This window comes from Camellia sinensis, chromosome 3 (assembly GCF_055761805.1).
Source record: "Camellia sinensis isolate YWXY chromosome 3, ASM5576180v1, whole genome shotgun sequence".
Lineage (NCBI taxonomy): Eukaryota > Viridiplantae > Streptophyta > Magnoliopsida > Ericales > Theaceae > Camellia > Camellia sinensis.
This window is the reverse complement of record NC_138963.1, coordinates 64,523,399-64,595,487: the sequence shown is the minus strand read 5'-3', so window position 1 is coordinate 64,595,487 and position 72,089 is coordinate 64,523,399. Positions and strand designations below refer to the sequence as shown.

General features: G+C 37.8%; 1 long non-coding RNA gene and 2 pseudogenes across 3 annotated transcripts; all 3 read left to right on the top strand.

Moving 5' to 3' along the window:
• Nucleotides 1–27,664: 27,664 nt before the first annotated feature.
• LOC145822570 (RNA-binding KH domain-containing protein PEPPER-like) lies at nt 27,665–33,522 on the top strand (annotated as a pseudogene). Its single transcript, XR_014364014.1, has 5 exons — nt 27,665–27,715; nt 28,314–28,563; nt 29,984–30,132; nt 30,214–30,468; nt 31,811–33,522. The product of XR_014364014.1 is annotated as an RNA-binding KH domain-containing protein PEPPER-like (transcript).
• Nucleotides 33,523–35,254: 1,732 nt separating this feature from the next.
• On the top strand, nt 35,255–39,288 carry LOC145822571 (uncharacterized). Its single transcript, XR_014364015.1, has 3 exons — nt 35,255–35,971; nt 37,064–37,159; nt 39,062–39,288. It is a non-coding gene; the product is annotated as an uncharacterized LOC145822571 (long non-coding RNA).
• A 5,021-nt stretch (nt 39,289–44,309) lies between these two features.
• Nucleotides 44,310–48,513, top strand: LOC114308463 (receptor-like protein kinase FERONIA pseudogene; annotated as a pseudogene). The gene has a single exon (XR_014364013.1). The product of XR_014364013.1 is annotated as a receptor-like protein kinase FERONIA pseudogene (transcript).
• The last annotated feature ends 23,576 nt before the right edge of the window (nt 48,514–72,089 follow it).

The following is a 72,089-nucleotide window of genomic DNA, read 5'->3' as shown; positions in this document are numbered from 1 at the left end:
AAAATGTGAGTGTGGTGGGTGTGTGTGTATGTGTCAAAGAGAGAGAGAGAGAGAGAGAGAGAGAGAGAGAGAGAGAGAGAGAGAGAGAGAGTGTGTGTGTGTGTGTGTGTGTGTGAGTGCCAGTGTGAGAATGAAAATGAAGAGTTAGTGCAACAGTGAAAACGTGTTTTCAAAACACGTTTTTATGATTTCATTAAAAGTGCGGTTCCGAATCATGTTTTCTGGAAAAAAAAAAATTATAAAATTTATTTTTTAGGGTTTAGAATTTATTTTTTTATAAAATTGAAGTTAAAATAAATTTTAAGAATTAAACTATAAATCCTAAACACTAAAATGAAAATAAATAAATTTTAAGAATTAAACCCTAAACCATAAAATAAAAAATAAATAAATTTTATCCCCAAATACTAAGGTAGCGTTTGGTAACATTTACGTTTTTGGTTTATGTTTACAAAAAAATTATAAACTGGTTTTGTTTTTTATTTTTAGAAAAACATAAATTACAAATGCGTTTGGTTTGAACAAAATGTCTAAAAAATTTTAAAAACATAAAATAAAAAATATGTTGTTCAGGCCTAAAATATTTATATTTATTTTTATTATTTATAACAATGTGATCTGTAACACCCTCAAAATAATACATAAAACCCATTACTTCAAACATGCATTAATATAAAAGAAATCAACCTTTTCTATTCATTAAAGTAATTCTTACACTGTATTACATGTTAACAACAAAAGCAAATGTCCTATGGGCTTACAGCTTTCCAAGTCAACACTTGGTTACACAAAAGAAGAGTACTAACTCTATACAAAATAAGCCCTTGGCTTGATATACATGTAATACAAACAAAATAAACAAAAGGAGTCTTCAACTCTCATCATCGTCCAAGCTATGTCCTTGGAGGTGGCACACTACCTGTACCTGAAAATAATGTCCCATAAAGGGTGAGCCAACGCCCAGTAGAGATATGCTAAACACAATATGAGCAATGACTAAGACATTAGCAATTGATAAATGTTCAATTTCCATAAACCAATTCATAACCCATTTCCATTTTCATGACCACCATGTTCATGTTTCATTTCAATTTCCATTTCTTATCAATTTCACAATTTACATCAATGGCTCAGAACCTGGCCAACCACTTATATGAGACAGTAACTCATATTAAACCTTTCCCATTTTTACAATAGATAAGCATACTAGTTGTATCAACATCTCAACAGATAAGCATACAAGCTATATCCACATTTCAAGAGATATGCATAATAGCTATATCAACACTTCCAAAGATAAGCATATGAGCTATATCAACACTTCTAAAGATAAGCATAAGAGCTATATCAACACATTATCTGACAAGCATATGAGCTGTATTAGTGGAGTCCATCCCCTATCTCCTCCGAAACAACATCCGGTTTAGAGGTCCATCCCCTATCTTCCCCTAAACCGTGGAGTACATCCCCTATCTCCTCCCATACACACAACGTATATACACAAAGGTCATATACACAATCAATCAATACATAACGTTAATGTATTCTATCAACCATCATACTCTATGACATATCCAATTGATTAGTTTTAGTTTGCCTAATCATCATGCATTGTCTACAACAATCAAAACTACCTTCCACCGGTAGCCCAAGCAATTATTTCTAAACAGATAATAAAAGCTCCAAGAGATAAAATATCAATGTTTTCAAAAGTGAGCGATTAATAAATCTAACTCCACTATTCAACCATATAATGAGTCAATTTCATTATTTCCAACTCAATTCCATATAACCACCATTTTCTCAAATTAATCATACCAATTAATTTATTCAACCAATTAGGATTTTCTACCCCATTTCCCAATATTGACCCAATGGTCTATATTTCAACAATCAACAACAATATCATTATTTTGAAAATCAAAATACACATTCTTGAAATCAAAATAACAAAATCCTTTTTCAACATTTTGAAACCCTAAGTCCCAAAATTACACAACTTCAACACTTTATCAAAACAACCAAAAATCTATGTCAAAGACCATAAGAGTGAGTAGGAATCCCTACCTCAAATTCGGAGCTCAAGGAAAGAAGATGAAGAAACTCAACGTGCTCCAAAACTCAATATTCTCGGATCAATGTGTAGCCCTCGACGATCAACCCAACTCTTACAACGGCCGGAGGGAAGGGAAACACTATAACTAGATCAAACCCTAGAGAGAAGGGAGTTTCTAAAGAGAGGAACTCTCAAAATGGCTTTTTAGAAAGTAAGAGAGAGAAAGAGAATGTAAAAAGTGATTTTAAAATGCCCAGCTGCCAACTGATATACGACATTCCCGCTCGAGCGGAGAACACAACGCTCGAGCGTCAAGAACAAAAAACTAAGTCCGCTCGAGCGCAATAAGTCCCGCTCGAGCGGCAAGACACAAGAATAAAGTACATCCGCTCGAGCGCGAAAACCAGTCCGCTCGAGCGTAGATTTCTCCCTCCAGAACTTACACCCAAAGGTACTACCCGCTCGAGCGCCAAAGTACCCGCTCGAGCGCCACCGCTCGAGCGTAAAGAAACCCGCTCGAGCGTAAAAATCACAACTGCAGAAGTTTTGCAAGGACACGAAAAACTGGGAGCATGCAATCTCCGCTCGAGCGCAAGAAGACTCGCTCGAGCGGACCTCCTAAAAACTGGGCAACAAAGAATTGAAACCAAAGCCTAACCAACCTGTACCAACTTTGCCCAATACATCCTAAAACTCAATCAAGTGGAATTAAAGGATGACAACAAGGTATACCACCACCAACATCACGGAACCGAGTCCGGAATACAACAGAACAGTAAAGGGACAACCGGGATCGCTATAAACTCCCCCCCTTAAAGAATTTCGTCCCCGAAATTAAACACAAGTTTTTCAAAAACAGGTTTTCTCCATTTTCAACAATGTTAGTAAATAATATTAAACAACCCGACCCATTACCAGTCAATCCCATCTCTTTTCAAGAGGCATAACACATTATTCATAACAACCTGCATTATCAACATGCATTCTTTTGAAATTTAGCAATTTCAACTCATTTTCCACAATTTCATAATACATGCAACATTATCATCATGCTTGCATTTCCACAATACATTGAACATATGCAATGTTATAACAAATTTTCATTAACCCAAAACATTCACAATGTTTTACAACTTAAGACACATATGATGTTCTTAAAGTTCAACGATATTACAAAATTACCAATACATGGTTACATATCAACAAACAAGTCCGGATATTTCTCGCGGACTTCCAACTCACGTTCCCAAGTGGCTTCCTCCACTCCGTGATGTTTCCACAAAACCTTCACCAAAGGAATGGTCTTGCCACGCAAGACTTGATCCCGCCTATCCAAGACCCGAACCGGTCTCTCCTCATACGAGGCATCCTCATCTACCTCCAAGTCGGTCCAATCTAACACGTGGGACTGATCCGGCTCATACTTCCGAAGCATAATCACATGAAACACGTCATGCACTCTAGACAACTGCGGCGGTAAGGCTAAACGATAAGCAACCTCGCCAACCCTCTCAAGGATCTTAAAGGGACCAATAAACCGAGGGGATAACTTCCCACTCTTCCCAAACCTCATCAAACCTCACCTAGGTGATATTTTCAAGAAGACATGATCACCTACCTCAAACGCCAAAGGCCTCCTCTTACGGTCGGCATAACTCTTTTGGCGACTCTGGGCTGTAAGAAGCCTCCTACGGATAAGCTCAACTTTCTTCGTCGTCTCCCTAACTAACTCCGGACCCAACAAAGGTGCATCACCCACCTCGGCCCAACACACTGTAGACCTACACGATCGGCCATACAAGGCCTCAAACGGTGCCATACCGATGCTAGATTGAAAACTGTTATTGTAGGCAAACTCCACCAAGGGCAAGTGCCTCTCCCACATCCCACTAAAGTCAAGGATACAACCTCGAAGCATATCCTCAAGGATCTGAATAGTATGCTCGGATTGCCCGTCAGTCTGAGGGTGATAAGCCGTACTAAAGGTCAACCTAGTGCCCAAGGCACTCTGCAAACTCTGCCACAACCAAGCAGTAAAACAACGATCTCTATCTGAGACGATCGTCACTGAGACCCCGTGCAATCTCATTATGTCCCGAATATACAAGCCGGCGAGATGATCTACCGAATCTCGCACGCGCATAGGAATGAAGTGCGCCGACTTAGTCAACCGGTCTACAACCACCCAAATGGCATCACTACCCCGCTGAGTCCTCGGAAGACCTACAACGAAGTCCGTAGTGACATGCTCCCACTTCCACTAGGCAATAGGCAAGGGTTGCAACAAACCCGCTGGCCTCTGATGCTCGGCCTTCACTTGCTGGCAAGTAAGGCACTTCGATACGAAAATAGCCACATCTCTCTTCATACCCCGCCACCAAAACTGGCGACCCAAATCCCAATATATCTTAGTGCCTCCCGGATGCACCGCAAGACGTGAATGATGGAACTCTCGGAATACTTTCTCTCGGCAAGACTCCGGCACAAACAAACGGTCTCGGTATCTCACACTCAGGTCGGGATACACCGTCAAACCCTTCTCAACCTTCCCATTTGAGATCTTCTCTCGGAGGGATTCTACCTCAAGGTCACCTCTCTGTGCCTCTAACACTTGGGTCACAAGTGTAGGCTGCGCAACAACAAAAAACAAGGCCGCAGCCTCAGCTTATTCACCCAGAAGCAAGTCAAACTCGCCAAGTGCATCCAACATCTCCCATTCCCGGATGGCTATACAAGCTACATCACTAATGGATTTCCTACTAAGAGCATCGGACACAACATTGGCCTTTCTCGAGTGATAGTGCAACTCAAAATCATAGTCCTCAATGAACTTCATCCATCTCCTCTGCCTCAAATTCAAGTCTCTCTGTGTAAACAGGTACTTCAAACTCTTATGGTCTGAGAACACCTCGAACCTCTCACCATAAAGGTAGTGCCTCCAAATCTTCAAGGCAAAGATCACTGCTGCTAACTCTAGGTCGTGTGTAGGGTAGTTCTTCTCGTGTATTTTCAACTGACGTGAGCCATAAGCTACCACTTTCCCCTCTTGCATCAACACACAACCTAAACCCTCTCGTGAGGCATCACAGTAAACCGCATAACCCAACTCTCTCTCCGGAATAATCAAAATCGGAGCGGTGGTCAATCTAACCTTCAACTCTTGGAACGACTTTTCGCAAGTCTCACTCCACACAAACTTGACCCATTTTCGCGTCAATCTCGTCAACGGCGAAGCTAGCCTGGAGAAATCTTTCACAAACCGACGGTAATACCCAGCTAATCCTAAAAAACTGCGGATCTCAAATACACTCTTAGGCTGTGCCCAATCTTTCACTGCCTCTACATTGGATGTATCAACAGACACCCCTTCCCCGGATACCACATGGCCTAAGAATTTGACCTCTCCTAGCCAGAACTCACACTTCCCAAACTTGGCATACAGCCTATGGGCTCTAAGCAACTCGAGCACTACTCTCAAGTGTTCCTCGTGCTCCTCCTCAGAAGGCGAATAGATAAGAATGTCGTCCATGAAAACGACTACAAATCGATCCAAGAATTCCCGGAAGATCTGGTTCATCAAGTCCATAAAGACTGCCGGTGCGTTGGTAAGCCCGAATGGCATCACCAGAAACTCATAATGGCCATACCGTGTACGGAATGCCGTCTTAGGAATATCCTCCTCCCTGACCCTCAACTGGTGGTAACCCAATCTCAAGTCTATCTTAGAGAAACAACGGAAACCCTTCAACTGGTCAAACAGATCATCTATACGGAGCATAGGGTACTTATTCTTGACCGTAGCTCGATTCAACTTCTAGTAGTATATACACAATCTCAAGGCACCATCTTTCTTTTTAGCAAAGAGGGCCTGTGCTCTCCACGGCGAAACACTAGGGCGAACAAAACCCTTATCTAGCAATTCCTGGAGTTGAATCTTCAACTCACTCAACTCGACTGGGGCAAAACGATAAGGTGCCATAGAAATCGGTGTTGTGCCAAGCACTAAATCAATAGAGAACTCTATCTCTCGGTGAGGTGGAAAACTAACGAGATCCTCGAGAAAAACATCCGAATACTTACAAACCACCCTCGGCAACACAATCTGGGTCTCATCACACTCACCACTCATAAAGCTAGCAAGTAGACCACTAAGCTTATTCCGTCCTCGCGGATCATACATCGGTGGCAACACACTACCAACCCGATCCCCCAAGAAATGAAAACACTCCCCGCTCAAGGTACAAACTGTGACCCTCTGGCGATAGCAATCAATAACAGCCCGGTATGACGATAGCCAGTCCATACCCAAAATAACATCAAAACCCTTCATGGGCATGACAACAAAGGGAAAAAGGAAGCCTATGGTCGGCGACCTCTATATCACAACCCCTAACACCTTGTTTCAAGATCAACTCACCACCAACAGGCGACACTACACATATAGGAGATGCTAACTGTGCCAACTCCAATTCCAAAACAGATGCAAATGCAGCAGACACAAAAGAATGAGATGCACCCGTATCAATCAATACATTAGCAACTGAGTTGCAAAACAAGAAGGTACCTCTCACAACTGATGGAGCCGGTACTAGATCCTACGTGGTAACAGCATACACGCACCCTGTAGGCCCATGATCCACCTACTCACCTCTAGGAGCAAAGACTGTTGCACTAACTGGGATGACGAAGCTCTCGGATTGGCCCTCGAGGCTTGCACAGACTGAGCTGGCTGATAACTCTGCGTCTGCCTAGAACCAGACGCTCTTGAAGTGGCACTCAACTGTGGGAAAAACCTCTTCAGGTGCCCAGGCTGACCACACTGATAGCAAGACAAGGGCTGGCCCCTGCCCTGACTTTAACCCTGAGGTCTAGCTGAAGAAGAAGCAGCTCGCTGACCCCCTTCCTTCTGTGGGCAAACCGAAGACATGTGACCCAGCTGGCCACACTCAAAACAAGTCAAACCTCCCTGACTACCTCTCCCAGAGCCCGCACTCGGCACTGGAAATGTCGATCTAGCCAAACCACCCTGAGACTGCTGAGGGTTAGAACCCCTCTGTCTCCTTCCGTCACCCTGACCATCTTGGTTCCTCTTGGAGCCTTTCTGCCCCTCGTCTTCCTCCTGCATCATAATCTCCATATGAGCAGCAGCATCAACCAAACGCTTGTACTCTCAGATAAAGGACCCTCCAACCCTCAACTTGAGTCCATGCCTCAACTTCCGCTCAAACTCAAAGCAACGGCGTTCCTCGGATGCCACAAGTTCAGGTGTAAACCTGGACAGACTAGTAAAAGTAGCCTCAAACTCGGCCACTGACAAGCCCTGCTGTCTAAGCTGGCAAAACTGCTCCCTCAGCTTCTCCCTAGTAGCTGAAGATAAAAACTTCTGCTGGAAAGCATTCACAAATGCCTCCCATGCACCACCAACACTGCCCTTCTCGTACTTCCACCATTGACCCGCATCTCCCTTCAGCTGGAAGGATGCCAAGGTCACCTTTAAAGCCCCGTCCTCGATGCCAAGCATCTCGAACGTCTTCTCAATCTGTTCCAACCACTCGTCAGCTTTAAGTGGCTCCTTCGGATCCTCAACGAACTCGTCCGGATTGGACCGGAAGAATTTTCTCTTTAAGAAGGAAGGCCCTGCCTCAACAACCTGGGTCTGAACTGGAGCCTAAACTGGATTCTCAGCTCGAAAGATACCCACAGACTCCCTCAAAGCATCGACTATCCCTCGGGCTAAAGCGCCCATAGCCTCTTGACCTGCTGGCTCGGCCACATTGGCCTGGCCAACCCCCTCCTACTGTGCCGGAACATCATCCGGTAAAGGCATCTCTTGCCTACCACGTCAGCCACGCCTACCATGTCCTCGTCCTGACATCCTAATAAATGTAACAAAGAACGTTAGCACATTCATAAATGTGCCAAAACTAAACACTCGAGTCCTAATACATGGACAACTGTAATTCACTCCACGTAAGCACATAAACACATAAGTACTTACGAATTTCATTTCCGGATAATGATAGTCCCGAGGCGTTACTAGAGTTCCGGTTAGAAACAGCATTGATCAAGTGCTTTTCCAACAAGACTCCCAGAAACCCAATGATCCAATCAACATCCTAGAAACTACATTCCATACCCACATAGTTACATAAGCATGTTATCAATTAAGCACATAGCATATGACACTACATCTAAGTCTCTATCAAACGAGACAAACAAATTGTGATCCTAATCACTTCCCATGTACCCAAAGTATTCGAACCCGGTACGCTCTGATACCAAGTTGTAACGCCCTCAAAATAATACATAAAACCCATTACTTCAAACATGCATTAATATAAAAGAAATCAACCTTTTCTATTCATCAGAGTAATTCTTACACTGTATTACATGTTAACAACAAATGAAAATGCCCTATGGGCTTACAGCTTTCCAAGTCAACACTTGGTTACACAAAAGAAGACTACTAACTCTATACAAAATAAGCCCTTGGCTTGATATACATGTAATACAAAAAAAATAAACAAAAGGAGTCTTCAACTCTCATCATCGTCCAAGCTATGTCCTTGGAGGTGACATACTACCTGTACCTGAAAATAATGTCCCACAAAGGGTGAGCCAACGCCCAGTAGAGATATGCTAAACACAGTATGAGCAATGACTAAGACATTAGCAATTGATAAATGTTCAATTTCCATAAACCAATTCATAACCCATTTCCATTTTCATGACCACCATGTTCATGTTTCATTCAATTTCCATTTCTTATCAATTTCACAATTTACATCAATGGCTCAGAATCTGGCTAACCACTTATATGAGACAGTGACTCATATTAAACCTTTCCCATTTTTACAATAGATAAACATACTAGTTGTATCAGCATCTCAACAGATAAGCACACAAGCTGTATCCACATTTCAATAGATATGCATAATAGCTATATCAACACTTCCAAAGATAAGCATATGAGCTATATTAACACTTCCAAAGATAAGCATATGAGCTATATCAACACTTCCAAAGATAAGCATAAGAGTTATATCAACACATTATCTGACAAGCATATGAGCTGTATCAGTGGAGTCCATTCCCTATCTCCTCCCAAACAACATCCGGTTTAGAGGTCCATCCCCTATCTTCCCCTAAACCGTGGAGTACATCCCCTATCTCCTCCCATACACACAACGTATATACACAAAGGTCATATACACAATCAATCAATACATAACGTTAATGTATTCTATCAACCGTCATACTCTATGGCATATCCAATTGATTAGTTTTAGTTTGCCTAATCATCATGCATTGTCTACAACAATCAAAACTGCCCTCCACCGGTAGCCCAAGCAATTATTTCTAAACAGATAATAAAAGCTCCAACAGATAAAATATCAATGTTTTCAAAAGTGAGCGATTAATAAATCTAACTTCACTATTCAACCATATAATGAGTCAATTTCATTATTTCCAACTCAATTCCATATAACCACCATTTTCTCAAATTAATCATACCAATTAATTTATACAACCAATTAGGATTTTCTACCCCATTTCCCAATATTGATCCAATGGTCTATATTTCAACAATCAACAACAATATCATTATTTTGAAACTCAAAATACTCATCCTTGAAATCAAAATAACAAAACCCTTTTTCAACATTTTGAAACCCTAAGTCCCAAAATTACCCAACTTCAACACTTTATCAAAACAACCAAAAATCTATGTCAAAGACCATAAGAGTGAGTAGGAATCCCTACCTCAAATACGGAGCTCAAGGAAAGAAGATGAAGAAACTCAATGTGCTCCAAAACTCAATATTCTCGGATCAATGTGTAGCCCTCGACGATCAACCCAACTTTTACAAAGGCCAAAGGGAAGGAAAACACTATAACTAGATCAAACCCTAGAGAGAAGGGAGTTTCTAGAGAGAGGAACTCTCAAAATGGCTTTTTAGAAAGTAAGAGAGAGAGAGAGAGAGAGAATGTAAAAAGTAATTTTAAAATGCCCAGCTACCAACTGATATACGACATTCCCGCTCGAGCGGAGAACACAACGCTCGAGCGTCAAGAACAAAAAACTAAGTCCGCTCGAGCGCAATAAGTCCCGCTCAAGCGCCAAGACACAAGAATAAAGTACATCTGCTCGAGCGCGAAAACCAATCCGCTTGAGCGTAGATTTCCCCCTCCCAGAACTTACACCCAAAGGTACTACCCGCTCGAGCGCCAAATTACCCGCTTGAGCGCCACCGCTCGAGTGTAAAGAAACCCGCTCGAGCGTAAAAATCACACCTGCAGAAGTTTTGCAGGGACACGAAAAACTGGGAGCGTGCAATCTCTGCTCGAGTGCAAGAAGACTCGCACGAGCGGACCTCCTAAAAACTGGGCAACAAAGAATTGAAACCAAAGCCTAACCAACCTGTAACAACTCTGCCCAGTACATCCTAAAACTCAATCAAGTGGAATTAAAGGATGACAACAAGGTATACCACCACCAACATCACAGAACTGAGTCCGGAATACAACAGAACAGTAAAGGGACAACTGGGATCGCTATAACGTCCCCCCCTTAAAGAATTTCGTCCCCGAAATTAAACACAAGTTTTTCAAAAACAGGTTTTCTCTATTTTCAACAATGTTACAATATAATATTAAACAACCCGACCCATTACCAGTCAATCCCATCTCTTTTCAAGAGGCATAACACATTATTCATAACAACCTACATTATCAACATGCATTCTTTTGAAATTTAGCAATTTCAACTCATTTTCCACAATTCCATAATATATGCAACATTATCATCATGCTTGCATTTCCACAATACATTGAACATATGCAATGTTATAACAAATTTTCATTAACCCAAAACATTCACAATGTTTTACAACTTAAGACACATATGATGTTCTTAAAGTTCAACGATATTACAAAATTACCAATACATGGTTACATATCAACAAACAAGTCCGGATATTTCTCGCGGACTTCCAACTCACGTTCCCAAGTGGCTTCCTCCACTCCGTGATGTTTCCACGAAACCTTCACCAAAGGAATGGTCTTGCCACGCAAGATTTGATCCCGCCTATCCAAGACCCGAACCGGTCTCTCCTCATACGAGGCATCCTCATCTACCTCCAAGTCGGTCCAATCTAACACGTGGGACGGATCCAGCTCATACTTCCGAAGCATACTCACATGAAACACGTCATGCACTCCAGACAACTGCGGCGGTAAGGCTAAACGATAAGCAACCTCGCCAACCCTCTCAAGGATCTCAAAGGGACCAATAAACCGAGGGGATAACTTCCCACTCTTCCCAAACCTCATCAAACCTCGCCTAGGTGATATTTTCAAGAAGACATGATCACCTACCTCAAACGCCAAAGGCCTCCTCTTACGGTCAGCATAACTCTTTTGGCAACTCTGGGCTGTAACAAGCCTCCTACGGATAAGCTCCACTTTCTCCGTCGTCTCCCTAACCAACTCCGGACCCAACAAAGGTGCATCACCCACCTCGGCCCAACACACTGGAGACCTACACGATCAGTCATACAAGGCCTCAAACGGTGCCATACCGATGCTAGACTGAAAACTGTTGTTGTAGGCAAACTCCACCAAGGGCAAGTGCCTCTCCCACATCCCACTAAAGTCAAGGACACAACCTCGAAGCATATCCTCAAGGATCTGAATAGTACGCTCGGACTGCCCGTCAGTCTGAGGGTGATAAGCCGTACTAAAGGTCAACCTAGTGCCCAAGGCACTCTGCAAACTCTGCCACAACCAAGCAGTAAAACGATGATCTCTATCTGAGACGATCGTCACTGAGACCCCGTGCAATCTCACTATGTCCCGAATATACAAGTCGGCGAGATGATCTACCGAATCTCGCACGTGCATAGGAATGAAGTGCGCCGACTTAGTCAACCGGTCTACAACCACCCAAATGGCATCACTACCCCGCTGAGTCCTCGGAAGACCTACAACGAAGTCCGTAGTGACATGCTCCCACTTCCACTAGGCAATAGGCAAGGGTTACAACAAACCCGCTGGCCTTTGATGCTCGGCCTTCACTTGCTAGCAAGTAAGGCACTTCGATACGAAAATAGCCACATCTCTCTTCATACCCCGCCACCAAAACTGGCGACCCAAATCCCGATACATCTTAGTGCCTCCCGGATGCACCGCAAGACGTGAATGATGGAACTCTCGGAATACTTTCTCTCGGCAAGACTCCGGCACAAACAAACGGTCTCGGTATCTCACACTCAGGTCGGGATACACCGTCAAACCCTTCTCAACCTTCCCATTTGAGATCTTCTCTCAGAGGGATTCTACCTCAATGTCACCTCTCACTGTCTCTAACACTAGGGTCACAAGTGTAGGCTGCGCAACAACAGAAAACAAGGCCGCAGCCTCAGCTGATTCACCCAGAAGCAAGTCAAACTTGCCAAGTGCACCCAACATCTCCCATTCCCGGATGGCTATACAAGCTACATCACTAATGGATTTCCTACTAAGGGCATCGGACAAAACATTGGCCTTTCTCGGGTGATAGTGCAACTCAAAATCATAGTCCTCAATGAACTTCATCCATCTCCTCTGCCTCAAATTCAAGTCTCTCTGTGTAAACAGGTACTTCAAACTCTTGTGGTCCGAGAACACCTCGAACCTCTCACCACAAAGGTAGTGCCTCCAAATCATCAAGGCAAAGATCACTGCTGCTAACTCTAGGTCGTGTGTAAGGTAGTTCTTCTCGTGTATTTTCAACTGACGTGAGCCATAAGCTACCACTTTCCCCTCTTGCATCAACACACAACCCAAACCCTCTCGTGAGGCATCACAGTAAACCGCATAACCCAACTCTCTCTCCAGAATAATCAAAACCGGAGCGGTGGTCAATCTAACCTTCAACTCTTGGAACGACTTTTCGCAAGTCTCACTCCACACAAACTTGACCCATTTTCGCGTCAATCTCGTCAATGGCGAAGCTAGCCCGGAGAAATCTTTCACAAACCGACGGTAATACCCAGCTAATCCCAGAAAACTGCGGATCTCAAACACACTCTTAGGCTGTGCCCAATCTTGCACTGCCTCTACATTGGATGTATCAACAGACACCCCTTCCCCGGATACCACATGGCCTAAGAATTTGACCTCTCCTAGCCAGAACTCACACTTCCCATACAGCCTATGGGCTCTAAGCAACTCGAGCACTACTCTCAAGTGTTCCTCGTGCTCCTCCTCAGAAGGCGAATAGATAAGAATGTCGTCCATGAAAACGACTACAAATCGATCCAAGAATTCCCGGAAGATCCGGTTCATCAAGTCCATAAAGACTGCCGGTGCATTGGTAAGCCCGAATGGCATCGCCAGAAACTCATAATGGCCATACCGCGTACGCAATGCCGTCTTAGGAATATCCTCCTCCCTGACCATCAACTGGTGGTAACCCAATCTCAAGTCTATCTTAGAGAAACAACGGGAACCCTTCTATTGGTCAAACAGATCATCTATACGGAGCATAGGGTACTTATTCTTGACCGTAGCTCGATTCAACTTCAAGTAGTCTATACACAATCTCAAGGCACCATCTTTCTTTTTAGCAAAGAGGGTCTGTGCTCCCCACGGCGAAACACTAGGGCGAACAAAACCCTTATCTAGCAATTCCTGGAGCTGAATCTTCAACTCACTCAACTCGACTGCGGCAAAATGATAAGGTGCCATAGAAATCGGCGCTGTGCCGGGCACTAAATCAATAGAGAACTCTATCTCTCGGTGATGTGGTAAACTAACGAGATCCTCGGGAAAAACATCCGAATACTAACAAACCACCCTCGGCAATACAATCTGGGTCTCACCACACTCACCACTCATAAAGCTAGCAAGTAGACCACTAAGCTTATTCTGCCCTCGCGGATCATACATCGGTGGCAACACACTACCAACCCGATCCCCAAGAAATGAAAACACTCCCCGCTCATGGTACAAACTGTGACCCTCTGGTGGTAGCAATCAATAACAGCCCGGTATGACGATAGCCAGTCCATACCCAAAATAACATCAAAACCCTTCATGGGCATGACAACAAAGGGAAAAAGGAAGCCTATGGTCGGCGACCTCTATATCACAACCCCTAACACCTTGTTTCAAGATCAACTCACCACCAACAGGCGACACTACACATATAGGAGATGCTAACTGTGCCAACTCTAATTCCAAAACAGATACAAATGCAGCAGACACAAAAGAATGAGATGCACCCGTATCAATCAATACATTAGCAACCGAGTTGCAAAACAAGAAGGTACCTCTCACAACTGATGGAGCCGGTACTAGATCCTACGCGGTAATAGCATACACGCGCCCTGTAGGCCCCTGATCCACCTGCTCACCTCTAGGAGAAAAGACTGCTGCACTGACTGGGATGACGAAGCTCTCGGATTGGCCCTCGAGGCCTGCACAGACTGAGCTGGCTGATAACTCTGCGTCTGCCTAGAACCAGACGCTCCTGAAGTGGCACTCAACTGTGGGCAAAACCTATTCAGGTGCCTAGGCTGACCACACTGATAGCAAGACAAGGGCAGGCCCCTGCCCTCACTCTAGCCCTGAGGTCTAGCTGAAGAAGAAGCAGCTCGCTGAGCCCCTTCCTTCTGCGGGCAAACCGAAGACTTGTGACCCAGCTGGCCACACGCAAAACAAGTCAAGCCTCCCTGACTACCTCTCCCAGAGCCCGCACTCGGCACTGGAAATGTCGATCTAGCCAAACCACCCTGAGACTGCTGAGGGTTAGAACCCCTCTGTCTCCTGTCGTCACCCTGACCATCTTGGTTCCTCTTCGAGCCTTTCTGCCCCTTGTCTTCCTCCTGCATCATAATCTCCATATGAGCAGCAGCATCAACCAAACGCTTGTACGCTCAGATAAAGGACCCTCCAACCCTCAACTTGAGTCCATGCCTCAACTTCCGCTCAAACTCAAAGCAACGGCGTTCCTCGGACGCCACAAGTTCAGGTGTAAACCTGGACAGACTAGTAAAAGTAGCCTTAAACTCGGCCACTGACAAGCCCTGCTGTCTGAGCTGGCAAAACTGCTCCCTCAGCTTCTCCCTAGCAGCTGAAGATAAAAACTTCTGCTGGAAAGCATTCACAAATGCCTCCCATGCACCACTAACACTGCCCTTCTCGTACTTCCACCATTGACCCCCATCTCCCTTTAGCTGGAAGGATGCCAAGGTCACCTTTAAAGCCCCATCCTCGATGCCAAGCATCTCAAACGTCTTCTCCATCTGTTCCAACCACTCGTCAGCCTTAAGTGGCTCCTTCGGATCCTCAACGAACTTGTCCGGATTGGACCGGAAGAATTCTCTCTTTAAGAAGGAAGGCCCTGCCTCAACAACCTGGGTCTGAATTGGAGCCTGAACTGGATTCTCAGCTCGAAAGATACCCACAGACTCCCTCAAAGCATCGGCTATCCCTCGGGCTAAAGCGCCCATAGCCTCTTGACCTGCTGGCTCGGCCACATTGGCCTGGCCAACCCCCTCCTACTGTGCCGGAACATCATCCGGTAAAGGCATCTCCTGCCTACCATGTCAGCCACGCCTACCACGTCCTCATCCTGACATCCTAATAAAGGTAACAAAGAACGTTAGCACATTCATAAATGTGCCAAAACTAAACACTTGAGTCCTAATACACGGACAACTGTAATTCACTCCACGTAAGCACATAAACACATAAGTACTTACGAATTTCATTTCTGGATACTGATAGTCCCGAGGCGTTACTAGAGTTCCGATTAGAAACAGCATTGATCAAGTGCTTTTCCAACAAGACTCCCAGAAATCCAAGGATCCAATCAACATCCTAGAAACTACATTCCATACTCACATAGTCACATAAGCATGTTATCAATTAAGCACATAGCATATGACACTACATCTAAGTCTCTATCAAGCGAGACAAACCCATTGTGATCCTAATCACTTTCCACGTACCCAAAGTATTCGAACCCGGTACGCTCTGGTACCAAGTTGTAACGCCCTCAAAATAATACATAAAACCCATTACTTCAAACATCCATTAATATAAAAGAAATCAACCTTTTCTATTCATCAGAGTAATTCTTACACTGTATTACATGTTAACAACAAAAGCAAATGCCCTATGGGCTTACAGCTTTCCAAGTCAACACTTGGTTACACAAAAGAAGACTACTAACTCTATACAAAATAAGCCCTTGGCTTGATATACATGTAATACAAACAAAATAAACAAAAGGAGTCTTCAACTCTCATCATCGTCCAAGCTATGTCCTTGGAGGTGGCATACTACCTGTACCTGAAAATAATGTCCCATAAAGGGTGAGCCAACGCCCAGTAGAGATATGCTAAATACAGTATGAGCAATGACTAAGACATTAGCAATTGATAAATGTTCAATTTCCATGAACCAATTCATAACCCATTTCCATTTTCATGACCACCATGTTCATGTTTCATTTCAATTTCCATTTCTTATCAATTTCACAATTTACATCAATGGCTCAGAACCTGGCCAACCACTTATATGAGACTGTGACTCATATTAAACCTTTCCCATTTTTACAATAGATAAACATATTAGTTGTATCAACATCTCAACAGATAAGCACACAAGCTGTATCCACATTTCAACAGATATGCATAATAGCTATATCAACACTTCCAAAGATAAGCATATGAGCTATATTAACACTTCCAAAGATAAGCATATGAACTATATCAACACTTCCAAAGATAAGCATAAGAGTTATATCAACACATTATCTGACAAGCGTATGAGCTGTATCAGTGGAGTCCATTCCCTATCTCCTCCCAAACAACATCCGGTTTAGAGGTCCATCCCCTATCTTCCCCTAAACCGTGGAGTACATCCCCTATCTCCTCCCACACACACAACGTATATACACAAAGGTCATATACACAATCAATTAATACATAACGTTAATGTATTCTATCAACCGTCATACTCTATGACATATCCAATTGATTAGTTTTAGTTTGCCTAATCATCATGCATTGTCTACAACAATCAAAACTGCCCTCCACCAGTAGCCCAAGCAATTATTTCTAAACAGATAATAAAAGCTCTAACAGATAAAATATCAATATTTTCAAAAGTGAGCGATTAATAAATCTAACTTCACTATTCAACCATATAATGAGTCAATTTCATTATTTCCAACTCAATTCCATATAACCACCATTTTCTTAAATTAATCATACCAATTAATTTATACAACCAATTAGGATTTTCTACCCCATTTCCCAATATTGATCCAATGGTCTATATTTCAACAATCAACAACAATATCATTATTTTAAAACTCAAAATACACATTCTTGAAATCAAAATAACAAAACCCTTTTTCAACATTTTGAAACCCTAAGTCCCAAAATTTCCCAAATTCAACACTTTATCAAAAGAACCAAAAATCTATGTCAAAGACCATAAGAGTGAGTAGGAATCCCTACCTCAAATTCGGAGCTCAAGGAAAGAAGATGAAGAAACTCAATGTGCTCCAAAACTCAATATTCTTGGATCAATGTGTAGCCCTCGACGATCAACCCCAACTTTTACAAAGGCCGAAGTGAAGGGAAACACTATAACTAGATCAAACCCTAGAGAGAAGGGAGTTTCTAGAGAGAGGAACTCTCAAAATGGCTTTTTAGAAAGTAAGAGAGAGAGAAAGAGAGAATGTAAAAAGTGATTTTAAAGTGCCCAGCTACCAACTGATATACGACATTCCCGCTCGAGTGGAGAACACAACGCTCGAGCGTCAAGAACAAAAAACTAAGTCCGCTCGAGCGCAATAAGTCCCGCTCGAGCGCCAAGACACAAGAATAAAGTACATCTGCTCGAGCGCGAAAACCAATCCGCTCGAGCGTAGATTTCCCCCTCCCAGAACTTACACCCAAAGGTACTACCCGCTCGAGCGCCACCGCTCGAGCGTAAAGAAACCCGCTCGAGCGTAAAAATCACACCTGCAGGAGTTTTGCAGGGACACGAAAAACTGGGTGCGTGCAATCTCCGCTCGAGCGCAAGGAGACCCGCTCGAGCAGACCTCCTAAAAACTAGGCAACAAAGAATTGAAACCAAAGCCTAACCAACCTGTAATAACTCTGCCCAATACATCCTAAAACTCAATCAAGTGGAATTAAAGGATGACAACAAGGTATACCACCACCAACATCACAGAACCGAGTCCGGAATACAACAGAATAGTAAAGGGACAACCGGGATCGCTATATGATCACTCATATTACAATTGAAAAAAAAAATAATTGAAAAAAATTTAATTGAAATAAAAGATTAATTGAAAAAAAAATTATTTGAAAATATTGGTCTTAATTTCATATAGTTGATTATTATTTGCTATTATAAATTTTATTATATATATATATATAATATTGGTCTTAATTTTATAAAATAAAATTTATATATATTAAAAATTATATTGGTTTGGTGTATGTGTGTGTGGTTTGGTGTGTGTGTGTGGGATGATTGTTTGTGTGTCAGAGAGAGAGAGAGAGAGAGAGAGAGAGAGAGAGAGAGAGAGAGAGAGAGAGAAGAGAAGAGTGAGTGCGTAAAGTGAGTGCATGGAGTGACTGGTATTGAAAGCGTTCTTCAAAATAACATTAACAGAGAGAAAGCAAAGGTATTTGTTATTTGTAGAATTGCAAGAACTCTTCAAAAACAATTGAAATATCTCCCTTCATTGATAAGTCATGGATAAGCATTACAAATCCATTACAAGATAAATGGTTTGGTCATTCATCCAAACAATTTCATTCATTATCATCATCATCTAACATCTCAATATCAGATTCATACATAACATCCATGCTCCAGGCGAAGTACTGGTGTGCGTCATCCATTAACCCATCTTCGGCACGCTCATTTGCGGTCTTCATTAGTGAGGACCTTTGCAAACTTTGGGTCATGCGATTAACTTCGTTGCGGATACGATGCAATGCCCTTTGTAATAACTGTGGAGTGTCAGTTGGCATACGCATGGCTAACCGGCGAGGAAATTTAATATTAATTTCACGACATAACTCAATGAGAACGTTTGCTCGAGTTATGCAAAATTCCCACTCAGCTCTCATGGTATTGACGGTGGCATGTGAGTAACGCAAATTTGGATTTAATGGGTATTGAAATTCATCTCCATCTACAACCGAATAGCGACCCATTGTTGAATATAGATCAACCACCGTATATCTCATGATGATATCACTCGAAATAGCTATAAAACTTTTGTTATGGTATGATGCGATATTTATACCATATATACACATGGTAGCTGTATATATGAAATTATAGTAAACAACTATGCATCAGAGTTGTCACGTCAACTTTTATGACCTGAACAACTATGCATTAACTTGATAGAAGTTGTCACTTCGACTTTTATTTACTACTCAGTGCATATCTAAAGGTTTTACGCAAAGTTCAAATCCGCTTGGAAATTTAATTTAATTTTTCCGCTTACAAATATAATTCAATTTATTTTGCCTTGACAACATATTTAATTTCATTTTTTACCTTACATATTTCATTTAATTTAATTGGAGAAATTTGACCAATTTAATACTGTGTTAATTATGTGTTGATTTAAGTCAATATTGTTCTTGTCTGCATACCAGGCTAGGTTTTATCTGTAACACTTTCAAGTTAAGAAATGAGGAAAAACCCATGCATTCTAACTTTACTACAAATTAATCTTCAATACGTTCTAACTGTATAATATTTTATCTTCAACGTTTATGAATCTATTTGGGGCTGCATAGGGTGGCTTTTTAAACATAAAGGGTCTAATTGTTTTGTTATTTTGTTCTGACACCCCCTCAAAAATTTTATGAATTGCATAATTCACATGGGCACAGTAGGTATGGTATGATAATAAATTGTAGCTCGGCGCAGTGATACGTCCAACATTTCTCAGTGATGCTCGCCAGTGACTTGAACAGACGTAATAATTTGTATTCTTTATTTTTTCCTCAAATGCTATGTGACTTTGTGCAACGATGCAGTGATGCATGTGATGCATGTGACTTTGTGCAGTGATACAGTGATGCATGTGACTTTGTACAGTGATGCAGTGATGCATGTGACTTTCTGACTTTGGCATGCTTGTATACTTTGTGAATTTTTTCCTCACATTACGTGATGCATGTGACTTTGTGCAACGCAACTTAGATGCTTTGTTTTTTCCTCACATTTCTGAATTCATGTAAGTCACATTAATACGGCCACATGGCAATAATGTTGATAAACAATTATATAAAGGACTGAAGGAGTTAAGTGTAATTTACCGAATATAAAAAGAAGCAGAAAATGCAAAGAGGAGAAAAGGGGATGACTGTGAAGTTCATTACGTAAAAATAAGATAAAATATAGGCTGTAGTGCCAATCTTGTTACTTTTTATCAGGTGACCATTTTATTATTTTGCTGAAAAAATCAACGATAGTTTTGCAGGTCGAAGTGAGTTGGACAGTTGTGTATTTACTTGCACTTTGTTTCATAGTTGTTTATGAACAATATTAATTTAAAACAAAGAAAATTAAAGCCGTTGTTTCATTTTATGATTTCATTTATAAATTTTTGAAAACCCTAATTTGTACTGAAATCGTCAATTCGAAGTGACTACTTACTGTATTAAAAAAAGTACGCACGAAAAAATAGTTTCATGTGGCGATGTGATAACTCACTGCATTACTGATTAATTTAACAACTCACTACTCAAATATGAAGGGATTGCATTGTGAAAAGAACGGCCTACAATTATAGTTTTATCTGACAACCACATCCGTGACTACATCAATTCAGGTACACAAAGTCACGGGTACTCAGGATTGTGTGAAATGAATAAGATCAAATAATATCACGGGTATCACTTCTTCCATAGTGTCCTAACTCAATTATCGTCACCAGATCATCTTTAATTAACCCCCAGTATGATGTCTATAAATAGCGCTACCCCCAGTATGATATTTGTTCAAGTCATAACGATAGTAATATATCTACAATTACTATTATTATTAATTTTTTTATTTTATGAACAATGTCTTCAAGAGGTGCAGGAAGTTCACGCCGGCAAAGAAATCCGAAAGTGTGGCTGCTACCTCCATTTACTTATGACTACAAGAGCGAAAAGTACTCGAGTCCAAAGGATTATTATGCTGGTATCCGAGCAGAATGGGCGTTTAGGGTAACGGAGCAAGAAGGATTGTTTAATGATCTACGTAACTTTGGGGCACCGGTACCTCATCGTCGTTCAGTGACCATGGCTAGATGAAATATGAGTGACCACTACAAGAAATCTAGGCTATTGTAATAAAATTTGGCGACGAAATTTTTTTTTGTCTTAAAATTTAACCCAAAGATGACGAAATATTAATTTTGTTGTTTGTTTTAATTTTTCTCAAAAGTATAGGAGACGAAAACAAAATTTCGTCTACAAAAATGAGGCGCCAATTTCGTTTGCATTGGCGCGGATTATTTTACCTCATTGGAGATGAACATTTTTGTCATAAAATATTATTTTTTTTGTGATGAACGTAATTCGTCACCAATAAATTTCATACCTATTAAACGATATCGTTGCATATTTCTATTTATTAGGCGACAAATATATTTTTGTCTGGGAATGATAAGTTATGGAAGACGAAAATATTTCGTCACCAATAAACATTCCATCATCTAGACAATGTCATTTCATCTTTCTATTAAATAGGCGACAAATATATTTTTGTCTCAGAAGAATAAGTTATGGGAGATGAAAATATTTTGTCACTAATAAATTCTAATTGATTGCGTGACGAATATATTTTTCGTCTCAGAAGGTTAAGTTATGGAAGACAAAAATATTTGATCACCAATAATAAATTCTTTGTTTTGGTATTTTAGGATACAAAAATATTTTATCACTAATCATTTCTCTTTATTAAAATGCCGTGGTTTTGTGTTTCGAAGCATTGAAACTGTGATCCCAAGAGATACACTCTAACGCTTATCACTCATTTTCATGTATACGGACCTTGAAGTCGTGACCCAAGAAGATACTTTCTACAAACCCTCATTTCTCTCTCGCACTTGAGTCTACTCCTCTCTCACAAGTATTGAAGTCGTGACTCAAGAAGACACTCTGTAAACCATTTTTCTATTTCGCGCTAAAGCCCCTCTCTTCTGTCTCACACTTAAGCCCTTCGTGCATGCCAGCATTGAGGCTATTATCCAAGAAGGCACCCTATGCAAACCTACTATTCTTTCTCACAGTGAAGGCCCCTCTTGCACGCAAGCAGTTTTTTTCATTGTCTGAACCAACTCTACCATTTCCGTCTAGAACACCCATTTCAGAAAAATTGAAGGTTAAAACCTCTCTCCACAAAAAAAAAAAAAAAAGATAATTAATGTAGCTATTTTTTTTTGTGAGAAAAAATACAGTGAAACAAATAATAAAAAATTTGTAATTTTCAAAATTAATAGAAAACATTATCTTGTTTAGTATGGAGTTTTCAATAATTAATTTTTAAAATATGGCGATAAAATTTATTTTCGTTTTAGAACGTAACTCAAACATGACTAAATATTACTTTTGTCGTTTCTTTTAATTCTTCTCAAAATTATAGGAGATGAAAAAATAAATTCGTTAGAAAAAAAAGAGGCGCCAATTTTTTTTCTTGTTGGCGCCAATTATTTTAGCTCATTGGAGACGAACATTTTTGTCACAAAATTTTAAGTTTTTTGCGACAAAAGTAATTCGTCACCAATAAATTCTAAACTTATTAGACGATGTCATTTCATTTTCTTATTTATTTGGTGACAAATATATTTTTTGTCTGGGAAGGATAAGTTATGGGAGATGAAAATATTTCGTCACCAATAAACTCTTCATGCTTGTTTTATCTTTTTGTTAATTAGCGACAAATATATTTTTGTCTTGGAATGATATGTATTGGGAGACGAAAATATTTCGTCACTAATAAATTCTCCATGTGTCATACTGCATTTCGATTGATTGCGCGACGAATATATTTTCATCTCATAAGGTTAAGTTGAAGGAGACGAAAATATTTCATCACCAATAAATTCTCCATACCTATACAATGTTGTTTTTGTATTTTTGTTGATTAGGCAATGAGCATATGAGTTTGAGACGAAAATATTTTATCTCTAATTATTTCTCTTTATTAAAATGTCGTCAAAAAACTAAGAGACACTCTTACTTTAATCACTTACTTTCACACACACACAAATACTAAAGTCGTGACCCGAAAAGACACCCTCTACAAACCCTCATTTCTCTCTCGCACTTGAGTCTCCTCTCTCACAAGTATTGAAGCTATGACTCGAGAAAACAATCTCTATAAACCATCTCTTCTAATTCGCACTAAAGCTCCTCTATTCTCTCTCACATTTAAGCCGTTTGTGTATGCAAACATTATTATCCAAGAAGACATTTTGTGCAAAGCTACTATTCTTTCTCACAGTAAACCCCTCTCCACAAAAAGAAAAAAATAATAATAATAATTAAACAAGGAAACAAAATACAAGAAATCTAGGCTATTATGACAAAATTTGGTGACGAAATTTTTTTTTGTCTTAAAATTTAACCCAAAGATGACAAAATATTAATTTTGTCGTTTTTAATTTTTCTCAAACGTATAGGAGACGAAAAAAAATTTCGTCTGCAAAATTCATGCACCAATTTCATTTGCATTGGCGCGAATTATTTTAGTTCATTGGAGATGAACATTTTTGTCACCAATAAACACTCCATCATGCAAACGATGCCATTTCATCTTTCTATTAAATGGGCGACAAATATATTTTTGTCTTGGAAGAATAAGTTGTGGGAGATGAAAATATTTCGACACTAATAAATTCTAATTGATTGCGCGACGAATATATTTTTCGTCTCATAAGGTTATGTTGTGGAAGACAAAAATATTTTGTCACCAATAATAAATTCTCTGTTCTTGTATTTAAGGAGACAAAAATATTTTATCACTAATTATTTCTCTTTATTAATATGCTATGATTTTGAGTTTCGGAGCACTGAAACCGTGACCCCAAGTGATACACTCTAACCCTTATCACTCATTTTCACGTGCACGGACACTCAAGTCGTGACCCAATAAGACACTTCCTACAAACCCTCATTTCTCTCTCGCATTTGAGCTTACTTCTCTCTCACAAGTATTGAAGTCATGAAGCAAGAAGATACTCTATAAACTATTTCTTCTATTTTCGCACTAAAGCCCCTCTCATATGTCTCACACTTAAGCCCTTCATGCATGCCAGTATTGAAACTGTTATCCAAGAAGGCATCCTATGCAAAACCGACTATTCTTTCTCATAGTGAAGACGCCTCTTGCATAAGCACTTTTTCTTATTGTCTGAACCAACTCTACTCTTTCTGTCTAGAACACCCATTTTAGAAAAATCGCAGGTCAAAACCCCTCTCCACAAAAAAAAAAAAAAAAAATGATAATTAATGTAGCTATTTTTTTGTGAGAAAAAAAAAACAGAGGAAAAATTAATAATAATTTTTTAATTTTCAAAACTAATAGAAAACATTACCTCTTTTAGTATGGAGTGTTCAATAATTAATTTTTAATTTTTAATTAATATTTTTTTAGTGAACAATTTTTAATATTATAATTTTTTTTCTTTTTTTTTTACTTTTTAAATCCCTTTAATTTAGATGAGGGAAAATTGCAGCAGTTGTCTCGGTACTTTGGTCATTGTGTCATATAAATGGTATGTGCCATATCTATATCTATATCTATCAATATCTATATCTATATCTATCTATACTATATATTAAGCAAAAGGGGGTTTTTAACCCTAAGTCTTGTCGGAGCTCCAATCTCCCAATCCAAATTTCCTGATTTTTTTATTTTAATTTTTTTTTTTAGCATTTATTAATTTCTACCAACCCCCAAGTCTTACCTTCATAATAACACTTTAATGCATTAAGAACAAGCATAAAAAAAAATTTGAAATTCAACACATGAATTCCTTGAAAAGTCCCAACACATATGATTATTATCCCTCATAATAATACTTTAATGCATTAAGAACAAACATAAAAAAAAAAAAAAATCTTGAAAAGTCCAACACATATGATTATTATCAAAATATTAAACTTTAATATAATATAATAAAAAAAAAGACATTTAATTTCTTAAAAAGTCCAATACATAAGATTATTATCAAAATATTAAATTTTAATATAATATAATAAAAAAAAGACATTTAATTTCTTAAAAAGTCCAACACATATGATTATTATCAAAATATTAAATTTTAATATAATATAAAAAAGGAAAAAAAGAAGACATTTAAAATAAAATAAAAAAAGAAACCTCAACATTTATTGATTTGGTCATAATCCCATGGCCAGCATTTATTAACTTTTTTCAATCCACATGTCTTTCCACATGCCTGCATTTATTGATTTACTCAAAATCCCCTGATCAGCATTTAAAATCCCCTCATACAAATAATTATAGATACAACTCATGCATAGTTACTGCAGTACCTTTTTCAACTTCTCCCATACACTATGGTTGGTGATAAGATTGTTAAATTATTTTTATAAAAAAATCTTAAAAAACATAATTTATATATTAAAAAAATCTAAAACAAATATAAATATCTATAATTATCCCGTGCATAGCACGGGTGATAGGCTAGTATTATATAACGAAAATAAGGGTTTTTAACTTACAAGCCTTGTGGGAGCTCCAATATCCTAATTTTAATTATCTAAATTTTTTATTTAAAAAAAAAACTCAGCATTTATTGACTTCTCTCAACTCACTTTTTGAGTTCTCCCATATCTAATCCTACACCGTTTTCAACTTTTCCCATACATTATGTCTAGTGATGAGATTGTTAAATTATTTTTATAAAAAAATCTTTAAAAAAATAATTTGCATATTAAAAAAATATCTAAAACAAACATAAATTCTTATTAAATCTATCTATCTATCTTATAAGGAAAAAAAGGGTTTCTAACTCACATGCCTTGTGGGAGTTCCAATATCCCAATCTTGCTTTTCTAAATTTTTGATTTAATAAAAAAAAAACTTCAGCATTTATTGACTTCTCTCAACCCATAAGTGTTTTTGACTTCTCTCATACCTACTCCTACACCCTTTTCAACTTCTCCCATATATTATGGTTATTGATGAGATGTTAAATTATTTTTATAAAAATAATTTTAAAAATAATTTGTATATTAAAAAAATATCTAAAACGAATATAAATTCTTATTAAATCTGTATATATATATTATAAGTAAAATGGGATTTCTAACCACAAGTCTTGTGGGTGTTTCAATATCTCAAACTAAAATTTCTAATTTTTTAATTTTAAATAATTAAATTTGAATTTATCGATCCACTACAAGAAAATGCACTTTTAGTGACCACTTTTTCTCTCTCTCTCTCTCTCTCTCTCTCTCTCTCTCTCTCACTCTGTCTCTGTCTTTGTCTCTTCTTTATTTGTCTCACACTTATCCCCCTCTCTTATCACCCATCTCCTCTACCACATTCACCACTACTGCAAATGCCATTCCACTACCACCACTATTACCACTATTGCCACTCCACCTCTACAACTAATATTATTACCACCATCGCTACCACTCTACTACCACCACCACCACTACTGCCACTACTACTATCATTACCTCTCCTCCATCACCGCCACTCCATCTCCTCTACCACTACCACAACTTCACCACTAATCTCCTTCGTTGTCACCACCACCACCACCATCACCTCTTATCCACCACCTTCGCCACTACTGTCGCTCCCTCTCCTCTACCACAAAAAATTAGTTCTTGATTTTTAGTAACCAAAAAAAATGGGCCGCAGAAAAATATTTTTCATTGACCACAAAAATTAACTTTATTTTAATAGAAAATATTTTTCATTAAAATATTACCCCTACTTCTACTAAATAAAAAATAATCATAATTTTTTTTTCATTAAAATAAAAATGAAACAAATAAATTTTCAACCTTAGTAACTAAAAAAAATGAAAAATCAAAAGAAAAAAATTGCATTAATTACAAAAAAAAAAATTATTTTAACAAAAAAATAAATAAAATCCCATAGTGTGATCAATATATATTCTTAGAAATAGTCAAAATCCTCAATTTTTCCAAATTTCCTCAAACCCTTTGGCGCGTATGATTTCTTTTTCCCTCTTCTCTCATTTTCACGTTCAAATCTCTCTCTCTCTCTCTCTCTCTCTCTCTCTCTCTCCCCATCCACATCTCCATCTCCATCTTCGCGCTACTCGTCTCACTCTCATTCCGACTCCTCCACCGGCAAGAGCTCGAATCTGCAGAGCATCAATGTCGAAGCACACTATAATATAAGGAACCAGGGATTCTAGAGAGCTCAAATTTGCTGAGCAAGTTGTTGCCCTCGTAAACCCTAACATTGGTATGTATTCTCTTGTCTCTCTCTCTTTCACACTTTATTTATTTATATTTTATTTTTTTATCTTCAAGGCTTGAATCTCATGCTCTAGGTCGATGACCCTATGTGATCTCCAAATTTGCTCTTAATCTCCAAATTCAACTCCCTCAAGTAAAAGCTCCCTCCTTTGTTTCATGGTTTATATATGTGTTTGCTTAATTTACTCTTTGAATTTCTTCTTTTCACCTTCATTTTTGTTCTACATGAAATTTTTTAATTTGAATATTATACCGTTTAAAATCACTATAATACTGAACATATGAATGTAAAAATACTGTATTTTGGTGTCAATCGTGATCAGTGATCAGTCAAATCATGGAGAAAGAGAGAGAATTAGAATGTTTAAAAAAGTTTTGGACATGTGAGTTCTTCTTTTTCTTAATAACAATTATGTGTCTTTTTGCTTAGTTTTTGCCTCATGGCCCTCAACTATGCAAAATGGAACTTAAGCAGCGTTTTTGCACCAACATGGTCTTTTATTAAGATAATTATGTCTTGAATTTGATGATTGCAATGCAACTTGCAACTTTCAGTTCAGTAACTGGATAATAGAAGTGAGCGTACTGAAATTTCTATTATAGTTGTATGTTGCTCTGATATTATGAGCTTTGATTTCACGAAAACCTTGTTTATTTTTGCATATGTTTCTGTTTCCTGTTCAGGCATTCCATTCTAATTTCCAACTGAATTATTTTTCCTGTACTAACAGGTTCTAATATCTGGAAAGGAAGAACTGGAGTCACCATTATCCCCTGCAATGGATGCTGTAATAAGAGTATTCAAACGTGTCAATGGACTACCTGAGAGTGAGGGTGATCGTAAAGTGCCTGGAGCTGCATTTTGTTCAATCCAGTTTTTGGTGGCATCCACGCAAGCCATTAATCTAATTAGAAAGCAAGGCTCTTCAATCAAGTCAATACAGGAAAGCACCGGTGCCTCCATTCGGGTTCTCTCAAGTGGTATGCTTTAGTTGCTTCAAAAGCTACTAAATTGTTTACTATTATTGGATTTTTTCCATGTGCATCATCTACAATGTTGCCTTTCGATTTGGTGGAAATTATTAGCCTTATTGGTCTTATGCTAGATTGAATTTATGAATTTACACTTGACAATTTTTTGTTCACATCATTTTTTCCCTTTCATGATTATACTAGCTTATTAATTTTTGAAAGTTTACTATGCCGCCCATTGATTCATGGCTTTATTCTGTTTGATTTACTTGATTTACAGTTGGAATGATTTTGTTTAATCAGCAACGAAAGTAAATTGTATAGAGGGTGCACAACCTTTACACATCCAAAAAATAAAGAAGAAAAGAAAGAAGAAAAAAAAAGTGCATAAAATAGAAATAACCAAATCCCGATTACCAGCAGCCACAAAAAATCAATAACCAACAAATAAAATTCAAACTAGTGCTAAATTTACAAAGGAAGCTCTATCATCATGTGTCATGATTTTCATTTTTTCTCCTTTCAACTTACGAATAACAATGACAAAAAATAAATGGATTCTTCTCCAACTTCTCCATGAAGACAAATAAAGGACTAACAGCTTTCTTCAGTCCACACCTCCCTTAAAGGCTCACACCCCTTCTTACCATCATAATAATGAAACATGGAAGTCTTTTAATTTCTTTCTCCTTCCAGTAAATATTTAAGCCTCTATCCTTCTTCTCCATTAAAACCGGCTAATTCACTACTGGAGAAGTCTAATCTTCTAAAATGTTATCCATGCCTTTCAATTCAAACACCTTCCTAGCCACTTGTACAATTTGCTTCTAACTCAAGCATCCTCCCTCATTATTTGTGGTTGAAATCCATCATAACAATGAGAGCTAATCTTGAGCTTAGAAATATTAGAATGGAAAGAGGTTTGGGCCTTAATTGTACTTGGATTCGTTAAAGACTTTGGATTAGGAGTTTCACCAATGGATTAGAATGCCTTTCCTTTTTAGTTTTCAGTAGAAGCATACATTGTCTGTTGCAGCACCAAAAATTACAAGGAATATAGAAAAACGTAATGCTATTTAAATATGAAAAAGCTACTCAACTCAGCAAAGTCAAAATCAGCCAACCACATGTATGCAGTCTTAGATGTTGGTGTTAGAAGTCTGGCGGAGATATTATAAAGCTAGTCATCCTGGGCATTATATTACTATGGATGGAGAATATTTGATGCCTATTGATGTACATAGTTCCAAACACTCTAAATAGGTCCTCATTTATATGAAAACATTTTTGTTTTGTGCTTTAAAATGGTTTCAGGTATTTTTCTTATTGGACTTTTGCTTTCTAATTACTTTAAGCTCCCTTTTTCTTTCTTTCTCTGTTGTATGTTTGCATACTGATGACTAGGTCAGTTAATATTTTCTTCTGGCAGATGAGGTGCCACATTATGCCAACTCAGAGGAGAGGATTGTTGAGATGCAGGGAGAATCTCTGAAGGTTCTTAAAGCTATGGAAGCTGTGGTGGGCCACTTAAGGAAGTTCTTGGTGGACCAAAGCGTTCTTTCCCTATTTGAAAAGAGTGTGAGTCCTCTTACTCTAAAGGTTTACGAAGTAATAGATTATGGCATTGGGAACTTACTGTTGTTCTACCTTTTTCTACAGTACAATACACCAGCCTCACAGGAACGCCAAGTAGAAACCTGGGCTGAGAAGTCATTGCTGCATAGTACTTCTCAAACTGGGATGGGTGATGATTATCCTCTTGCAGTGAAGAAAGATCCTCTATTTCACGATCGTGAAACCTAGTTTGAATCAAATATCCATTCTTCTGGAATTTCGCTGTATGGCCAAGATCCTGGACTTTCAGGAATGCGTTCTTCGAGACTTGGTCGTGCTGGTGGTTCTTTTGTTACCCAGGTTGGTTTCAATTATTCATTTCTCTACTAGTGTTATCTCACATTTCACTTTAGATATTAATTCACATTTCACTTTAGATATTAACTGCTGTGATGTGGTGCACATTTCCAATCCTTTCTGTTTTGTTTATCTCAAGTTTTGGAAGTCTAATGAGGTAGCTAGGCTACAGAATGGCCATATATTTGCTTTTTTGGCTAAAGTAACCAATAAAGACAAAATGTCAGATCCTACCCATGAATCAATTACTTTTTCTCTCACAACCATCTATTTGACTACAAAAAAAATTCCATAAATCATCCCAAACACAACTTTTTTCCATCTCATAAAATAGTCAAAAAACCAACTAAAATAGTTAAGTTTCCAAATGGGCCCAATTGTTCTGACAATGATTTAAATAAAATTTTCACATGATTGTGGCATCTGATTTAAGGCTTTATTTATGATTGTGTAAAATTTTGACAATATTGTTATTTTATCTTTGGGAAAAATGTTAAATGGATTTTGTAGTATTATGTTGTGAACTTTAGTGATAATGTTTAACAAGCTCTAGGTTCTTGTTAGTTGGGTTGATGTGGATTTTGGTCTGCATTAAGATGGAATGTGTAATGTGTATACTTAATTCCAAAAAACAAACAAACAAAACAAAACAAAACAAAAAGAGTAAGAAGGGATGATAGATGAGGGAGAGGGAGAGGGAGAGAAAGAGGAAGAGAGGTGGAGAAGATGGGGTGGTCCTTTTGGACATGGCGTCTGAGAGAGAGAGTAGGGAGAAAAGGGTGGGGTGGCGTTAGGTTGGGTGTGGCAGAGGCATTGATGGGCTAGTTGGGCTGCAGCATTGGTGGTGGGTTGGTGGCAGCAGCAATCGGCTGGTAGCAACGTCTCCGGTAATTGGATTTCTGTTGTCTAGGTCTCTGTTACAATTGGTTATGTCTATTATTTAAAGTGAAAAACTCAGATAAAAAATGCAACAAATAATGAAAATGTGTTTGGTTTTAGATATAAAACTATTCAAATGTGGAATGTGCTTGTTTGGATATTGTTAATAGTTGGAACCAAAGGTAAAATAAGCATTTTAACATAAAAATTGTTGATATCATCCTTTTCCTAAGATCAATGGAATAGTAACAATTTGGATCAAGTTGTAATGCAATTTATGTGAAAATCGTGGAACTAGTTGTAATTTCTCCAAACCTCAAACAAGAATTCAAATAACAGCAAGGCCTCTGCCACTGTATTTATGGAATTCAATAATTTCCACTTCATTTTAATTTTAATTTTTATGTTATTTGTATTATTTGATCTTGGAATCATAATTTGATTAGTTGTTGCTTTGCTTAATTAGATTGCACAAACACTGCAAATACCACTTTCTTATGCGGAGGACATAATTGGGATTGGAGGGGAAAATATTGCATACATTCGACGTACTAGTGTCTGTAGACGTCCCCGAACGCCCCGGGAGGATGAGTCCCGTTCTGTTCATTTGGGGTTACTACAGTTCGGACTCGACTTGTGTCACGGTTCTTAATCTGAACCAAAGAGTCCAAATCTGGCAAATCGTTTTTGAGAAACTGATTTTTGAAAAAGTAGTGCCAAACATGGACTGCTTTGCCAGATACAGAGTCGCCACCTAAATATTTTTTATGGGAGAATTTAGGAAACCCTGACTCGGTGCCGAAGGCCACATGTCCGTCATCACCGGAGTTGTCTCGGCTCGGGAGCTTGGGTACGATCGGGGAAGGTCAGCTATGAGCACCCCCTTTCGCCCGGTCCAAAGACCGGCCTCTACTAACCGTGATATCCGTATTTGAAAACTTTATGTGTTCTTATTCCATTTATTAGCCTAGAATTTACTATGTTATGCGCGCAGCAAACAAGTATAGACTAGATTGCCTAATTTGGAAACAAGCATTGCATATCCGTTTGTTTTGGAAAATGCTTTGGATTTGCTACTCGCAAGTAGGCTAAAACACGGATTTCAATGAGTTCTTCCAACTCAAACAATCCAACCTTCACCCACAGGCATCCAAGCAGTTTATAACACATAAGCATCTAGCTACATGTTAAGCATGCTGACATGGCAACATTCACACTCATGCGATATGCTAAAGCGGAAATACTTACATCGTACTCCGTGCCAAAACAAAGAACTTGTTAGCAAACATGCATGATCCAAGTCCATGTTAAGTGCCTAATGCATCGCATACAAGGTGTTGCTAGAATAGGCTCAGCTATCCTAAACATGGCATGTGAGAAATGCACAACTATCACATATTCAGTTTAGAATTTGAAGTACAAATGCAGTTAGCGTGATGCACCGAGCCTAATACATGTAGCATAAATGCATGAATGCACGCATGCGTAGCATAAGGTATGCTAATTTAAACGTGCCCTAATCTACCATCATAAGCGGGTAAATAAAAGGGAAGAAAGACGCGAGGTTGGAAGACATACACACACTCACGCACACTTATTACATCTTTACCCTCACTCGGAGGGATCGAATAAATATTACAGATTAATTAACTACGCAAGCTAATTAATATTGCAAATTAATTAATTTAATTAACAAATTAAAAAAATTAATTAAAACAGGAAAATCGCCTCGGGAAACGCGCCGCCATGCATAGGCTGCCTCTGTTTTCCTTCCTTCACTCCTCTGGAGGCTGTCAAGACCTCAGGATTACATCCCTGGACACTGGGGAGTACCACCGACTGAGTGGAATTACCACCGGCAGTGGTGTGTGGCCATCGGCACAAACTGAAGCCATCGGCAGAGGATTGATTGCCGGCCGGCACCTTACACTGCCGGTCGGCAAAGAAAGCCTGCAGAACCTGCAACTCACAGCAACAGAGGGCAAAACAAAGCATGGCAGTATAATTCAAGGCATGTATGCACCAACCATGTCCCTTATCATGATAATGACTCAAAGGGGCATGTGCCTCGATTTTCGGACCACCAATCACGCATTTCCATGCATGATGGCCCAAAGACCAAGTATGCAACTTTGATTTCAAATGCAATGCAAACCAATCAAACAAACAAGGCCCAATTCCTATCACTAGTCAAGGAAGGCATGCATGCAAGATGTAATGCAACCTAGGCATACAAGCTAAGGATGCAACATGGCATGGCAACAAACTTATGCAAGCATACAAGCATACATATGGCAATGCAAATAGATGGAAAGATGGACTTATACATGGATTAGGCAGCTCTAATAAGGCCCAAAACAGTAGCCATAATGCCAAAAAACGAAGGCTAAACATGCATGCACACATACACATGTTAAGGCCCAACACTTAGGCACAAATTGAACAACCCTCAAACACATTTGAAAGGGGGAATCATGGACTAATTAGCATGCAACATGAGCATTAAAAGTCATGTTAGGATGGTGCCAAACCAAGCAACAAGATAAGCTAACATTCACATGCAAAATGATCCAAATGTTCAAAGCAAGCCAATGAGCATTGAACTACACTTAACAAGACCAAACATGGCATGAAAGGAAGGACCAAAATCAGAGGTTTAGCATGTTAAAACAAAGCTAAAGGACTACTTAGATGGCATCTAAGTGACTCAAAAACAAAGGCATGCATAGACACCAAAACATGGAGCATTGCTACACAAGCTTCCAAAGCATTAAAGGGGCATGCAAGGCAATCAAACAAGCATGGAAATGGGACTGAAATAACATGTGGAGGGACCCCAAATCACCAATTCGATGCAAAGATGTCATGCTACACATGCACATACCCAAGGCCAACAAGCCCAAATACAAAGGAGCTATATGATGCATGCCAAATTTGACCCAAGCAACTTAGGACAGACCTAGAACATGGCAAAATAAGCACATAATCTTCACAAGACTAAGCCTAAAACATGCTCCAACAAAGGCTAACAACCTAAGGCACATTAAGGCATAAACAAGGCATTACATGGCAACTATGCTAAGCATGCATGGAGTACCAAAACCAACTTGAAATCATGTTATATTATGGATATATAAGCATGAAAAACAACCTAAACATGCTCAACACACACTCAAGCATAATGCTCTCTTAAGAGGCCAAAACATGCCCTTTTCAAGGACAACAAGGAGAGGGGGTGGCCCTCTCCTTCTTGGGACTTCAAGGCATCATCTTCACCACTGAAATCCCTCAAGATTTCAGTGGTGAAGAGACCCCAACACCAAAATCCCGGAGCTAGCACAAAATGGCCCAAAATGAGGCCTTTCAAGGCCTAAGGGTGGTCAACTACCCTCAAACAACAAAACACTCTTAATAAACAATAAAGAGGGCTTAAAAAAAGAACTTTTTATGTTATACAATAAGCACAAAAATAGCTCTAAGACAGGTAGAAAATCAATGCAAAAATGGGGAAAAATGAGACTAGGTTCTCACCCTTGTAAACCTCTTCACAAATGGTGCTCCAATGGCCTCCTTTAGCTTGGATCCTACACCAAAACTTCAAAAACAGTCCTTTGGAACCTCAAGAGCCAAAGGAAGGTGAAACACTAGGTGTTTGTGTGCAATAGTAAGACACAAAACACCTAGTGCACAAATGAGAGGGAAAGAGAGATAGAAAATGTATCTAACTCAAACCCTAGAACAAGAGCTCAACAATGGCTGTTTTTGCTCTCAAAATCTCTCAAGTCTCTAACCTAAGTCCTCTCCTCTTGTTACAAGAGAGAGCCTCTCTCTATGTCTTGTAAAGCTTACAAGACAAGCTTTACAAGAGGGAGATCCCTCCATACACGTGTATGGAGGGATGCAAAAGCAGATGAACAGCAATCGGCCGGCCAAAAATGCCATCTTGGCCAAAAAGAGTGCCGGCCGGCACTAAATAGTGCTGACCGGCAACAAATAGTGCCGGCCGGCGGCAGCAAACACCAGCCGGTGGCCTCTAGCCACTGCCGGTGGTGGGTGGGGATGGTCTACAAGCCCTACCCTGCCCTTCCAAGGCAAAACACAAGTGTTTGGTGCAAAACCAGACACTAAACGGTCGAGTTCGGAGATCCTGAGGCAAGGCACGCGAGCCGAGACCTCCGGGAACTCCAAACGAACACAAACATAGATAATCACCGAGTGTTCAAACGGTGACGTCCAAGTCTTGAGGACGGTCAAAAATGGGGTGTCTACAGTGGCGCCATCCCCTCTGTGCAAGAAACTAGAGGCCTACCAAATGAGATCATAGTTCACCATCAGTGGCCATGGACAGATCAGAAACAAAGGCTCAAATAATGTTCAAAGTGCTAATTTTTTTGGGGACGTAGCTCTAGTTTTCACCATCATCTTAATTAGTTTGATGATAGTACTAGTTTTAACAGTGGCTAGCAGCCATGGCAACCACAATGGACCGAGCAATGGAAGAGCAATGACACAAGGGGAAATAAATCCGATCAAGCAGTGGCACACAAAGCTCCTCCTCTTCCACTTCGATCAAACAACAGTAGCGGCGGAACACAGAGACGGTTCCGCTAGGTTTTAGGAAGACACAGTGCTCATCTCTCTCTATTCTCTGCTCTATTCTTTTTTCTTTTTTTTTTTGGGGTTTGTTTTTGAAATGAAAAGTGTGGGTGTATTGCACAGTAGCAGCAAGTTGAGTGCAAAACTAAATTCGAGCCATTTCGAGCAATCACTTTTTGTATGTAACTTGTGTGCTTGACATATATGAATCAGCTTTGACCATATAGTGTCCATAATACTTTGCAAAGAGTGATTTCTTGATTAATGGATGTTTTGTAGTATATTATTGAACTATTGTCATGTTTGATAATTTCAATTTTCGGTTCTGCCTTCTCTTGTTTGGCCTTCAGTTTGATTAATTAATTTCAATATTAAGATGTTTTCTAATTTTCTGTTAGGAAATTTCTTAATAACTTAAATCATAGTTTTCGTTGCTTCTTTGCTCATGTGCCACAGTTATTTTCGTCAGCTTCACCTTGGTCTATTTGTTGGTTACCTCACACTATGGTCTACAAGGAGTCCAATGTTTGTTATTTTCCTCTTTAATGTTTACTAAAGTTGACGTAGTTGTATTGCATATTCACAAAAAAAATCCTTTACTCACTAGTGAAGTGTACAAGGAGTAAGGCATATTCACAAAAAAATCCTTTACTCTAAAAATGAAAACTCTACATGGCTTTCTTTGGAAGAATATACGAGTATACCATTTATAAAGGAAGTTGATGATTTGTTGGTTGTGTGTTGGTCAAATGGCTATTACAGCTGCCAATGACCTTTTCTGGAAGCCCCTGAACCATGAGGTGAATGTAGAATTTTTTCAAACTTGACCACATTGCATGTTGTCAATGCTCTTAGCTGTGGACCTCAGCTTTAGGTGTTTAAAACTTAAATAATGAGCTGTTCTTATAAAATACAAAGCAAAAACTTGTTTTGGAATCTTAAACAACAAAAGAACTTGTTTTTATAGCAACTCAAACAACAAAAGAACTTGTTTTAACGGTCTTCTTCTTATTATTATTATTATTATTATTATTATTATTGTTATTATTATTATTATTATTTCATGCATAGGGTAATTTGTTATTAGTTGCTTTCTTACTAGAGACTAACAATGCAATTGTAGGATTATGCCATGGAGTTAGATGAGACACGCATACGTAATGCAGCACACTTGATGGTTGCCAGTTTGGCTGGAAGTTTAGCTCATGTAACATGCAAGGTTTCATCTCAAACTGGAGATCTCTTTTGCTGTTATATTGTCCTGTTTTGTTATCTGAAAATATAGCATTCTTATCTGATTAGAATCTTATGTTTGTTTGCCTTTGTTACCTGGTGTGATTACTGATAGGAACCCTTATGTGGCTCAATATCAAGTCAGCTTCGGAATTTGCTTTAGGGTTTAAATATTGCAAGTGAACTTGAACAAGTTGTGCAACTTGTTACTAATGATAAACTTGATCTGGGCTGTGCATTGATTGAACAAGCTGCAACAGAAAATGTTAAATTGCTTTTTATTTTCTTTCACAAGAATGCATTTATGCATGTATTTATTTATCTATTCGTTAATGCATATGTTCACTTCAGTGCTTTTGATTCAAATTATGCTAAATTGATAATGCATGCAATAACAGGTAACAGTTTTCACTTCTAATATTTGGAAAAACTGTTTTAGAAGTTGTATAGAAAACCGAAGAATACTTTGCTATTGGATAAGGTTCTAAAATGGCCCTACATGTTTCTTCTTGAAATGAAGCTTGTTGCACAGGCGAAAATATGGCTTAACAAGTGTGGATTGGGAGGGAGAGTTGATCAATCATCCCTAGAAACTTAGAATTCAAGGTGTTAATGCCCAAAAATCACCAAACGGCGTCAGAGTTGCACGAAACTTGGCACACACGACCGTCTAGGCACGAGAGACTTGTGGGAGAAGACGAGACTCGAATTGGGTTCCCGGTTTGGGAGTTAGAGCCAGATTTCACGCTAGGCAAACTAGTTCCTTAAAAAACTTAGAATTCAAGGTGTTGACGCCCCAAAATCACCAAACGGCATCGGAGTAGCACGAAACATGGCACACAAGACCGCCTAGGCACGAGAGACTTGTAGGAGAAGTCGGGACTCGAGTCGGGTTCCTAGTTTAGGAGTTAGAGTCGGATTCACGCTAGGCAAACTAATTTTTTAAGAAACTTAGAATTCGAGGTGTTGACGTCCCAAAATCACCAAATGGCACTGGATCAGCACGAAATCTGGCACACACGACCGCCTAGGCATAAGAGACTTGTGGGAGAAGACGAGACTCGAATCGGGTTCCTGGTTTGGGAGTTAGAGCCGAATTTCATTCTAGGCAAATTAACTCTTTAAGAAACTTAGAATTCGAGGTGTTGACACCTCAAAATCACCAAACGGTGTCGGATTAGTATAAAACTTGGCACACATGACCGCTTAGGCACGAGAGACTTGTGGGAGAAGCTAGGACTCGAATCGGGTTCTCGATTTGGGAGTTAGAGCCGGATTTCATTCTAGACAAACTAATTTTGAGGACCAAAGAGTAGGAAGAAGCAAGGGGAGATAATGGCTGATGTTGTCAACTTTTTCAGGACCAAAGGATTCATTGGACACTTTGGAAGTGGGGGGGACTCATCCACAAGTGGACATACTTCTTGGTAAAGTATATTAACTTTAATATAACAAATTTTATAAAAGAATATATGTTTGAAAAATTAGAAAGTAATGGAAACATGCATAGGACATCCAATTTATACAGGTGCACGGGATATATAAATTGCGAATTAGTCTAAAAAATATTTCTTTTTCTCTATACTTAAAGTTTCAAAAAAGGCCGTCGAAAGGCTAAATTATCACACAACCACAAATTTGTACAGGAACCAACAGAAACATCTTAGGAGGGACCAATATAAGTTGTGTGAACTTACGGCACATTAATGGGATGCACCATTTGTGAATTAGCCTTAAAATTAATTTTTTGTTCTCATAATCTCGAAAAAAAGTCTGTTAGAGGGATAAATTATATAATTGATCTAATTGTAAATTGATGAGTTACTAATGTTTTTAATCTTTTGTATAATTAATTAATTACTAAAGCTTTTAATTTATTTTTTTGCAGATTGGATTGGGGTGACATTTTTGACGTGCAACAATGATGTAATTTGCTTGAATGTTCATTTTGTTTGATAAGGATACACATACTTTGTGGAGTTGCACTAATTATTGTTAGATGCTTGGTGGAATTGTACAAGTTATAACTTTTGGATATTTTGTGGATATTGCACTATTATATTGTATTAGGATGAAATTATTTGTAATGATGAATGTATATTTTCATTTTGTTAATTCATAAATGTGTTGATGACATGTTAGGTTAAGTTAAGTTGTGAATGGAGTTATATTCAACAGGTTTCAACATGAACATGGTTATATTTGTTGAACTAAAATTCAGATTTTGATAAAATAGGTATATAATGTGGAAAAAGATATTATGGAATTAGTGACAAAATTTTCTATCCCTAAAGAAGGTTTTTTCGTCTCTTATTTGGCTTAGGTAGAAGATTAATTTTGTCATGAATTCTTTATTTCGTCGCTAAATGAATTTGTCATGACGAAAAATAGCCACATTTTGTCACTATTACCGTAAATGTGTGACGATTTTTTTTTGACATTATTTCATCATTTTTAATGATGAATTTGTTTGTCTCTATTGGTAGCTTCTTTGACAAATTTTTTTCGTCTTCGTTTATATTAAACGTGACAACATTTTTTCGTCTCTATTTCTTATATTTATGACAAAATACTTTCGTCTCTAATTTATTTCTTTAATGACGAAATATTTTGTCGTTAATTACTTACAAGTATGTTCCCAACAGAGTGTATTGGAGACAAAAAAATTCGTCACAAATTTATCATTTTTAATGATGAATTTGTTTTTGTCTCTATTGGTAATTTCTTTGACAAAAATTTTTCGTCTTCGTTTATATTAAACGTGAAAAAATTATTTCGTCTCTATTTCTTATATTTATGACAAAATATTTTTGTCTCTAATTTCTTTTTTTAATGACAAAATATTTTGTCGTTAATTACTTACAAGTATGTTCCCAACAGAGTGTATTGGAGACAAAAAAATTTGTCACAAATTTATCATTTTCAAAGACGAATTTGTTTTTGTCTCTAAGACCTTTTAGCGACGACGCTTTGGCGACAAAACGGGTGACGAAAACTTTTCGTCATAATTAGTTTGAGTGACGAAATATATACGTTTTAGGACAAATTTGTTTAGTCTTTAAATCCCAAATTTGTTGTAGTGGACTATGAAAAAGCAGTTAGCAGAATTAAGAAGGAGAACAACATGATGTTGATGCGGAGATGTCGACATTTCATCCTTCAGCAAGCCATCGAAATGGCAGAAGCAAGTAACAGAGATTTGACAGTGATTGAGCAAAATAATGTCTTAAACAATGAAAAATATCTCTCTGACTACTACATGTCAGATAAGGAATGAGAAATCAAACACCTTTATCTTTCATATATGTTTGTATGCTGTGTCGTATCTTCGTTACTAGAGTGTAAGACAATGTTGTTGTTCATCTAACTTACCGATGTATTTCAAGTATTTGTTATATGAACCTGAAGTTTATGAAATAACTAGATTTATAAGTATTTTCTTTATTAGTTCATGACTTTCTTTATTGAATTGCAATGAGTTAATGAATGTTCTGGATTAATGAATGGATTAATGCATGTTGAATTATGTGAATACTGAAGGTTATTTTTATTTTTATTTTTTTTCAAACATGATATACAACTCCATTTTTTGTACCCACTTTGTAGATTTAGTGATGTGTGAAGAAGATGATTGGTTGATAATCAGATAATATTTAATTATCAACCAATCATCTTCTTGACATATTTATAAAATTTTGAAGTATTTCAAACAAATATTTACATGTTAGATGTTTATGAAGACATTTAAAAAAACTTAAACTTATTTTAAAAATTTGTGGTAATAATTTTTTTTATGATTTTTATGAGAGTATTTTATGAAACCTAACCCGGGAGAGAGAGAGAGAGAGAGAGACAAAATTTGTTAGCTGGAGAAACAATCTCAAAGCCAAGTGGTTGGTCTAATTAGGAGACTAATAAAGTTACGACAGACGAACTACCGTATTCAACAGCACAGAAAATAGAACAGGTAGCTCAGTCAAAAGCTTCCCTTAACTGGGGCCCGTCAAATAGTGATCCTCTAGGTAAAGAATTTCAATCTCCAACAGGAAAGAAGAAAGAGTCTCCTTCCAATTGTTGGAAGTCCAGTCAAAATGATGACTCTGGTAAGGAATGGGAGGTTGACAGAAAACTAAACTTGGGGGCTGGAGAAACAAGCTCAAAGCCAAGTAGTTGGTCCAGTTGGGGGACTAATAAAGTTCAGACAAACGAACTACTGCCTTCAACAATACATAAAACAGATTGGGAGTAGCTCGGTGAAAAGCTTCCCTTAACTGGGGCTCGTCAAATAGTGATCCTCTAGGTAAAGAATTTCAATCTCCATCAGGAAAGAGGAAAGAGTCGCCTTCCAATTCTTGGAAGTCCAGTCAAAATGATGACTCTGGTAAGGAATGGGGGGTTGACAGAAAACTAGACTTGGGGGCTGGACAAACAAGCTCAAAGCCAAGTGGTTGGTCTAGTTAAGGGACTAATAAAGTTCAGACAAACGAACTACTGCCTTCAACAACATATAAAACAGAATGGGAGTAGATCGGTGAAAAGCTTCCCTCAACTGGGGCTCGTCAAATTGTGATCCTCTAGGTAAAGAATTTCAATCTCTATCAGGAAAAAAGAAAGAGTCGCCTTCCAATTCTTGAAAGTCCAGTCAAAATGATGACTCTGGTAAGGAATGGGGGTTTGACAGAAAACTAAACTTGGGGCCTGGACAAACAAGCTCAAAGCCAAGTGGTTGGTCTAGTTGGGGGACTAATAAAGTTCAGACAAACGAACTATCGCCTTCAATAACACATAAAACAGAACAAGTAGCTCGGTGAAAAGCTTCCCTTAACTGGGGCTTGTCAAATAGTGATCCTCTAGGTAAAGAATTTCAATCTCCATCAGGAAAGAAGAAAGAGTCGCTTTCCAATTCCTGGAAGTCCAGTCAACATGATGACCCTGGTAAGGAATGAGGGGTTGACAGAAAACTAAACTTGAGGACTAGACAAACAAGCTCAAAGCCATGTGGTTAGTGCAGTTGAGGGACTAAGTTTAAAATCCAATTGGTTTTACTTGCTTTGCTTGTCAAAATATCTATTTACAATTAATTATACCGAAACAGATTGTGTTACGCACCTCTTTAAAGAAATTGACGATTCTCTTAGTATAGAATAGCAATCAACGCAAGGCTAAAAATGTAAGAAACTAGACTTCTAAGCAGTTCTAATGACGCTGATTTGAGATTTTCTGAATTTATATCCAAAGAGAACAACACTTCCGAAATTACTGTTTAACACCAATTTTCTGGACATATTTGAATGCACCAGTTAATATAGATTTTGACTCCCAAAAATTATGAGAAAATTCTGATATGCAATTGAATATGTAATTAATCAATTGTAAAAATTCTTTACCTAGAGGATCACTATTTGACTTGGTGCACAAGCTTTAGTTTTCTCAATTTTTTTATTACAGTGACAACTCATCTCTTATTTATATATGTGGGATTTTCAATTCAGAAAGTTACATGGCAACAGTGAATTCACTGATTTAGCTTACAGTGAGCATGCCTTTATGTTGTCGGTATATGCAGATGGATTGTCAAGTCATGTGACTTGGTGCACATGCATTGCTTTTCTCTGTTTTCTGATTACAGTGACAACTCATCTCTTATTGATATATGTGGGATTGTTAATTCAGAAAGTCACATGGCAACAGTAAATTCACTAATTTACCTTACAGTGAGCATGCCCTTATTTTGTCGGTATATGCAGATGGATTGTCAAGTCACGTGACTTGGTACACAGTATTTTCTTTTCTCTATTTTGTCATTCTAGTGACAACTCATACCTTGTTCGTATATGTGGGATTGTGATGGAGAGGCATCTTTCTAAAGCCGTTCATAACCAACTATTTAAACGACTAAAAGTGAAGACACAATCTTACAACTCATTTCGCCCTACGAAATTATCATTCATTTGTTTAAAAAAATTAACATGGCTACACGATTCATGGGAGGGAGTGGGAATCGCAGAGGTGGTAGGAACTTGCAAAGGGGTGACAGTTCACGACGAGGAGGGGAAGGGGACGTTGCAATGCTGAAGACGAAACAACAATACCTATTTTAGATCATGCTTGTGGTTATCGTGATGGGTTTGGGAAGTGATATTTTTTGATGCCCAAGTATTATCGAGTTCAAGGAGGTTCATGTATGGACCCATCTGACAATAAAACAGGATATGGTTTGTCTGACGTTGCTCGTCTCAAGTGGCTCGCACTATTTATAGAGCGGGTACAGTTGGAAACCTTAAGTCGAGAAAATCAACTTAAGGTGCCAAAAGCACGTTCTGTTGAGATCCAAAAGGAAGATCCTGATAATGTTGATCGACTATGTAAAAGACTACAACGTGAGATTTCTCAAATGCGCCGTAGGTTAGCCCGCGATATGCAACTATTCATAGTTAAGAAGGATGCCCAAAAGAACATAGCAGAACCAAATGTTGCGGCAATCAAGGGTATCATGGAAGATCCTGAACTTGTCTCTGACGCTGAGCTTTTGGATTATTCAGACTTTGAGATTGCCGATTTAAGCGCGAATTAGGTGTTAATGTCTACACTTCGGCAATATTAGATCATGCATTAATATGTAATGTCTGTATTAGACTAAGTGTTTCCGTAATGAGTTTGTCAGATTGTCTGCCTAATAGTTGTCTGTCTAACTGTTATGTTTATGTATTGTGTGTTCAGTTCATGGTATTCGGAATGTATTTTTGTGGGAGACTTATGTCTGTACTACCTATATAACTGGAAACTATTATATTTGCAACTTCAGTTATGTTGTTTTCATGCCTGTATGAGTATTTAGTAAATTAGTGACTTCGTACATTATGTATTAAGTTTTATTACAAAAATATTGACAAAATTTATTTTAGGAGACATACACATTCTCTTAACTTGTTCATCTTTTCAATCGTGACAACCCAAAAATGTAACCATTATTCATTGAATATAACAAATAACGTTATCATTCTTACAAAAAATACACTACCAATTGAATAAAACAAATAATCTTTCCATTCATTCATTCATTGCACAACATTAGTCTTATGAAATAAGCGAAACCAATTGAATCACAATAACATCAACTCCAACCCAATATTTACATTACATAAGTTCATGTTCGTAATCGGAATTCAAATTACATACAAGTTATATTACATAGCAAAAAACGGAAAAAGTACCATTCATATGTAAAAAATACATCACCAAAATTTGAGGTCTTTCTCTTCTTCCTTCTTGCTGCAGCTCTCGCGGTGGCTTTCATCTTCTTGGCCTACTCCGCGGTGCTCTTCGCGTCTCACCCTTCGTCGTTGTTCGTCGAACTGCATAGTGTTTGGGTGTGCTTAGGACTATAGACCATGTATATCACCTTCTAACTCAAAAACAAAGACGAAAGAAAAAAAAAATTTTTTTTTAATGAAAACGGCTAGAAAACGGTTTTACTAAACTGGTTTTCTGAATTACATTATCATCTTCTAACCCAAAAAAAAAAAACAAAAGAAAAAATATATATATATTTAAATGAAAACGACTTTAGTAAAGCCAAAATAAATTTCTGAATAACACCTTCTAACCCAAAACAAAGACAAAAGAAAAAAAAAAGAAAATTTTACATGAAAACGGCTTTAGTAAAGCCAAAAAAAATTCTGAATTACATTATCACCTTCTAACGCAAACAAAGCCAAAAGAAAAAAAAAATTACATAAAAACGGTTTGAGTAAAGCTAAAAAAAATTCCTGAATTACATCTTCTAACCCAAAATAAAGACAAAAGAAAAAAAAAATTAACATGAGAACGGCTTTAGAGAAGCCAAAAAAAATTTATGAATTACATTATCACCAAAACAATGACAATAGAAAAAAAAATTTTAAAAAAAAATTAATAAAATAAAATAAAATAAAATAAATTTTAAATGAATAGTAAAAGCGTGGTTTCAATCCACGCTTATTGTAGTGAACAGTGAAACCGTGATTCACAATCACGTTTTCTTCAGAAAACAAACTTAAATTGTATGCACAGTGAAAGCGTGGTTTGAAACCACGTTTTCTTCAAAAAATAAATTAAACAATATGCATAGTGAAAGCACAGTGAAAGCGTGATTTGAAACTACATTTTCTTCAGAAAACAAATTAAACAATATGCACAGTGAAAGCGTGGTTTGGAACCACGTTTTCTTCAGAAAATAAATTTATGTTAAAAGCGTAGTTTGTAACAACGTTTTTTTAATTAAAAGCACGGTCTCTAATAGCGCTTTTACTATTCATCAAATTTTCTACTTCAAACAGTAAAAGCGTGATTTGTAATAGTACTTTAGTCTAATTTAAAAATTCTGTCTAAATTAAGCTTAATTTAAGAATTAAGACGATAATTTAGCTTAATATGAAAAAACCCTCAGCATCCAACTTAAATTGAAAAAACTCATCACCTCAGCCTCCATTTTGGACTTGACAATACGTCAAACATTTGAATCTTCAAACCCCCGCACCAACATGCTCACCTTCGCTCTCTACCTCTATTCCTTACTCCACCTCCTCTCCTCCACCGCCGCAGACGCAACACCGCCTTACACACCCATCGATTACTTCCTCGTCAACTGCGGCTCATCCTCCAATGCCACGTCGCAAGACGGCCGGGTCTGGGACGGTCATGCCAAGTCAAAATTGTCAGAGTCCAACATCGGCACCACCTCATCACTATCCACAGCCACCGAACTAGACCCTTCCGTCAACGACATCCCTTTCCTCACCGCCCTTATCTCCACCTCCAAATTCACCTACACCTTCAACGTATCCGATGGCCCCAAATTCATCCGCCTCCACTTCAACCCAGCCACCTTCTCAAATCTCAACAGATCAAACTCTTACTTCTCCGTCACCGCCGCAAACTACACCCTCCTAACCAACTTCAGTGCCTTCCTCACCGTCTCTGCTTTGGTTCCTCAAAAAGCCTATCTCGTCAAAGAGTTCATTGTCAATGTCAGAGACACCCAAAAGCTTGACGTAACATTCAACCCATCTCCCAACTCATACGCCTTTATCAACGGCATCGAAGTCGTTTCGATTCCCAACAATTTCTACGTGAAAGGCGATCTCAATAGTATCCCTTTGGTTGGCTCTCAACAATATTTCTATATCGACAACAACACTGCTCTTGAAACTCTGTACCGGTTAAACGTCGGTGGCAAAGACTTATCTGTGAATGACGATACTGGCCTGTACCGGACGTGGCATCAAGATGACCCGTATATATACGGCGCGGCCTTTGGTTTGACTCCTCATTTTGACGTTCCAATTCGGTACACTAACGAGACGCCGAATTACACTGCTCCGGCGACTGTGTACACTTCGGCTCGGACCATGGGAAAGGACCCACATATAAACTTGCAGTACAATTTGACTTGGACCTTCACCGTTGATTCTGGGTTCCGGTACCTGGCTAGGCTTCATTTTTGCGAGTTTCAACTGGAGGTAACCAAAGAAAATGAGAGGATATTTTCTGTCTATATGAATAATCAGACGGCTGAGCAAGTGGTTGATGTTATACACTTGAGTGGGGGTAACGGCATTCCTGTTTTCAAAGACTATGTTCTTTTGATCCCAGCCGTCGATGGTCTCCGGAGTAAGGTGGATTTGTGGCTCGCGATACACGCGAATGTGGACACCAGGCCCATGTACGCTGATGCAATCTTGAACGGTTTAGAGATCTTCAAATTGAGTCAATCGGACGGTAGTCTCGCCGGGCCCAATCCTGAATACGCTATGGTTCCTGCACCACCCGCACCGTATCCAAAGCTACCGGGCAAACAGAATAGTAAAACATCGTTGTCGTGGGTCTTTGCCGTCGCCGGAGGTGTAATCGGCGGAGTATTCTTGATTTCAGTGATTGGTTTCTTGATTTTCCGGCGTTCGAGGAGAGTAAGAGACTCCGGTGCAAGCGTGGTCAAGTCATCATGTGTCCAATTTTGGCTTTCGCACAGGTCAAATCCCACGAAGACCAACGCTTCATCACTGCCGTCTAATCTCTGCGGACAATTCTCACTCACAGAGATCAAATCTGCTTCATCATTACCGTCTGACGGATTGTGTCGTCGCTTCTCTCTTGCTGAGATTCAATCTATGACCCACAACTTCGATGATGAATTGGTCATTGGAAGTGGTGGATTTGGTAAAGTCTATAAAGGATTCATCGACGGTGAGGAAACCACTGTCGCTATAAAGCGGTTGAATTCAATGTCTAAGCAAGGTGCACATGAGTTTTGGACAGAGATCGAGATGCTTTCCACGCTTCGACACAATCATCTTGTCAGTCTTATAGGCTATTGCGAAGAAGGCGATGAGATGATCCTTGTTTATGAGTATATAGAGAATGGTACCCTTGCTGATCATCTCTACAAAATTAATACCAGTGGAAATATTTGTCATATGTCATGGGAGCAAAGACTCAACATTTGCATTGGTGTTGCATGTGGATTGGATTACCTTCACACGAGTACTCAGCAAGGTGTTATACACCGAGATATGAAGACCACAAATATTCTATTGGATAAGGTTTGGGTGGCTAAGATTTCAGATTTTGGTTTGTGCAAAATGGGCATCACAAGCGATTTTGGCACCCATGTTAGCACAGATGTTAAAGGCACATTTGGTTATTTGGATCCAGAGTATTTCATGACTCGTCGGCTAACCAAGAAATCAGATGTGTATGCCTTCGGTGTCGTGTTGTTGGAAGTGCTTTGTGGGAGGCCGGCAGTCGATATGAGACTTGAGGAAGAACAATGCAGTCTAGCCCTATGGGCTCAACATTGTATCAAGAAGAAGAAACTTGGTCAGATCATTGACCCTAGTATAAAGGACCAAATCTCGCCGCATTGCCTGAAGGTGTTCACAAAAGTTGCTAAAAAATGTTTACATAATCAGCCAAATGGACGTCCTACAATGGCTGATGTAGTGGTGAGCCTTGAGTGCGCTTTGGTGGAGCAAGGATCCTCTAGAGTTTTTTTCTCCTAAAGTTTCCTAGAGTGGTGTGTTGTATGGTTGAGATTTAATGACAAGTCACATCAATTTTTCAGCATTAAATCTCACCCATACAACACACCACTTTAGGAAACTTTAGAAAAAAAAAACTCTAGACGATCCTTGGTGGCTTTGGTGGCACAGGATCAATGCAGGGATATAGAAGATGTTGATCTGCCACAAATATCGTCCCCTCGTACACATTGTTGGCATGATATGAGGTCCCGATTTTTGTAATTTCGTTTAGATCTTTACTTTTGAATTATTTATATAAAGATCTTCAATTTAAATTCAATTTTAGCTCTAGAGTTGGAAACATGCGCTAACCAAAAAATTCCAAACCCTAATCGAACCCGGAAACTCATAAATCATTTCCCAAGCCATAATAATAATCAATTAACTCCCTAATTATAGGTTTACCGCACAAAATCTTAACTGTCCGGTTCTCATTACAATTCGTCATTTAATTCGAAACGAGGAAGCTTTTAACCAAATTAAATTCCCAAATCTAAATTCAATTAAATATTGCATTTAAATAAATGTTTCAATTTATAAATTAAGGCCCTCACTTTTGAGTTATTAGAATAAAAGCTTTTAATTCTTCATTTACTTGCGATTTTAACCCTAGAATCGAGAACGTGTCCCGATCGGAACCATATGAACCCTAATTGAACCCAACAACTTAAGAATAATTTCTAATACCCTAATAATAATTAATTAACCCTCTAATTGAAGAATAATCGCCCAAAGCCCTAGATTTCTAATTCTTGTAAGGTTCGTTCGATTAATCGTCTTTTAATTAGAAAATGAAAAATCTAAACCGAATTATTTTTCCTATCACTAATTTAATTAATTCTACCCTTCAAATAAATATTCTAATTCATAAATTGAGCTCATACCCTCATACTTTATTAATAACCATTTTTTTATATATATAAAAGTACGATCCATTATAATAATATTTTCTACAAAATATCTACACTAATTTAAGATGTATTTGTACACTAAAATAGATTGAAAAATCCCTCCAAAACCCTAGATAATCGAAGCACGTAGCCATGGAAATTTTGTGTAGTAATTTTGAAACAAATTTCATGAAATCGTGAAATTTTTTTTGACTAATAATACAAATTGAAACAAATTGCTTAAATCATGAAAAAAGTTTTTGACTAATGTTACAAATTGAGACAAATTGCTTAAATCATAGAAAAGTTTTTAAATATGGTATAAAATCTATATATTATATTAGGAAAATGAGGTTTCTAACCCACAAACCTTATGGAAGTTCTAATATTTCAATCTTAATTTTCTAATTTTTTGATTTAAAAAAAAAATCAACATTTATCGCTTTCTTTCAACCCACAAACCTTTTTGACTTTTCTCATAATTATTGCAGCACTCTTTTCAACTTCTCTCACACACTATGATTAGTGTTGAGATTGTTAAACTATTTTTATAAAAAATCTAAAAAAAATAATTTGTATATTAAAAAAATATATAAAACAAATTTAAATATCTATATCTATATCTATCTATCTATATATTATATAAAGAAAAAGGGGTTTCTAATGAGAAGTCTCCTACGAGCTCCAAACTCTTATTCTAAAATTATTGATTTTTCAATTTATAAAATAGATTAAAAGAAACCTATCGGCTGATTTATTTATTTAATTATTTTAGAAATAATAATTATCCATTAATTTTTGGATTTCAAATAGAAAGATAACAAAAATATTTCATAATCTCTCTCATCAATTATCAAAAAAAAAAATATTAAAACTTGCATTCCTTTTCTTTTCTCAAAAAAATCATATAAAATTTTTCATGAAAGTTGTGGATATCTATTTATATCTTATATATTATATTATAACCTAACCAAAAAAAAATTAAAAAACAAATATACAAACAGATAAAATTAATCAATTTAAATTTTAGTTATTCAGTTAAAATATATTTTTTGCCTCTCAATATCTAATTTTAAATTTTAAAAATCTTTAAAGTCTATCTAAACAAATCTAATTTGAAAATATCTCTCACTATCATACTTTAAATCAATAAAACTCACATATCTATCACTTATTTAACTCGCATAATAACTTATCTAAATAATAATAATTAAAAACAAACAGAAACCACAGATAAATTAAATTTAAAAAAAAAAATAGAAACCCACAACTCCATCTAAAAAAAGGCAAATTACTTACACCTCCCTTGATGTTTAACGAAATTACAGATTCTCCTCTGAGATTTCAAAAATTACATCTCGTCCCATCGCAATTAATGCCATTAACGGATATCGTAAATTAACTAAAATGCCCTTTTGACAAATAATGGCAAATTACCTACACCCTCTTGAGGTTTAGCTAAATTATCATTTTTAAATAAGTTATGAAATGCAAAATTAAAATGGAAAAACACTTATCACATTACAAAAAATTAAGATTTTAGAGACCAAAATTTAGGGACAAAATTATTTTTAGGGGACCAAATATTTTTGCTGCAAAAAGTGTCGTTATTATATTTTTAGCAACGAAAAATGAACATTAATGATTAATTATTATCTTTTTGGTATCAAATTTTTTGTCTCAAAAAATAAATCATTTTGAGACTAAATTATTTTGTCCCTAAAAGTTTATTTATTATTAATATTTTCTAAATTTTATAGCTAAAAACCTTATTTTTGACTTTTCAGGACGACCTTTTAGTGGCTATCCTCACGACGATAGAAATTAGGCCCTAAATATCTTTTGCAACAAAATTTTCACTTTTCGAAATAAAAAAAAATTAGTCTCTAAAACTATTATATATTGTAGTGTCAGATGATGAAAATATCATAAAATTAACAAATAATTAAATAAGTTAAAAACACAAGAAATGGCTTGTCAAAAAATTCTTATAATATGTTTTGTTTGATTTTTAAAAATTTATTTTAATTTTTTTAAATTAAAAATGAATTTGGTTAAGAAATAAAAAATAAAAAATAATTATTGTTTTTTTATATAATTTTATCTTTTGAGTGGTTAGAAATAATTTTTACAAATTAAATATACTTTTTCATATTTATTTTTATTAAATTAGTTTTTATTTTTTTTTAAATTCTGAATTTTTTTTTTCTAAACAACAAATCAAACATGATTCAAAAAACTTAATTCTTTTTCCATCTAACGTAATTCTTTTGTAAATTTTGTTGATTTAGGAAAGGGATTTCAGCAAGAGCAATATCGTCCATCAATTTATATTTTAGTGATGTTAGCTAACCATTCTTAACGTTTAGTTAATGGTTATAAACCTCGGGGGTGCGAGATATAATTTCTGAAACCTCATGGGGGAATCTGTAATTTAACTAAAACTCAAGAGAGGTGTAGGTAATCCCCCCCCCCGGGGCAAAAAAAAAAAGAAACTATATAAAAATAAAGAAGATAAGAATTTAGATATAGATCTCAAAAAGTTATAACAATATCTAAATTTGAATTATGATTTAATAATATGTAATGCCCCAAAATAAATATGACAAGCCCATCTCTTTTGCGGAAATAGAATTGAAACAACATAATTTCATTCATCGGAGTTAATATACAAAATGTGACACATGCTATATACATTCATAAATGTCTTATCCTGAATCTACGGCTTGTGTTACTTATAATCAAAAGATGAAAGTTGAACAGATATTATAAATACCCTAACGGCTTACATCTTCCCAAGTCATTTCTTGGTTACAGCAAAATAAGTATAGCTCAATACAGTTAAAGCCCTTGGATATACAAATTAAATACAACAAAAATGAGCCCTTGCTCCAAGTCTCTCCAAGCTACTGCCTTGGCAGAGGCATGTCACCAGCACCTGAAAATGATTTTTCCCAATTGGGTGAGTTAAAACCCAGTAGAAACAATCTAACACAATATATGAATCTTAACAAAGGTATAAGCATGAAATGTATGTCTAATTCCTATCATAAAATCAATCACATTTTACAAATCATAATATACCAAATTTCTTTATTCCAATCTGTCTTATCTCAATTTCATTCATGCCAATTCATTTCACCTCAATTCATGAGTCATGTTCCTTATTATCCAGACCACCCAACTGAGACTGCAACTCAGTGGTTCTCAAACATACACACAACACTTCAATTTGTCATTTTACTTCATCCGTGGGAATCGGAATCCATGTATACGCGCGATTTTTGGGACTTACACCCAAGACACATAGGCCGACTTAATTCAATGGAGTCTATCCTCTTTCTCTCCCCAAATATCATACATGTACAATGTATTATACCACAGTCGTATTCAATGACAACAATAACAGATTAGTTTAATTCGTCTAGTCCTCATGTAATTTCTACAACAATCATAACTATCCTCCACCGATAGTCCAAAACAGATATTTCTAAACAGATATACAATCTTTACAATAGATAAAGTATCCGAAATTTCCATAGGTGCGAGATAATACATAACTAACTCCATCATTTATATAAACAACCTCCCAATTTCACACTTTCATTACTAATTCCATTATTTATACAAAATAATCATTTAAGTCATTTTAGGGCCAAGCTCTCCTTTTTTCCATGTTCATTTCAAATACCAAAATCAACTATTTTAACACAATACAAGTTCATATTTACTCCTATAACCATTTCCATTACATTCATTTTAAAATCTCTTGAGATTTTAAATCAAAACCCTAGGTTTGTCTAAAAACTTCCAAATCCCAATCTTATCCATACAACATCAAATAACTAAGTTAAAAACAATATGAAAGTGTAGAAAATCCCTACCTCAAGTTTAGAAGACTAAAGGAAGAGATGGAGGAACTTTAAAAATGCTGAAACCAAGCTTTAATCAGATCAAAAGAGAGCTCTTAAGACGTACTACCTTTTTAACATAGGCACACGGGTAGAGAACCCCCTAGGTCTAGGTGAAAAATGTAGAGAGAGAGAGAGAGAGAGAGAGTTTTAGAGAGAAGAGGGCTCGATCTAGGATTTTTAGAACAAATGATATGAAAAAGTGATGTAAAAAGGTGCTGCTGCAAACTAATATACACGCAGCTTGCTCAAGCACAAGAGTTGTTGCTCGAGCGATCAGACACAGATAAGTAACCTCGCTCGAGCACAAGAACTTCTTGCGCTCGAGCACAAAATACACACTCCCAAAAGTTTTACAGAAAAAAGACCGTCGCTCGAGCACAAGAGTTCTCACTCGAGCGAAGAACACTACCCTCCTAGTATCTTTGTAGGCCTACATAATTACTGAGAGTTCACAAAGCTCGCTCAAGCAAGGAGGCCAAAATTTGGAGAACAACAATTGGAACCAACTAGCAACCAACCTGTTCCAAACACAACAAAGGCACTCCAGTACTCAATTTCAAGAAGGAATAAGGGAAAAAGAGACTATAACAACGATACAGAATCATAAAACTTGAGCCCGGGATACAACATGGGTCAGGTCAAAACCAGAATCACTATATAATATAATTATCTATTGTTTTTTATGTATATCTGTCAAAATTTTAAATCACTTAATGGGACAAACTAATCAATTTTCTAAAATTATTGATTTTTCAATTTATAAAATAGATTTTAAAAAAAACTGTTGACTAATTTATTTATTTATTTAATTATTTTAGAAATAATAATTATCCCTTAATTTATGGATTTCAAATGGAAAAATAACAAAAATATTTCATAATCTCTCCATCCTAATTTTTCTCACCAATTTCCAATAAAAAAAATATTAAAACGTATCTTCCTTCTCTCTTTTCCAAAAAATCAGATAATACTTTTCATGGAAGTTATGGATATCTTTCTATATCTTATATATTATATTATAACATAACATAAAAAAAAAAAAAAACAACCAAACAAACAAACTAAAGATCAGATATACAAACGGATAAAATTAATAAATTTGATTTTTATTTGTTCAGTCAAAATTTTTCTTTTGCATCTCAATATTCGATTTTAAATTTTAAAAATCTTTAAAGTTTATCTAAACAAATCTAATTTGAAAATATCTCTCACCAACATACTTTAAATGTATAAACCTCACATGTCTAACACATATCTAACTCACATCCTAACTTACCTAAATAATGATAATTAAAAAAAATAGAAACCATAGATAAATTAAATTAAAAAATATATATAAACCCACAACTCCAACTTAAATAATTTCAAGAAAAAAAAAAAACCAAATGGAAACCACACAAAAATAAATATGGACCTCAAAAGAATATGATAATATCTAAATTTGAATTATGATTTAGTAATATAATTATCTATTTTTCTGATGTATATCTATCAAAATTTTAAATCACTTAATGAGACAAATTAATCAATTTTCAAGTCTTATTTAAAGAATAATCTGATTAATCATCTCAACTCCTAGACTTTGCGGGCACTAGTGGAGCACTAGCGGATGAACTAATGGATTAGGTTAGGTGAGGTCTAAGTTGTTGGAGGTAACATTCTCTCACTCCATAAATTTATTTGTTTTTTAACTTTATTTTTTTCCCTGTGTGATTCCCTTTCTTTACTGTTGGTTTGGTTTCTGTTTTAGTGAGGTTTATGTGTGTCTTTACAAGTTTGCATGGTGGAGAAGAATTATTGGTAATTATGATTGCAATCGAAGTATCTATCTCTGTGCCAAGTATTTTGATCGGATTTTGTTTTCTTCAATGAAGACCATAAAATAGAAGTAAAAAAATGGGTATGAAATTTTTTATTTTTTATTGTCATTTTATTTTATAGAAAATGTGAAAGTTTATTAAGAATTCAAGATTTTGCTATAACATTAGCTTTTTGTATAACTAGATAAATTTAAAACTTTTAAATATCATTGTGTTCTTTATTTTTATCATCTTTCTATCACATTATACCATTGCTACTATTTGTTAATTTGTTAATTATAATTCAATTAATTGAAAATGAAAGTTTAATATAACTTTTCATATATATACATTATAGTTAATTTGTTATAGCTATAATAGCATAATATATAGAGATAATCTCTAAATATAATTTCTATTTTTTTATGTGATTAAATAATCCATCTTAAATAGTACATAAAAGAGTTGGATGACTTTTTTTATCTCTAAAAAAACCCAATCTATTTTTTTTTACTTTTTAATTTTTTAAATTGAAACATCAATTATTTATGTCCATAAAATAAAACTGATAAACCATATCCAAAGGCTACACATTTTTTTTTCTTTTTTTAACATGTACAATATTTACAAATGGAAAATGTTTAACATCTAATTTTTTTTTTTCATAATCTGACTTATAATGATGTAGTCATAAGTGTCAATTTATATACAAATATGAGAAGAGAATTAATTAAATTATACATTTCAACCAACCATATACTCAAACTTTGACTATTTCAAGATGTTATTTCACTATAATTCCAATTAAGAGAATCTTCAACCCTGAATATTTTTATCAACAAATAATTTTATAAAAATTTAAAAAGATGAAACATTGAAAATTATTGTTTTTTTTCATCAAAATTGGTGAAAAGGAAAAAAAAGGGATAAGAATGAAAGTTCTTTTAAAAATTGATAAAAATTTAATGAAAAAATTAAAGTAATTCATATCAAATCAAAATTTTTATTCAAATTTAAAATCAAATTAAATAAAAAAAAATTAAAAGAAAATGATGAAAGTTTGAAAATATTTTGAAACCTTCTTATTTTTAAAGATTAGAAATCCGTGCGTGTATTATATTCATATTATATTTTTAGTTATGAAATTGAAATCAAAAAAAATGTAACTTAAATTATTAGATTAATAATAGAAATATCATAGTAATTATTGTTAAATATCATTTCACTTCACATTTAATAATAAAATTGTATATTTGTCTTAATAATAACTTTTAAATTTGTTTATTTTCATAACAAGAAGAGGTATGTCATAACTCATTTAATCGCATTTAATTAGGTTTAACTTTTTTTTAATACAAATTATCAAAATTGCACTAAATAGTTATATATATATATATATAATTTTTTTAACTAATAATTTTAAAATTTGTAAACATAAAAGTTAACTTACAAATTTCATGTATACCACAAAATAAAATATTAAATTACTTCAAGATAATTATAATAGTTTTTTTTAATTTATAATTTAAGTTACCACTAGTTATATATATAGAGAGGGAGAAAGATGTAAATATTCAATTGAACCAAGAACTTTTTAGACAATTCGTCTCAATTTTTTTTTATAAATAGAACCCTCCTCTAGCGTTCTTTGCACATCAAGCACATACACACATACACTAATTTCAGCAAGAAGGAGAGAAAGATGAGAGAAATTGTGAGCCTTGGAGGAAGAGGAAGAAAAGGAGAGCTCATTTGCACAATATCATTTCATAGGCATTCAAGTAAGTCACAACACAATCCATTCTTTTATTTTTCTCTTCTAAATACATGGAATTAGATGTTTAGAATATTATTTTTAGATTGTATGCATGGTATTCTTGTGTTAAAAATGAAGGGAGTTTACCCTTACTTGTGTTTTACTTAATTAGTGGAAAACTATCTTTTTCAATGCCTATCTTACATAATTTCCAAAGGAACACCTTGAGTCTAACATTCTGAGTTGAATATATATTATTTAACATGTTTTCATTATAATGGAAGTGAATAATTATCCGTGGTTATCCTCTTTTCTTATTTTTTTTTTCTTTTATTTCAAGCTTTATGCTCAAAGAATCGGTTTTTATAGCCCACTTGCAAAAATTCTAGAAAAATGTAAAAAAAATCTCCGTAACCTCAGTCTTATGTCAAAACCTTCCTTTAAGTATTAGCTTTGATGGAAAAAAGGTTTTATCGAAAAAGAGTGAGAAGTTTGAGAGAAAATCCAATTTTCGAAACAGTCGATAAATTTGAATGGCGCTGGCATTTTATTAAATAACTAAAAATCTAGCAAAGTTATGACACTTCTGAAAAATATTCTGAAAACTTGATACAATTTTCTACAAACCATGGCAAGGTGTTCGGGCTAACTCCTTTAGAGTCGCAGCGGATCAATTTTTTGCCCATGTGGCACTCAAACTCCACCAAGTTTAGGCCCGCCATAGCTCATTGACAAATCGAGTGTTAATGATCTCACCCGTTTTGAACATTAGGGCCCAATGCTTTGTCAAGCAAAACAACTCTACAAGGAAGCTCCGTCTTCACCCGGATGCCACAAGTAGGCATGATGCCTCAAGTGCACCAAGTATGGCATAAGTTGCTTCATAGTGCCAAGCTTATTTCAAGCAAGGTGCTCGCCCAACTTAGGTTCATGTCATCGAGGTGCCTAGCCACACAACAATGTGCTAGCGAAGGCCCTCGACTTATCCGACAAGCCAACATAACACGTTGGGTCTTTGACAGCATCTCGAAGTATCATAAGGTCAAGTATGCATCAATCGATGCATATCGAATGGCCACATGGTCATGCAAAGCCCATAAGATACTGAGGGTCAATCTCATCCCACGACGTAGTCCTCGTGCCAACACGAGGCCAACACGGGTGTTAGATTCTGTCACGACCCAAACCTGCCCCTATAAGTTTAGTATCGTAACCGGCCAGTAATCCTAGGATTACTGAAGGCCTTTGAACATATTAGTAAAATTAAGGGGCTAGCGGAAGCAATATCAAAATACAATGTCCATAGAGCTATGTAGACATACATGGGACAGAAAAATTTCAAACTTATATTTACATATATGATGACAGCTTATATACAGATAAACCAAAATGGGTCTTAGCCCAATACACAGATAGTACAAAAACTTGTTCAGACAAAAAAAACAAAACAAAAGTCTTAAACATGGTTCACCAAGCTTGACCACTTCTTAATTCGAGAGGCATGGTGGTTGGCTGACCCAAAATAGAACTTCAGGTAGCAGCTTAGGCCTAGTCCTGTGCCTGATCACCTATATACATAAATAATACGATGAGCTGGAGCCTAGTTAATAACAATAGAGTAAAGGGTTTATGAATGATGTCCATCACAGATTCAGTATCAGAGTTCATATAAGAAATAGATTTAGATTCACATACTTATACAGAATTCATAAGTAGTTTTATGTGGTACATCTATTAGCTAACAGATAAAATTGGTCATAAGACCCACATGCATAGTCGGTACAAACAACCATAAGGCCAACATCTTTGTGCACATATAGCCATGGTATTGTATCCTCCAGGCGAGGTCCACGTGAACATAGGCCTCGGTATTATTACCCCCAAGCAAGGGCCACATGAACATAGGTCACAGTATTATTTCCACCGGGGCGAGGGCCACATGCATATTAGCCACAGTATTATTTCCACCGGACGAGGGCCACGTGAACTAAGAATGCCACAATTATATTTCAAAAAATTGGACATTCATTCATGATTCACAAAATAGCATTTCAGAAAACAAATCATATCATATCAGTCAGAAAATACCTATAGTCAAACATAGCTTTAGAGAGTTGTTACTCACAGATAGCTCCAATAGCAGAATAGATCATTTGCACAAAACAGATCAATCAAGCGGGTGTTAAGCATGACTTACAAACACATGATAGATACACTTGAACACACGTGCTATCGGTGCGAAACTAATTGTTCTTCATTCTTAGCATGTGTTTCTAACTCTTATCCTCATTATTATAGCTCCAACATGGCCTAGAATGCCTAGAATGTAATGAGGATGCAAAACTGTACTTTGAAATACTTAGCCAAAATTTTGAAAATAGGGCAGTTCGCTCGAGTGAAGCTTGGGTCACTTGAGCGGTCTGCAAAGTTTAAAAAAGCATTGGATGCTCGATTTTCACACTCTACGGTCGCTCGAGCCACTGTGCAGTTGTCTGCAAAACTATTGGGAGCTTGAATTTTTTGCTCAAGCCAACTTTTGGTCGCTCGAGCCAAGACTCAAAACAAAGGGTGGTCGCTCGAGCGAAGATGCAAAAATTTGGAATTTCTAGATTTCAGTTCCAAGTTCAAAATCCATTTCCAAGGCACAAAATCATATTCTTTTGGGCCAAAAACTTGAGAAAACATGTTTAAACTTGTATAACATCATGAATTGAAAGCCATTCCACAAAATCAAAGCCCAAAAGCATGTAAATTGTTCAAAAGTAAAACTTGAAACTTTGAAAACATAACATGCATGTAATGATATGAACTCCAACCTTCCAAAACATGATCAAATGGGCTAAAGTGATGTAAAACATCATGAATTCCCAAAACCAAGTTAAAACATTAACATGCAAAAGGGAATTCCTTGAAAATACTTTCAAAACATAATGACATGAACATGCATGCAAAGAATGATCTTCTTCTCTACTTTCCAAACTCAATTCTCATGTTAAAACACTTAAACCTGTTGAATTCTTACCTAGAAGCTTAAATTCTCTTGAATTCTAGCAAGTCTGAGCTTGATTCCTTCAATTCCTTTTCAATGTTTAGCAATCTCTCTCTTTTCTCTTCTTTTGACCTCAATCTCCTCATTTCCCTCTCTTCTCGCGTTTTTGAAGGCTCAAAGATGGTCACATGTGTATATTTGAGGCTTCTAGACTTAACTTAGCTTGTCTTAAAACTAATCGATTGTTATTGTTTTATTTTAATTATTTAATTCCGAATCAAATTTCAATTCAACCCACCATAAAATTTCAAAAATTGTAAATAACACATAGACTTAGTCAATTTCATGTTCGGATGCCGATAAGGCCTTCAATTTGCATATTGAATCAGAAATTTAGACAGATATTCCTATGTCAGATAGATATAAATAAAAATAACACAATACACATGCAATTAACTCATAATTTCCTCTTAATTACTCATTCTTCATTAAGAATGATAAGCTAATCATAGGTCGGAGTTGTTACAGTCTTCCCCCTTTAAAGAGTTTGGTCCTCCAAACTCGAATTACCTTTATTTCGGAAGAATATAGGGTCCAATGGAAACAAGTTCGAATATCTCTTCATCATATCTTCTTCTGTTTCCCATGTTGTATACCTCCCTCCGTGATTTTGCCAGTCTACTTTCACTAACAGAATTTCTTTGTTTCTTAATCTTTTGATCCGGCGGTTCACAATTTGGATTGGCCATTCTTCATACATGTAATCATCTTTTAGAAGCACATGAGTTAGTTCAATCACATGTAATGGATCTCTCAAATAATTTCGAAGCATTGAAATATGAATGAAATTGTGCATATTCACCATGACTGGAGGCAAAGCCACTTGATACGTCACCGGATTAATTTTCTCAATGATTTCATACGGGCCAATGTACCATGATGCTAGTTTGCCTTTAACTCCAAACCGTGTCTAGCCTTTCATGGGAGTTACTTTGATAAACACATGGTCACCGACTTCATATTCTCTGTCTCTTCTTCGGACATCCGCATAACTCTTTTGACGACTCTGTGCAGTTTTCAACCATTGTTGAATCAGTTTTACTTTCTCAGTCTTCTCTTTCACAAGTTTCGGTCCCAATGACGGTCTATCACCTACTTCGGCCCAACAAATTGAAAATCGTCATTTTCGACCATACAAAGCTTCATAAGGAGCAATGCCAATACTCAAATGATAACTGTCATGATACACAAATTCGGCCAGAGGCAAGTATGTCTCCCAATTTCCTTGGAAATCTAACACACAAATTCTTAACATATCTTCCAAAGTTTGAATGGCCCGTTCAGATTGGCCATCTGTCTGTGGGTGATAAGCGCTGCTCAGTTTCAGTTCCATTCCCAAAGCTTGCTGTAGACTCTGCTAGAATCTTGAAATAAACTTAGGATCTCTGTCAAATACAATAAACACTGGCATTCTGTGCAGTCTCACAATCTCATTCACATAAATATTAGCTAATTTGTCCGCATTATAAAAGGTTTTAACAAGTGAGTGAGCAGATTTAGTCAAACGATCAACAATGACTCAGATAGAATCTATACCTCTATAAAAGCAAGGCAGATCGACAATGAAGTCCATTGTGATATGCTCCAATTTCCATTTCGGTATTGGAAACGGTTGAAGCAATCCAACGAGTCGTTGATGTTCGGCTTTCACTTGTTGGCGATACAAACACTTGGCTACAAAATCAACAATATTCTTCTTTATTCCAGGCCACCAAAAATTTTGTTTCAAATCTTTATACATCTTTGTATTCCCCGGATGCATAGCCAATTTAGAATTGTTGGCTTCGGTCATAATACGCTTTCTCAAGTCTAAATAATCTGGTACACAAAGCCTACCCTGAAACTTCAATACATTACTTTCTTACACAAATCCAGGCCTCAGTTTTGAATCAATCTCATCAACAATCTTCTTCAGATATTCATTGTCTAACTATTTTCCTTTCATTTCTTCAATTATGGCTGGTTGTGCAGAAATGCCAGCTAAAATTCCACCATGTTCACGCAAAACAATCTCAATTTCATTTCTTTCCAACTCATACAATAATTCTTTTTGACCAGTAAACAAGCATGCCAAATTCCCAATGGGTTTTTGGCTCAAAGCATCTGCTACTGTATTGGCCTTTCTTGGATGGTACAAAATCTGCAAGTTAAAAGCTTTTATCAGTTCAAGCCATCTCCTCTGTCTCATGTTCAGTTCTTTTTTAGTAAAAAAATATTTTAAACTTTTATGGTCAATGTACACTTCACAAGTCACTCCATATAGGTAATTGTAGACACCCCATTTTTTACCATCCTCAAGACTTAGAAGTCATCGTTCGTGCACTCGATGATTGTGTGTTTGTGTTCGTTTTGAGCACCCAAAGTCCTTAGCGGAATGCCCTGTCTTTGAGCCTTTAAACCTTATTCTTTCTATGCCTTGTTTTGGACCAAAACTTGGTGTCTGGACCTCTTGGTGACCTGTTGGCCATGCGTGTGGCCGGTCGGCCAACAGTGGTGGCCGGTCGGCTATCAATGGTGCCCGATGGCCACCAGTGCCTTTTTCCAGATATTTATTGACAACTATGCTAGTTGTTGCACATTGAGCTGCATCTCCATACACGTGTATGGTGAGATGTTTCTAAGCTCAAGGGGTGGTTTTTCTACATATAGGGGGGTTCTTCTACATATAGGGGGGTTCCTCTCCCATTTTGGAGGGTTAGAAAAATTAGAGCGAAAATATCTCTCTCTAGAATTCTCTCTCTCTCTTGATATTTTGTACACATTTGCTCACAAGTCCTTAGCTTTTGCATACCAACCCTTAACCAAATACTCTCACCTTTGGGCTGAGATTACTTGGAGTCTTGTTTGAGCCCTAGAAGGTGGTTTGAGCTTGGATTATTGGCTATTTTGTGCTTGGCTTCAAAGGTATAGCACTTACCTTGTTTAAGCTTATTTTGTATCTTTGTTTTGCTATCTATTTCAACTTTTTGGGCTGATTTTGAACTTTCAAAAACTCTATTTTTGTGACTTAAAAGTGTTAGTTTGAGATCTCTTTGAGTTAGGGGGTGGTCCACCCTTCTTGCTCATTTGTTTGTTAAGCTTTTGTACCATTTTTCATCACTTTCAAATCAACTTTTTTAGGCCTTTTAACCACTGAATTTTAGAGTTTTTTCAGTGGAAAAAATCAGCTTTTGAAGTCCAAAATTGGAGGGGTTCGCCTCCCCTCCTTGTGTCTTGTTTGCATGCCTAGATAGCTTCACATGTTAGCATGTTTTTCTAACTTAATTTAGCTCAGGTCCAACATGTTTTTGCCTCTGAAATAACCTATTTTGGCTCTATTTTGGGCTGGTTAGTTCAGTTGAGGCTTGTTTTGCATAGTTGTGGTGTAATTTCCGTCACTAGCTTAGTGTTTTAAGGCTTTAACTATCATTGTTTTGAGTTAATAGCATGTTTTAGTGTTGTTTTGCACTTCATTTCAGCACTTAAAATCTCTACATAATCCTTCCATCCTTCACTCTTTTGTTTGCTTTGAAAGTGATTTTAAACCCCTTGTTTGCCTAAGTGTGAAATGGAGGTGCTACACCTAATGGTTTAATCCCTCAGGGGGTTCATTGCCAACAGTGTAATGCCTCTTTCATGCCCAAAGCACCTTGTGGTTTGAGCCATGAACTTACACAATTGGTTTCACAAGCCATCACGCAATGAAATTGCTTGATTGATGGTTTGTGAACCCAAATTTTGTCCCTCCTTTGATTTCTCCATGAAAAGGAGAGGCAAAGTGTGCAAATAATCTGTGAGAATACACTGTTTTGCTCTGTCTGCTCTCTGTTGTAGCAAAAAGTGGAGTTTATGTCATCAGTGGCCGACCGGCCACCACTAGCAGCCGACCGGCCACCATTGGTAGTCGACAGGCCCTTTGTCGGCCATCAATGAAATTTACGCAGTGTGTTCTTGAGGTGGAGCAGAGGTGTTCTGGAAGTGGACATCTTTTTTGGTATTCAGATGTGCAAACAGAGGCATTCAGCAGCATGACAATGCATTTTCGGGTGGAAACCGAGCACTCGCATGAGCCTTCCTTGCATTTTAAGCTTATTTAGTGTTTAAATATGTAGTTTGAATGCGTATTGTAATTAATTAGTTGTGGCTAATTAAGGCGTTGTAAATAATTAGTTAGTTTAACTAGTTATTCATTTTCGGTTTGTAATAATTAGTTAGCTTAATTAGTGTAGCTAGTTGATTAGCTTTTATTCATTTGGACCCTCTTTCGTGAGGGCGTAATGTTGTAATAAGTGTGCGTGCGTGTGTGTATGTCTTACAACCCCACGTCTTTCTCCCTTTTATTTAATCACTTTTGATGGTTAGATTAGGGTCATGTTTCGATTAGTATATCGCATGCTTACATCCATTCATTAGTATTGCATGCACCAAGGCTTAGCGCATCATTCAAACTGCATAAGTAATTCAATATCTTATTTGAATACGTGTTTAATCGCATGTTGTTCAAATCGATTCATATGCCATATTAGTAGCCGACCCTATTAATTGCATTATTGCATGTGTTGCATTAGGCATCTTGTATAGTTAGGATCGTGCATCTTTCTAACTAGTTTCTGTTTTGGCTTGGAGTACTTTGTATGTTTTTATACTTTAGCATACTTGCATGAGTGTGATTGCCATGATACCATGTTTAGCATGCTTGCCATGAGACTATGTGCTTAAATGCTAAACTGCATGAATGCCTGTGGATGAAGGCTTGTTGTTTGAATTGGAACGATTCAACAAATGTAAGTTTTAAGCCCACTTTGTTGAGTGGCAAATCATGTTTTAAGCCCACTATGTTTGGTGGAAAAACCGCATCTTTTAAGCCCACTTGAGGTGGCAAATTCAAAACATTTTCGAAACAAACATGAGTTGAGTTGTTTCAAATTAAGCAAACTAGTCTATACTTGCTTCTACGCATCACATAGTAAAGCTAGTTTAATAACGGAACAAGAACACATAATGTTTATAAAAAAATCATATCATGATTAGTAGAGGCCGATCTTTGATCTGGCGAGCGTGCTCATTTTAGGACCTTCCCTTCTCGTACCTAAGTTCCCGAACCGAGGCAACTTTGTGATGACAGATAGGTGGCGTTCGGCACGAGTCAGGGTTTCCTAAATTTTTTGAAAAATAAAATATTTAGGAGGTGACTCTGTATCTGGCAAAGCAGTCTAATTTTGGCATTATTCGATTTAAAAATGATTTTCCAAAAAGGTTTGCCAGATTTGGACTAGATTCAAAACCGCCGGAGTCCTAACTGTAAGGCCTTCTTTTCAAACCTTTCTGAAAGGCGTTGCGTAGAAAAAGGTGAATCCACAGTTTTTGACGACTCAGCTGGGGAATTAGAGAACTTGAGTCAAACTCATAATATGTTGTTTTATCTACACTTATGTGTTTCTTTGCATTTGTATTTGCACCTGCATCGGTGCGCCTAAGTCACAGTGTTTTCCATCTGCTATTCCTGAGCAATTTTCCGGAGGCTTGCTTGGAAAAGTTTGCCAAAAAGGCTGACCGGTTAGGGACTCTGCCACGATGGGAGCACAACCCTTGGATCTGGACTACCACTATACCATTTGGTCCTTCTTTCACTTCTCGGTGCTAGGTGTGAGAGGTATATTAGGTAGTCATAATGAGGTACCCTTTTTGACCAATCAGCCTAGTTGTATATTGGAAGCCATAAAGACCATTCCAAACTAGGACAGGTTGCTCACCCGAATGCAAGAATTGTTTGAAACCGCTTGTTTTTCATAGTGAATCCCTAGCTCCTGACGAAATTAGGACATGGTAACCCTACCCCATCATAGGGGTGTTCTAGCTCTCACTTGCTTGATATGTGCTTTTAGAGTGAAACTCTGCAGGAATGTATGTATCAGTTGCAAGTCTGGGTATCAGTTTTGAGGCAGAAATTTGTGTTTGAGTACAGTTCTCCAGTTTATGATTGCAACTGCGTGTTATTTTTGTGCTGTGCGATTTCTGATTTTTGTTTCTTTTTGCAAGGTAGTCTTTCACCATTGCTTTAGACGATTCTTTTACCCCCCAAGCACTCTAGACCCAAGTTAGAAGGATTTGTAGATCTGGGGATCTACTCAGGGGACAGCCAGTGTTTGTTTCACTCCTGCTGGTTACTAGACGGAGGAGGATTCGACAGAATTCGCCAATTCAACAGTCACCGTTTACCTCGCCTGTGCCCAATCAGGCCCAATTATCTACTTCTACTCCAGACAGAGGGTATTCGCCAGTTCTGATAGTTCAAAGTCCTCCAGTCAACATGGAAGATATGCTTCGCCAACTCCAGCAGACAACTGAAAACATGCAGCTAGATGCTGCTCGACAAGCTAAGACCACAGCTCGCCAAGCAGAGGTAATAGATAGGCTTCAGCAACAGTAGCCACAACCTGCAGTAGCCTCAGCATCCCATGCACCCCCAATGGGAATTCTGGCACCCAGGGTCACAATTAATGTCCAGGAAAATGCAGGCATTCAGGCAGATCCTATCCCACCTCAAACCTTTAAGGCCCCGATTTACCCGATAGAGGAGCCGTTTGAATTCAAGGTCGACCCTGCTGCACTAAAGGTGAATAAGCTGGAAAAGCTCTTTAAACGGGCATAGAGCGTGAATTCGATCCCTGATATTGAGGATGGCTATATTGATTCGGCAGTGACATTGCCAGACAGATCCAAGATGTCACATGTAGACCGGTTTGACGGTTCCAGGGATCCTATTGTCCATCTACGGCTATTCTCTAACATCCTAAGACCTATGGGTCTCACCAAACTACAGAAGTTGTCGCTCTTTGGCCAGACCCTGTCGGGTATAGTGAACATTTGGTATGCCAAAATTGAAGACTTTGTCAAGAGAAACTAGGAGGAAATGGCCGAGGTCTTCATAGCGCAGCACTCCTATAATACTCAGATCGAGGTCACTACTCGTGATCTTGAAGCAACCCGCCAGGAGCCGAAGGAGGGCTTCTCAGATTTTGTGACCCGGTGGAAGGCCAAGGCCTCTATGATGACTATTCGGCCATCTGAAAAGGACCAGATCAGAATGGTGGTCCATAACTTGCAAGGAAGATTATTACAGAAGATGATAGCCTTGCCTTTGTCTACTTTTGCTGAGCTCCACAAAATAGGGGTACAAATTGAGGATGCAATGAAGTAGGGTTTGATAGACCACAAGAAAGAGCAGCCCAAGAGGGCTTTCACACGCAATTCCAATGCGACTACTAGCGGTAGTGCAGCTGCAAGGCCTTCAGATGTGAGCATGGTCGCCACCACACCCAATACAGCTAACCCTTTTGCCGGCATATCCAATGCAACCTCCCAAGCCTCAAGCCACCAGGTTCGAGGCCAGAGGGTCTTCACACCGCTCTATATGTCTTTGTCTCCGGCCCTGAGAGTCCTAATCAAAAAAGGGCATCTGAAGCCGTTAGAGCAACGCCCACTACCCGATCCTCTCCCTTCTAAACATAACCCGGCCAAATATTGTGCTTTCCACCAACATGATGGTCATGATACTGATCGGTGCTTTAGATTACGTCATGAGATTCAAGATCTCATTGACAATAAGGTGATAGCACCTCCTGAAAAGCTCAACGTCACTACAAATCCTCTCCCGGCACATAACCAACCTCCTCCACCCTAACAAATAAACCTCATCCATACACTAGTCGTTCCTTACGACCCTAGCATATATATCACTCCCTCCCACCTACCTAAGCCGGCGTTGTTCATCATTGAGAGCACAGATTTGTGCATTATGAACACGTCCATATCCCAACCCAAACCTGTGGTGGTGACCATGGTAGATGGAGGCAGGGTAGCCTTGGTAGAGAATGGGAATGTCAGTTCAGTGCCTGAGGGCTCCGTGGATTTATCTGAAGAGGAATACAACCTATGCCGTTATATTGTGCCGACCAATCAGGCCAAACCAGAGGCGGAGTTACCAACAGGAATGGAGGTTAGTGTGGTCCGAGAGGATGGCCCAAGCCAGGGATTAGATGACCTAGCCGATTTAGAGGAAGACATCGACAATCTACAGTTCTTCGATGAGCAAGATTCGGAAGATATGCACATTAACTGGTTTGATTTGAACGGGTCAACAAATAACTCTGGGTGGCTCAGTGATGAACCTGATGTGGATGAGGGACTTCAACCAAAGCTGGAAGAGCTAGAAGCAGACACTGCTACAACGGCCGAGGACATGAGGAAATTGCTGGAGAGCACCGGTATTAAAAATTCATCTCAGGAATCGGGCATTGTTAGTACTGCTAATACGGAACAAGAAGCTGCATTGAAGCGGTTTGAACAGGAAAGGGATAAGAATAGTCAGAAAGCTGAAAGCCAAACACCCTGTGCGGGATGATTGTGATGTAATAGTAATTACAACGGAACTGGACAATTGCTTATCGGTTGTTGGAGGAGTATGGTAGGAAGATGAGGATCTGCATCTTGCCCAAACCGACAAGGATTGGGGCCAAGACTTGCCAGACAACACTTGGTATTCTGAGGAGGTGGATCATATGACTAGAAGCGAGCAATACTTCAAGCCCCCACACTTAGACTAACCCGAAGCATCCGAAAAAGACAAGGAGGTTGAAAAATAGAGGGAAAACTATTAGAGGAAGAGGCTGTGTTGAAGCAGTTGAAGAAGATTCCAGCAGACATATCTATCTAGGGGTTGCTTATGGCTTTGCGAGTACACAGGCAAGCTGTATTATCAGCAATGGATAAAGCCAAACTGTCTATCGACACAACTCCAGAGCAACTAGTGGGGCTTATCTTCCCAGGAGGTGCTGCACCAGCTTTGACCTTCTCAGATAAGGAATTGCCTCCCGAAGGCTCCGCACATAACAAACCACTATACATCAAAGTTGAGTGTAAAGAGAAGTAGGTACCGGTGGTATTGGTTGACATTGGGTCTGTAATTAATGTTTGTCCATCTCGCACAGCCTATGCTATTGGTTTGAAGCCAGCGGATTTTGTACCAGCAGCCCAGGTGATCCGGGCTTACAACAACACAAGTAGAGAGGTGATGGGAACAGTTCAGATCAGAACACAGGTCGGGCCGGCCCAACAGGATATTGAGTTTCATGTCCTAGATGTTCTGGCTACTTTCAACTTGATACTTCGGCGACCCTGGTTGTACGAAGTAAAAGCTGTTTCTTCCATCTTGCATCAAATGCTAAAGTACCCTCTTGGAAAAGGGGTAGCCATTATATTCGAGAATTCATCTATACATCCTTTGCCAGAGGTTACAACACCCGTACTGGAGATTATACATGGCGACGATGATGTTTTCTTGTCTGGTTTTACCTTGGCTGAGGCAAGGTTGGTGCAAAATATCTTAGTTGTTGATGAGGGCTTATATGTCAGTGCTCAATCAGTATATCTCATGAACAAGCTACAGCATATACCCGAGATGGGATTAGGAAAGAGCGGCCAGAAGGGCATTACTACACTGGCCAAAGTGCCACATAACCCTCATGCCTTTGCTTGCGCTATATGCCCACCAAAGAGGACTGGGTGAGAAAAGGGAAAGAAATGGCCGGAACAGCCAAAGCAAAGCAAAGTAGGAAGCACTATGAGCTTGTGCATAGGCCAATTCAGGGAACTCTGAATGGCTACTTTGTCCAGGAGGGGGAAGACTTCCCATTTTGCGACTTTCCTGAGCCATGGTTGAACTCCGAGAAACAGCGTCTACTCGGCTTCGAGATTTTCTTCGACTTACAGCTACAAGAGGGTGAAGCCACAGAGGAATAGACTGAATTAACTGCTGAGGCTGAATAGAGCACAGAAAGTGAGTCCAACAGTAGTGAACTTGAGATAGGAGAAGTACTGGCATGTCTCCTTTCGAATCCTCAGATCAACCCGGAGAGCTTAGGGGATGACCTAACCATTTCCATGATTGGAGACCAATCAGGTGTGGACCCTTCCGGTGGTATTCTAGATCCCTCACTTGGCAGCTGGAGGAGGGTTTTCTATCTAGTAGTTCTGAGTCAGGTAGTGAGCCAGAATCTAATTCCACAGAGTCTGTGGAGTCAGAATCAGATTCCAGTTCTTCTGAGTCAAAGTCTGGTATTCCTGGGGTTGATAACCCGGATGCCGTAGTTTTGTCTAGGCCGTCTTTTTCATTTTCTTTTGATTTGGTTGTAACTGAGGAATTGGATGAGCTGGATCTTGTGAATGAGAATACCATTGTAGTTTCTAAGTACTTCTCTGTGCCACTTGTATATTGCATTGATCATGACTTTCAAAATTTTGATAAAAATGATGAGAAAGGAATTCCTCTGGTTTTGAAACATTTGATTGATAGAAATGAGGAGAGGTTTGTAAAACCTTTTGTTGATGAAATCATTCCAATTAATGTGGGTACTGAGAAGGATCTGCGTCTGGTCTAGATCGGGTCTACGTTGTCTTTGGAGGAACGCGAGCACTTAGTTACTTTATTAAAAAATTTCAAAGATGTTTTCGCATGGTCCTACGAAGACATGCCTGAAATCGATCTTGAGATTGTACAGTATCAGATCCCTCTTGACCCCGAAGCCCGACACATCAAACAGAAGCTACGGAGAATACGCCCAGATTGGGCTTTGAAGATTAAGGAAGTGGTCACCAAGCAGATAGATACAGGGTTTTTGCTAGTATTTGAGTATCCGACTTGGTTGGCCAACAGTGTTCCGGTGCCGAAGAAAGATCGTAGAATTCGGGTATGTGTGGATTTCAGAGATCTGAACAAAGATATTCCAAAGGACGACTTTCCCCTACCGCACATCGATGAATTGGTGGACTTCACCGCAAGCCATGCGTTGCTCCCCTTCATGGATGGTATAACCAGATTTTGATGGCACCCGAGGATAGAGAGAAGATTGCTTTCACCACACCGTGGGGAACCTACTGCTATAGGGTGATGCCATTTGGGTTGAAGAATGCTGGGCTACCTATCAACGAGCTACAACCACAATTCTACATGATATGATCTACAAAGAGGTCGAGGTGTATGTGGATGACATGATTCTCAAGTCGAAGGAAAGAGAGGGCCACTACACTGCCTTGAAGAAATTCTTTCAACGGATCAGAGAATATCAATTGAGGCTGAATCCACAGAAGTGCACTTTTGACGTGACAACAGGGAAAATGCTGGGGTTCTTGCTCACACAGAGGGGCATCGAGGTTGATCCTTCCAAAATCAAGGCCATCCTAGAAATGCCACCACCAAGGACTGAAAGAGAGATGTGAGGCTTTCTGGGTAAAGTGCAATTCATAAGACGGTTTATCGCAAAATTAACCTTGACTTGTGAATCACTATTTAGTCTTCTAAAGAAAGGAAAGAAATTTCAATGGGATGACCGATGTCGGTTTGCTTTTGAGCAGATCAAGTAGTACCTTCAGAACCCGCCCGTGTTATTGCCTCCAGAGCTGAGGAAGCTCTATTAGTAATGGACACAACAATGGGATGCATGCTTGCTCAGGAATCTAAAGATAGGGTAGAGAAAGCCATCTATTACTTGAATAAGAAAATGCTGGACTATAAGACTCGTTACACCCCGCTGGAGAACGCTTGCTTAGCCTTGGTATGGGCTACCAGAAAGTTGAGGCATTACCTATTAGCTCACTCCGTAATTTTGGTTTTGAGATTAGATCCCATCAAATATCTCTTCGAGAAGCCAGCACTTACAGGTAGGCTAGCCTGTTGGTTGCTTCTCCTTTCTAAATTTGATTTGAAGTATGTGACTAGCAAGTCTATCAAGGGGAGAGCAGTAGCAGAGTTTTTGGCAGATCACCTAGTGGAAGGAGACGAAGCAATAGAATACCTATTCCCAGATGATGCTATTCTGCAAGTCGAGGAATAGGTTTGGACAATGTACTTTGATGGAGCGTCTAACCAGTACAGTTATGGGATAGGGGTGTTACTGATTGCACCCGACAATTCCCATATACCGTTAGCTTTCAAACTCCGGTTCAAAGTATCTAACAACGAGGTAGAATACGAAGCGTGTATCGCTGGATTGGAAGCCGCCCTGGAACTAGGGGCAAAAAGGTTGGACGTCATTGGAGACTCGAACTGGTTATGTCTCAAGCAAAAGGAGACTGGAAAGTCAAAGAATAAAAGATGAAAATCTATGTCCAAACCCTAGATGTTCTGATTCCTAGGTTTGAGAAGCTGACCTTCACTCATCTACTAAAAGAGAACAACAGGTACACTGACGCCTTATCAACTCTATCTTCCATGCTAGACATCCCGTTGGGAGTCCGGATGCATCTGATCATTATTGAACAAAGATATATGCCGGCCTACGAGTTTATCGCCGCAATAGATGAAGTGCAAGATCAAAATCCCTGGTATTATGATATCTGGAACTTCTTGGAAAAAGAGGTTTATCCACTAGGGACAAATGCCAAAGATAAAAAGGCAATACGATGAATAGCC